General features: G+C 43.9%; 5 protein-coding genes and 2 pseudogenes across 7 annotated transcripts; 4 read left to right on the forward strand and 3 right to left on the reverse strand.

Moving 5' to 3' along the window:
* Positions 1-7,759: 7,759 nt before the first annotated feature.
* Positions 7,760-14,231, reverse strand: LOC133891667 (cysteine-rich receptor-like protein kinase 10). The gene is made up of 7 exons (XM_062332400.1): positions 13,258-14,231; positions 9,593-9,730; positions 9,381-9,508; positions 8,923-9,130; positions 8,599-8,836; positions 8,350-8,500; positions 7,760-8,255 (listed from the first exon to the last, which is right to left on the reverse strand). Exons 1-7 carry the CDS (start codon positions 14,102-14,104, stop codon positions 7,977-7,979), a joined length of 1,989 nt encoding a protein of 662 aa, XP_062188384.1. The 5' UTR covers positions 14,105-14,231; the 3' UTR covers positions 7,760-7,976.
* Positions 14,232-18,827: 4,596 nt separating this feature from the next.
* Positions 18,828-19,761, forward strand: LOC133891698 (blue copper protein-like; annotated as a pseudogene).
* Positions 19,762-20,411: 650 nt separating this feature from the next.
* On the reverse strand, positions 20,412-23,794 carry LOC133891337 (transcription factor ILR3-like). Its single transcript, XM_062332053.1, has 5 exons — positions 23,456-23,794; positions 22,161-22,220; positions 21,983-22,060; positions 21,714-21,876; positions 20,412-20,982 (listed from the first exon to the last, which is right to left on the reverse strand). The coding sequence occupies exons 1-5, from the start codon at positions 23,641-23,643 to the stop codon at positions 20,707-20,709; spliced, it is 765 nt and encodes a 254-aa protein (XP_062188037.1). The 5' UTR covers positions 23,644-23,794; the 3' UTR covers positions 20,412-20,706.
* A 4,282-nt stretch (positions 23,795-28,076) lies between these two features.
* On the forward strand, positions 28,077-35,263 carry LOC133890966 (beta-amylase-like). The gene is made up of 8 exons (XM_062331630.1): positions 28,077-28,414; positions 28,482-28,550; positions 28,661-29,059; positions 29,268-29,432; positions 29,513-29,779; positions 34,164-34,376; positions 34,474-34,713; positions 34,834-35,263. Exons 1-8 carry the CDS (start codon positions 28,202-28,204, stop codon positions 35,038-35,040), a joined length of 1,773 nt encoding a protein of 590 aa, XP_062187614.1. The 5' UTR covers positions 28,077-28,201; the 3' UTR covers positions 35,041-35,263.
* Positions 35,264-38,522: 3,259 nt separating this feature from the next.
* On the forward strand, positions 38,523-41,537 carry LOC133891284 (beta-amylase-like; annotated as a pseudogene).
* A 14,473-nt stretch (positions 41,538-56,010) lies between these two features.
* LOC133891281 (oxygen-evolving enhancer protein 3-1, chloroplastic-like) lies at positions 56,011-57,392 on the forward strand. Its single transcript, XM_062331990.1, has 3 exons — positions 56,011-56,338; positions 56,781-57,076; positions 57,179-57,392. The coding sequence occupies exons 1-3, from the start codon at positions 56,080-56,082 to the stop codon at positions 57,275-57,277; spliced, it is 654 nt and encodes a 217-aa protein (XP_062187974.1). The 5' UTR covers positions 56,011-56,079; the 3' UTR covers positions 57,278-57,392.
* Positions 57,393-57,490: 98 nt separating this feature from the next.
* Positions 57,491-66,208, reverse strand: LOC133891282 (large ribosomal subunit protein bL28m-like). 3 transcript variants are annotated; one of them, XR_009904169.1, is made up of 4 exons: positions 65,883-66,208; positions 58,541-58,999; positions 57,941-58,032; positions 57,491-57,901 (listed from the first exon to the last, which is right to left on the reverse strand). XR_009904169.1 is itself a non-coding variant. In XM_062331991.1 (3 exons), the coding sequence occupies exons 1-2, from the start codon at positions 66,080-66,082 to the stop codon at positions 58,573-58,575; spliced, it is 627 nt and encodes a 208-aa protein (XP_062187975.1). In that variant the 5' UTR covers positions 66,083-66,208; the 3' UTR covers positions 57,491-58,032; positions 58,541-58,572. The 3 variants fall into 3 exon arrangements, 2 of the variants coding, with proteins under 2 accessions (XP_062187975.1, XP_062187976.1); XM_062331991.1 differs by having other exon boundaries at positions 57,491-58,032; XM_062331992.1 differs by lacking the exons at positions 57,491-57,901; positions 57,941-58,032; positions 58,541-58,999 and adding an exon at positions 59,024-59,706.
* Positions 66,209-71,347: the final 5,139 nt, after the last annotated feature.

Below are 71,347 nucleotides of genomic sequence, written 5' to 3' on the forward strand. Positions count from 1 at the left end.
CGCTGTGAGGAACCGTCCAAATAATATTCTAATTAATCACCAGGAGGATCATTATTCATAATCACAACCTCGATGATTAACCAGAATATCATCCTGGTAGTCCCGGCACGTGTTTTGTGCCCAAGATCAAAACACATGCCCTTCCAACATGTACATCACAACAAATCTTAAGAAAGAGTGAGTAATTAACATTATATTACAAGTTCTTAAGTATGCAACAAGTTATCACAATTTACAGCAAAAAAGAGCTAGGAGGAGACTAAAACCTGCTCAACTCCTAACCAACAAAAGAACTAAACAGCAAAGACTAAAAACTATACAACAAAAGGGTATGGAGCCACATGCCCTTAGGCTCCATACCAAAACACTTAGTTCGGAGTGGAGTGTGCTACTCCTGCCCACCACCCTGATCGGCAGCACAAAACTGCCAAACACCGCCTCTTCCTCAACGACAGGAACACCTGAAAGCGTAGGCATGAGTACGAAGGTACTCGCAAGACTTAAACCATATAGAGCACATATATATAGCTCGACCCCAAGGATTATGCATTTATCATTAGCAAGGATGAACCACAGGTTAAGTAAAACATATGCACTAAGCATCCTAGACATATGTGTGAGCAACTGAAACTTTACCAAACATATGAAAACTACACTGCATCTAACAACTGAACAAGTGTATCCATAACATGTATATCAATAAGTAACAAGTGCCCACATCACTATCTCCCACATACCAATCCACAAACCATACTCGAAACTCTACGACTGGGTGCAAATGAAACAATAGCATGCTCATGACCGAGAGCGCGGCAGTTCGAACTATTTATACACCCTGCAGGGGGATACTCCTGGACCCACACGACTTGGGAACCATACGGCTTGTGCCACCCTCTAAAGTGCACACAAGGGGTACCCATGTCAACCTTTCCCAACCAGCCCCAACCGTGTGCGACATACAACACTCGGCGTGGCGGTACCAAAATTACTCCCGGAGCAAACTAGTACCGCTTACAAGCCTACCTGCTCACACCGTGGTTGTTCAGGCCCCACAAAGCCACAGCTGCAAAGGTATTCGGCTCGCCTTACCATTAGATCGGCATGTGATGAGTAAGTGCTAAAGCCAACTACCCCGATGATCGACCTTAAACGATGCAAACGGTCTACGGTGTCCGGTCTTCCTCTACCGGCCTACCCAGGGGAACTCCACATCCAGGCAGGACAAAACACCATCCTAGCACCGCCCACATCTCATCTCATACTCACCACTCATACAACTATCCCAACCTCAACAAGTGTGCGTAACCATAAGAAGGTCCTGTACTCGCGAACAACGGGATGAGCCGTCATTCGACTTCTACCAAATGACCTAAGCATGGCTAAGCATATAAGTCAAACTCGTGTCTAAACATTGACAACACCTCACGACTACAAGGAATGTAAATACACAAGTATTTGAAGTAGAAGAATGCAATCGGCATGGGTTCTACCCATTGGTACCCGATACTGACTCACTAAACATGCATACATACATAAGCATAATTTATCAATTTTAGACTTATCCAATTACACAAGAGGGACCAATATGCTTAGTTACTTGCCTTGCTATTCAGGTGGATCTCCTTCGCTCTCCTGGAAAACCGGCTCGACGTTCTCTAAAAAGAATAACGCGTGCAATACCATGAGTATGGATGAAATGCAACAATGCATGTCATATGATGTGTAAAACATGTTAAAAGTGCAAACATGCGAATTAGAACAAAATTGGGACTCAAACCCATTTGAAAAGTTACTGAAAGTGCGGAACCTCCGGAGAAATCTCAGGAACCTTCGGACATATGCGGACTTTCCGCAAAATTCTGCGGAACATCCGGACATTTGCGCAACCTAGACAAACTCCGGACCATCCAGAGAATTCTCCGGATACTCTGGACATGTGCGGACACTCCGGACATTGACAGGAAATGTGTTTTTGCCGATTCGTTGATCGATTCAACTTGAACACTAGACACACTTTACCTAAACATGGTCATACACTATATAAGGAGTTTAGATTCAATTAATTACGCAATGTTAAAGATTGAAACTATTTCAATGACTCATTAAACCTCAGCGCGGATTTCATTAACCAATGGAATTCAAACACTCATCTCATGGCTCATAGTATTTTTAATATGTAGAGCATGTTAATATAAGGCTAACAAAAGTGGTCTCATAATTTTTGGACATGGCAACAACTAATCGTGACCTAAACAAGCCGAAACACATTAAATTAACTCAATAATTCTCAAAATATTTTCTGGAGTTCCAACATTTTTAACACATATTTCACACTTATACGAAGCTAACACAACTGGTCTCACATCATTTGGAGTTCGGATGAATTAATTATGAATTTTACAAGCCTCAACGCGCCTGATAAATAGTAATTGCGGACCCTCCGCACTTTTCTGCGGAACCTCCGCACTTTTGCGGACTATCCACACTTTTCTGCGGAGGTTCTAGACTGCAGAACCTCCGGACAATTTTTCGGAGGTTCCAGACTTTTCAGAACTACTCCTATTTGAGGGGAAACTTTGCCAAATCAATTTGCGATCTTTTTCACTCCAAAGGGGATATATTTGGGAGAGTTTAGATAGTCTAGAACTCAACCAACCACCTAGCAACTCAATTCCTAAATCAAATCTCATCTAAATCCCCATTTTGGTCCAAAACCTCAAAAACTCATTAACTTTGCTAAAACTCGAAATCGACCAACCAAACTACGAATTCTTGTTATTGGGAGCCTAAGAGACTTACTCAAGATGCTTGTGGAGTTAGGTGACCGTTGAGGAGTGGAGGAAATGGAGGAAAATCGAAGAACTCCAGTGTTTCTTGTGCTTCAACCATGAACACCAAAAGACATCAAATCCGGCTCGAATCTTCCGAGAAAACGAAAATGAATTGGATGGCTGAATAGCTTATGAGTTCTAGAATGCAATGGTACCACATGCATATATTTAATCCTTCTCTAGAGCTCGGATTTGAGAAGAAATGGAGAGAGAGAGTGAGAGCTCTTGAGTGGGAGGGGGAAACTCCAGCTGCTGCTGCACGTGAGAGTGAGGGGAGCAGGTGGGAGAGAGAGTGAGAGAGTAGGTGGGCTGCCCATTTAAGTAGTTGGAAGGTGGGGCCACATGTAAGTGAAAGGTATCTATTTTCGCTGCGAAATCAATTCTTTTCTCTTCCGTATTTCTTTCTCTCATCCAAATGATTTCATACAAATGCATTAACATTTTGAATTATAATTACGCAAAAATTAAACATAATGCTTCAAAAGCATGATTATGATTAATCACATGATTAAGAATTTGGGTCATGACAATCACCGGGCGAGGAACCTCCTTCAAGTTGATGATCTAGATGCAAGGGTATTCAAGACCCATGAGTTTACACTTGTATGTGAATGTTTATGTCTCTAGCAATAAGAAGAGCAACCTCCCAATGTGCTGAAAATTCAGCTCAAAAACCAAAACGAAAATCACAAAACCTTCAATGCTTTGCCTGACCTCCACGTATTCAGCTAGGATCACCCTTAACTCTGTCAGGCCTCCTTGATCGTTTGGCACCAAGCACTCCACTTGGCCCCAATTATCCCGCCGTCGACCGTCAAGTTGCATACATCACCTGCACACCATAAGACAAGCAAACACATATCTCCAACTCTAATTCCAATTAATCCATAATCAATATGCTCAAATGAAATCTCAAATCACTTCAAATCATATTAAAGCTCATGCAAAATCGAAGATCATCAAACCAAATAAATGACAATGTCAATTACTCATCATAAGTAAACCAATGCATATTTGAACTTGGTTTCTCACACAAGGACATGATTGTTTTTGTTCTATAAGTGGCGCACTTGCATCTTCATTTAGGATGCTATCCAAGATCAAAGGAGCTTTCAGTCGTAGAGAACAAGGAGGTAAAGCTATGCAGGTTCTATCCTTATGTCACCTGATTTGCAAGTGTTTTTAGTCTAGGTCAGCTCCTGTTTATTTTGTGTTTTGTCAAGTATTTTGTGTTTTGAAGTATGTTTAGTGTTGCTAGTGTCGTACCGGACGCTGAGAGTTAGAGCATGGTCGTTCTCAGCAGGAATATTACGTTGCTACCAAGTTCGTTGCAAGTACAGGAAACAATCAATAACAGATCAACAAGTAATAAGATCGGTGCATATAAGACGAGGACAACTAACCCAAAATTGCGATATCAAACTAAGCCACGTCAAAGAACTGGGAAAATTGATTATGTTTGGTGCATAAAGCTACATTAGCAAACCAAATCACGACTAATGCATCAAGTGACCAGAACACTAACAAGAAGAGGTTGGAGGCAACGTTAGGAGCTAGGACCTCGACGACCTCCACGAACATCCTGCGGCATTGCTCAACCAGTACAGGGCCGGCTTTGAAGCAGGGCAGCCGTGGTAACCACCCTGGGTCAACAAAAATCAGGGGTTTTATCCAATGTAAACACTTGTATGACTGTTTACGGGTAGTAGCCAGCCTATTAGCTCAATTGTAGATCATCTGAAGAACAAGAACACGCCCATAACGATAACTAGCTATGCAACTAGGAAAATAAGTGAAGGTCCAAAGCAGCTCCTCCATCTTTGTTCATTCCTTCTTTAGCATGTCTATTTCTATCACCAAAACATTTGTCTATAATCATGGTAATTAGTCTAAGGCTGTAAGGCGCGCAAGTCATAGCAATCGGACATTCGTTTGTTCCTCTATCTCGTACCCCTCGACCACTCCTCTTTCCCTGGAAAAGAATGCAATTGACCACCATCTGCTGTTGATCACCCCTCTATTAATGGAGAGATGAGTTTAGTTAGATTCAAGCCTTCTTATAACTTTGATTTCTTTTTTTCTAATATTTAAAGATTTCAATCAGAACTGACTTGTTGAGAGAGGTTCAAAAGCATACGAATAATTCAATTTCTCAGTGGTACCAACTCTTTTAGTATAGTGCGGTAACATGTGGTCAAGGAAGCATTGATCTAAAATAGGAAAAAAAGAAAAAAAATGAATCATTAGATAGAGGGCATGATCTAAAAAAGGTGACATGTTGAGGAAGTGATTTTCTTTTTTGTAAACTTTTCTGATCTAGTGATGACAATAGTTCTTTTGAAAATTATGGATTAAGAGAATAGAAGCATCTTAGTGAGAATTCTACTCTACTTCTCTTAAAATGTTTTTTATCCTAGTGGTATTTTTTAGTTTTCTCTTATGTACTAATATTATTTTAAGCAACCGGACGTCACTGATTAATAGTTTGTGTTATTGTGAGCTACTAAAGATTAGCTTTATAATTATAATAAAAATATTGTTATTATTACATAGGGGCTCTACTTTTGTCTCATCCCAGGCCACTAAAAGGTCAGAACCGGCCCTGAACCTGCACACGGCCGCGACAACGCGTGTCGCCATTGAGCTTCATCGCAGTGCAGACACCAACGCGCTCGGCGACGCGGTGGAATGCGAGCACGTGAGGGAGGCCGCATTTGCATTGCGCAGCAGCAACTCTGCACAGAGGATGAGGGGGCTGATGCGCGTGAAACCGGCGTAATCCCTGGAGGCCGCGCGGAGGCCCTCTTCGCCGATGGCCCGATGCAGGTGGCTTTGGCAAGATCGGCAGGCCACGGCACGGGCACGGGCGGAGCCACGGAGGGCAGCAGTGTGCGCGAGGATGGAGTCATGACTCGCGAGTGGAAGGCAGCGGCGTGAGGTCCTCGGGGAGGGGATCGGCAGGAATTGATCGTGTGGGGATTACAAGCATGAGGTAGGCATGTCCGTAGTTTTGGGTTGAACAAATCTAATCCAAATCGAGTGAACGGCAGAGATCAAACGTTTCTCTCAGCGATGGATGGTCGAGATTTAATTTTCTTGTTACACAAGTGTTTTTTATATTTTTTAACAGAGATTAACTCGACTTATATTAAAAGTCAATAACAAAGTTCAGTCCAACCAAATAAATGGTAGTAACAACAGAACAGGGGAGAAGAGCAAGTAAATACATCAGATTGCTGAAGCTACCAGCACAACCAAGAGTTCAAAGCTAGAGCACCCAAAAAGGCTAAACTCGTGTTTTCATATTAGTATTAATATATATAGATTTCTATAATAATATAGAACTATAGATGCCTCTTAAGCGTTACCAACGTAGATATCTATCCTCTGAATCTCCAAATGTGCCGATTGGCGCTCATGAATAAGTAACAACTAACAATCTGCTCATGTCTGAATTGTGAGCTCCTTGTATGTCGGATCACGTTGGAACAAACGACATAAAAAATGTATTACATTTGGGGCTACCTAATGTTTTCTGGATGGAATGTGAAAAGAATATGCAAATGCGCTTTTGTGAAATTTCTTCGTTTCAATCAGGGGCTTGTTTACAGAAGGATGATTGCTCTAGGAATTTTTTAGTTTGATGTAAATATGAACTAATCCTAGAGACTGCGATCGAAATCTCCTCTATCCAAACTGTGAAACCATGTGGATGGTCTGCTTAGATTGTTGTGATGAGTAATATATACTAGTTTAGGTGTTTAAGGTTTGGTTTAGATTTGATCGTGCGGTAAATATGAGAAGATATCAAATACACCTAACTGATCATCACCTCTAGCGGTTATATGGCTCCAGAGTACGCAATGCATGGAATTGTGTCACCAAAGGCCGACATTGTCAGCTTTGGAGTGCTGGTAGTTGAAATTGTAAGAAAAGGAACAACAGTTCTGACAATTCCATGAATCTCCCGATTGCTGATGTAAGCTCATTTCTGCACTTCAGCATCCATATCATCGTATCTAGAAGTGAAGTTTTAACTGGCAAACTGGCGGGGAACATCTTTGCAGGTATGGAATTGCTGGATCAAAGGGATGATGATATCGTAGTTGATCAACCAAACTCTCAAATCCAAGCGCTAGGAAGCGTCCATATTGGGCTTTCTTGTGCGTACATTCTGATCCTGATGACCGGCCAGACATTGCATCCGTCGTTTCCATGTTGACCAGGGACAGCGTGGAGCTTCAGCCACCGGCACAGCCTGCAATCGCTTCTTCGTGAATCGGGAGTGACTCACTTATAACTTCTAAGCCATTGAGCAACAAGTTTACGTTTATGAGTTATGACCAGTCTGACGTGATCTTGAAACTTGAAAGAAGATATCACTGTGAATGAGGGCACATTAACTGATCCATATCCTAGATAAGTTGATGATCCATCTCAATATCCTAATGCCAGATTGTGGACAGCAATTAACTTATCCGTACTGAAGAAAAACTGTGAATTCTGACTCATTTTCACTCGAAATGGTGTTGAAATTATCAAACTTTGAGAAAAGCCACAGTTACAAATTTACAGCTCCGCCTCCCAGTTGACAGTTCCGGAGGCCCAAACTCGTGACAACCAAATAGACCCTGCCTCCACAGTAAGGTTCCGACCAGCCTTCTCCTACACCACCATTTCCTCGAACTAGGCAACGATGGCCTTTCCAACCAGCTTGCCTTGCATACTGAACCAAAGAAAATGAACAGTGCACTTCAGTGGTTGGCTACTTGGGTCTGTTGGTTTCTTGGTTAGTCACTATTCAGGTTAACACACTATTCTCGCCCAGTCAACTCTTCTAGCCCAATTTTGAGGTAATCCCTGAAGAAAGCCATGCCGACCATTGCACGCACAATTTGGCGCTGGGACGTCACAAACTAGGGCAGCAATAAATGGGACATGTTTTCAGATAAACGGGCATTTTCATATATACTTTCTGAAAGCTTACAGCAACAACAGTAAAAGAAACTAACGGTGAGCACAAATTGCATTAGGTGATGAATTGCACTGGTTGCTCTGAACTATTTACTGTAGAACATGAAACAAATAAGCAACAATATGCCGCAATCCACAAACAGGCCTGCGTTAGGCCTTAACCTCCTCTAGCTACCTGGGGGCAGGGGAGGAATGTGAAACTGTATTGTAAGAGTAACATGAGCTTCCCTCGACGAAGAATGTTGGTCTAGCAGGGGTACGCAAAGAACTGGTCGTATCACAGTTCAGCATCACCATGATATCAGACATTGTAGGTCGGTCGACCGGGTTTTGTTGAAGGCACAACAGGCCGATGTTAACACATTTTAGCACCTCGGCTGCTGAGTAGTTTCTCCCCAAAGACTCATCTATTATCTCTGCAATTGTTCCCTCGGCCCAGTGTCTCCATACCTAGCATCAGTATGTTCAGTAACAACAACAATATATCTAGACATATGCAAGTACTACTACAGGCAGGATAGTTTGTTTGTTGGCAAGTACTCACGATGCTTATGATGTCTTCATTTTGCTCATAAAAGTATTGTCCGTTGTTTCTCTGGCCCGTTACAATCTCTATAACGAGAATGCCAAAACTGTACACGTCTAATTTCGTTGAGTATTGTCCACGCATCACATACTCAGGAGACATGTAGCCACTGCAGCAAGAAGAATTGACAGCATGGTTAGCTAAGCTGGTGTTATGAGTACGAGGGATAACTGACTGATTAATTGTTGGACGGCCACGATTAATTACAACGTCCCAACAATGCGGTTCGTCACATCACGAGTCTGATCTTGCCCGAAGAGCCTGGCTAGGCCGAAGTCCCCAATCTTCGGGTTCATGTCTGCATCCAACAAAACATTGCTTGCTTTCATGTCACGGTGGACAATCTTCTTCTGAGAGTCTTCGTGAAGATACTGCAATCCTCGAGCAACTCCTTCTATTATGTTGAATCGTTTCCTCCAGTCTAGCTGTCTTTTTTCCTCAGCGTCTAATAGCAAATGAGAATTTCATGGTTATTGCAAATGCATTGATGTTAATAAAATGTATTTAGATTCTATGGCAAAGAAGCAGCACCGAAAAGAATGGTGTCGAGGCTTTTATTGGGCATGTACTCGTAGACGAGCAATCTCTCTCCCTCTTCTAAGCAAAAACCCTCCAGCCGAACAAGATTCTTGTGATGAAGTTTGGCCACCAGAACTAGCTCGTTTCTTAGCTCTTCTAGGCCCTGATTCGAACCCTTTGACAACCTCTTAACGGCCAATTCTTGCCCAGAAAGATCTCCCTGTATAAATTAATCTTCCGTGAAGTTAAATGGGTAGAATATACCGCATTCTGAAATAGGCTTCACATACTATAATTCAGAACAATTGAGTACTAATTTCACTATTTCTATCTAAGTTCTTTTTTTACCATGCTTGATTTAAACAAGCTATCCCTGAGGTACATTGTACAGCAACCACTCGAAGTTTGAACTTAAAAGCTTGTCGCAAATTTGTGATGTAGCTATTTTCTTGAAGAGGTTATTATCATACCTTATAAACTGCACCGAATCCCCCCTCACCAAGTTTATTGCTTTCATCAAAGTTATTTGTTGCTACTTGTAGTGATGACAGAGATAACAAGGTTGACTTGATGCTTTCGAAGTCCTCAACCATATGAGCTTGTAAATTTCCATCGATCCAATTGTTAGTGTAAATAACTGAAATTTTTAATAGCTTTATCTCAAACTGTGCAGAAGACTTACTTGGATGGGGAAGTTCTGTTATTTGGTATCTTCTCGTCTTACGCACATTCCACATATAAAGGGTTATGGCAGCTACCGCAGCAACAAACACTATTGGCAATATAATTCCAAGAAGTTTGCCAACTGAATTATTTTTACCTGTACTTGTGCCAACAAAAAAAACTCTGTTCAACTATGTCCAACACTCCATGTGTCATAGTTTTTATAAAGAAAATTCCTTATTTGCCATCAGAATATAAGGCAATTCCCTATTTGACATCTCATGAAATGAACTTCTTTATTTGCCACTTCTTCTAATTTTTATTCATTTCTCGCCACTGCCGTCCATTTCACCAATAGAAAAAACGCATTTGCCTTTAGAAAAGAGGACGGCGGCAACCAAGAAGTATAATCATAGGTGACAACTTATATACAGAAACTATACTTAATATACTATATTTTCTACTTAGAAATTATTGTGAATATTAAACTAAATTGTATTAAAAAAACAACCACGACACTCGTACATCCACTGCAGTCCAATCAAATTGTTATTTTTATATATATTTTCTACAGTAGGAAACACAACAAATAAGCACACTACAATTATGTACACAAAATTTTCTACATCTTTGGTATTCAAAAATTAGTTCTGGCTTTTGCTATGCTAAATCATAATCACAATATAACAATACAGCTCCCCTAATAGTCTGCAAACAACACAACTTCAGAAATTCATATCTCCTGATCTATTCATTTAAATTCAACGTTCAAAAATCCTATGTAAGCATAAAGAAATTGTCTACAAATCTCTAGTATATCACATTCTAAGATTCAACATATAAAGAGCTCTAAACTTTGATTAGCTGCCGGCGGCCGCACCTGAAGTTGTCATCCTCCTTCCCGAGCGCAAATATGTATTTTCTATTAGTCAAATGGGCGAAAGTGGCGACAAAGAAATGAAAAGTATAAGATGTAGCAAATAAGGAAGTTTATTTTGAAAGATGACAAATAGAAAATCACCTTATCTTCTGATAGCAAATAAGGAATTTTCTCATTTTTAAACATATAGCTCATGACTTTGATGGTGTTTCTCAATGAACAATGTGAAGTTATTGTTCAACTGAGAAACTCTCATATGGTGGAGCGGTGGTTAGTGGCCACACAGTAGTGCAATTTGACTAACTTGGGTATGATTATGACCGTATCATCTCCTCCTTCTGGAAGCAACATGTGTAACAGATTTTGCTAGATTAATTCTGAACTAGCACAACTCTTGTAACCAACATCTCCGCAGGCCGTAGCCACCGTGGACCCGCATGCAAGAAGTAGCTTGTCGCTCGTGTCAAACTAGTACATTTCAAATGTTAAATTTTTAGAAATTCAAAAAATATATTCATATTGTCTCATCTTGTTACATTAATTTGAAACAACACAATGACTCAAACGGATTTGAAACTGACTTACGGCCTGAGAGAAAAGTACATTTAAAGTTAGAAAATCAAATCAAATCCAGCCCTCCATGGTTGTGGCACATGGTTGTGCTTTCTCCACCTCTGCCTCAATCTCAGCCGCACACCCCACTCTACAGATCTCAAACACTGTCCTATGTGGAGGCGAGCTAAGGCTATCTCCAACGGTATCGGAATCGATCCGGCAAAGTATTGTGCCGACCGCTCGCCTGTACTTTTGCCGATCAAGCTCGTCCGCAACAACCTCTAACGAAGCCCGTATCAAGATCAACAGTGATACGGGCGCCTGTTACTGTAGCGCTAGGAGTGGCAAATATACCGATCGATCGAGGGAGCTGTATTATTGTGTCGAGTGGATGACTGTGGGTTCGGAGGAATGAGGAGAGTAATAGAAGGTAGGAAATAGGGTAGCTGTTGAAGATAAAAAAATAAGAGATGCTGTAATAGTGTTAGGAGATACTATAATAATATTATAGAGGATGAATTTTTAAAATATCTGTTGAAGATGATTAAAAAAAAGATACTAGGCTGGTAGAATTTACGTGATGTTAAAGCCTCACGTGGGTTAGCCCAATTAATTATTCAAGTGGAGATGACTAAAAAAAGATGCTATGCTTTTAGAATTTACGTGGTGTTAAAGCCTCACGTGGGTTAGGCCAATTAATTATTCAAGTGGGCCCACACGCAACAGGCCAACCCATGGGCCATGAACATTCCTCCCTATTCGGTGCCTCTTTTATTCTTCATCCTGACAACATGTTCCTTTAAAGATAGTAAAGATTTTCTAATAATTAAATACAACTCTTATAATATATAGGTGGTGTTTGGTTCCACGAACGGTAATGCAAACGTAAAGGGAATGAATTCACAGCGATAACGGGAAAGTGATCGATGATTACTTGCTTTGTTTGGATGAGCGGCGGGAAGGGAAAGGAAAGCACAGAGGCCCATGTGTAGCAAAGCTGGGCGGAGATCGACGTTGCAGTCTTGTCGGGCGGTCGGGGTCGCTCAGATCTGGACGGCACCGTCGTTGCTCCTCACCCTGATGATGCCCACCGAGGCTCTCGAAGGCACCATGGCCATGGGAGCAGCTTGGAGGCGAAGGGGAAGACGGGAGGGGAAGCAGACCAAAGAGGCATCACGCGTCACCGGGACACTAGATCCGGTCTCGCTATTGACAAATCTGGCAAGGTCGCCGCCGTAAACGGGCTTGGAGGCGGTGAGGGATGGCAAGGAAGCCACGTGCAACGTGGGGGAGCAACCATGGCCGCCTGGTCAGCGCTTCTTCTTGCATCATACGTTGTGGCCCGCGGGGATTGATAAGGTAGCGCACCGGTCGCCGACGAGCAGGGCAGTCGGTGACAGTGGCATGGGGCAAGGCCAAGGTGTTGGTCGCGCGGGGCAAGGAGGAAGTGGCATGCCGGTCGCTAGAAAGATCGCTTGCGCGAGTGAGGCGGAGGTAGTGCACCGGTCACAGGGGTCGCAGGAGGCGGAGGCGGGGGCAAGTCAGAGGCGTGGATGGTGGTATCATTTTGTGTTTGCGGTGGGGTTCAAGCGGAATCAGACTTGTATAGCACCGGTATTCGATTCCATGTAATCCGATTACAGCTCGATGGAAACAAACAGGTGCAATGTAATTGATTACCCTTTGTAATCAGGTCACGTTACAAAATGATGAACCAAACAACATCATAATTTCAATAATAAAAAATTATTGTGCTAGCATGTTTGTCTTCCCCGGCCACGGCCTCTGCTTCGGCGTCTCCATCGACCACGCCACACTCCGCCACACAATTTATCCTCACCTAGGCCGATTCCTAGGCTGGCATACCGCCGCTGCCCTAACTGGACCAATTCCTCGTCGTTGACGCTGACAACCTGCGCGGCTTGAGTCTCTCCGGGATGATTGATTATTTTATTTTGATATGTAACCGACTCAATATAGAGTTGTAACTTGTATCAATTTTCTAGCTTTTTTGCCGAAAAGATCGTTCGAATAGACTCCAACTTCTCTTCATGTTAGGATTTCTTCGCATTAACATCTAACTGTTATAATATGGGCCATGAAGATTTTTTTCATTTTTTTTATTAATATAGTAATTTCTAGATTTTAAGAGCGTACATTGTGGTTATTTTTTCTTCAAATATTAAGATAATAAATAGATACCACTGCTCTTCTTTTGAAGTCAATCAAGGCGAAGGAGTACTACTCACCTTCCATAATGCCGGGTACAACAACCCTCGCAGGCGACGGCGAAGGCGACAGAGCGACTAGCCCGCCCTTCAGCTGCAACTTCACCATTGCGTCGCCGACGTAGAATTTGTCCCCCATCTCGTACCTCATGTTGCACCGCGCGCCACCCATCCTCGTGCCCTCCCCGTTTTGATGGAACTCCTTCCACCACTGGGCCTTTAGGTCCTCGAGGCACCTCCGGCACTGCGGCAGGGACAGGTCCGACGCGCACTGCACCATCGACCAGATGTTTGGGATCCTCTGGTCGAGCCCCATCAGCTGCCCCGTCGCGAACATCCTCGTCGAATTCTCCACCGCGTACTGCAAGGTGGATTTGAGGAGTCCCGTAACCGCGTACAACAACAAGGCTGCCACGTCGACGCCGCTGTTAACGTGGGTGCCGGTGATGAGGTACACCTCGCCGGAATTGTTGGCAGAGGCGAGGAAGTCAGTGTCGGAGACGCGGACGTAGCACTGGTTGTAGCAGAGCACCACGTCCCTGGTGCGGTTGCAGATCAGCGCCACGTCCTGGCCGGCGTGGGTGCCGCAGTCGAAGCAGTCGGAGGCGCTGACGTCCCCGCGGCAGAGCACGAGCCCGTACACGGTACTGCCCGCGCCGGCGCCGGCGGAGCCGGACGCGAAGAGGGTGGGCGAGGAGGACGCCTTCGACTGGAGGTCGTAGATGAGCTGGAGGAGGTTGTTCTCGTAGGCGCTGCCCGCGGAGTAGTTGCCGCTTCTAATGTCGCAATTCGGCCACGGCTGCGCGGCAGCGAAGCGGAGCAGCGCGAGGAGCACTAGGACAGGGACGCGAACGTCGCGGCCGTGCATGGCGCGCGCGAGCGGAGGAGGAGCCAGCGCGAGGGGAAGAAGCGTAGCGCTGGCGAAGGGATCAAAATGCTGAGATTGAAGCTAGTGCATGCCTAGTTGTTGAAGGGAAGTGCAGGGAGCCAAACATCAAGGGTCGATGCATGCATGGCAGTTCGCACGTCCATGTCATCTTGGCGTCCATATGACGTGGTCAACGCGTTTCCTTTGAAAATGAAAAGAGATGGAGAATGGCAAAAGAAGACGGAAAGAGGCCGGGGCACAAGCTGCAAAAGGTTGATTCTGAGAAACCTGACCACGGCAGCTGCATGCGTTTCGACTTGCAAGCTATATAGTACTAGTATTTGTTTGATCGACTCTTCGGTGGGGCTAGCGCGCTAGGCATCCACTGGATGAATTTTTTATTTTATATCTTTTAAAATCAAAATATATATATATGTTCATTTTGAAAAATTACAAATATATACGTATTTCCAACTGACGACATGTTTAAAAATCCAAAAATATTGTGTTTCAAAACTCTCAACATTCAAAACACTAATGAAATAAATATGAAAAATTATGAGGACCGTGCTGAGGCTTGCCTCACCTGGGGTTTTTTTCCATGTAGCGTCTTGGTTGTGTCTGGGTTAGACTAGAGTAGCGTGTTCATTGGTATTGCGTGTTTTCCACTTACATGTGTGTGCATGTGGTGTACGTGTATAGCATGCGTCATGTATGTACTCTCTCAAAAAAATAAAAAATTATGAAAAAATTATGTGCTGTAGATGATGTAACATCTAGCTAAAAAAATTAACTCAAACAATTACTTATATAATGAGAAAAAAGATAAAATTCAAGTTTAAATTTTGTTTTTTCTTATTGTACAAATCATATGTTTATCTGAAATTTTTTTTAAGAGCCATATAATATCAACCTATACCACACATAATTTTTTATGCCTATTTCGATTATATTTGAATTTTGAGAGCATTAGAACTTAATATTTTTAAGCATGTCCTTCTACCAGGAAGGACAGAGTCTAGATTTATTTTAAAATAGACGCTTATATTTGCATTTTTATTTAAATAATAAAAAATAAAAAATCTCCATAGGATCGGTTAAACAAATCCAGACCCGTCAACATCACCGGCACGTGCCCGCGACGGCGTAACCACGCACTTGTAAATGTTCGAGTTGTACGTTCAAAGTTCAACTGCCCCGCGGCCGTTGCACGTGCGAACTTCCTTGGGCGCTCAGCAATGGGGACTCGGGAGCACGTGCCCGCGACGCGCGACCTGCGAAATTTTTGGCGTTTCCCCAGCTCTTCTTCGCGATGGCTGGCAGCGGAACCGTCCCTTCTCCCGCGGCGGGTGAACGGGAGAGCGATCTTCCCTTGTAGCAGCGAACTGGGGAGATGAACCTGCCGAGTCAGAGTGTTTGCCCTGTGCGGCTGTGTGCCACTGTGGGCTGTTGCCAGCTTGCCATGGGCGAGGGCGACCACTGCAGTCAGTGTACTCTGCCCTCGTGGTATGCGAGTGTCTGCCGGACACCTGGGTCGTGGTTACGGCTCCAGTGCCGTCCCATGCGCCGCGCGGCCACCACGTCAGGAAAAGGAAATATAGGACCCGGATGGGTACCCAATAGCACAGCACCCACCATTCAGCCCATCGTCTCCATAAAGGACCTGGATCCTCTGCCATAATCACGATTATTGCATAGAGTTACTGTTTGAACAGTATAATGTGTCTGTGATACAGTACCCTGTATTAATTAATTGTGATTGTTGTAGTAAAGTACGGGAGAAACAGTACTTCCGTTCACTGTAGCGCCGATTTCTACTGTCCATAGGTACTATAGTATTTTCATCTGGGTCGCCAGATTTTAATCCGACAACTGTAAACATCCCCTAATACACATCACTGTTGATCCTCTGCAGTGGAGGAAAGAGGATCCCAATCCCTCCATAAGGCTGTGTCCCATGCAATTCCATCCCCCCTCCCCCTTAGCCGCATGCTCGGGCCGTCTCTAACTACTACTACATAGGCTGGTAATGAATTAGAATGGGTTAGGTTTCCATGGGTTTTACACCCGGTGAGAGCAGAGTTAGGGGGTTTGATAGTAAGTTTTTGTTTGTGGGCGCTCGAAAAGGCTTAGCGGCTAGCGCCCAACTAGCCCATCGACCCCCCTAGCGTCACTTGCCTGGATCTGACTCGTCACCCGCCTATGCCCGCCTCGGCTCCCGGCCGCAGCTTGCCCACGCTCGTCACCCACCCCAAGCCACCTAACCACACCCCGACTCCCAGTCACCGCCCGCTCCGGGCCACCGCCCCACAGTCCCGCCCACCTTGGCACCCCTCGGCTCCCACCATCTTGGCACCTACGAGTCCCCGTTGGGTTTAGGACCAAGGGTATTTTTGCATCTGCTAGGTGATTTGAGTTAGGGTTGAATTTTTTTTATTCGGGTTTTAGGTTGAATGTGTTCTTACTGCACCTAACCCTCGACCCACCCCATTGCCAGACCTACTCCTAGACCACCGCCCACCGGGCTACCAGCCTCTAGTAGCCCAACTCCGCCATGTGACTCGGCCAAACAAACACAGCTACCAACCCACTACAGCACTATATATATATATATATATATATATATATATATATATATATATATATATATATATATATAATATTACAAAATGAGGCACCTGTTTATAAATTTGGCATATATAGACACCTATCGCCAAACCATGGGTTTACAAGGTATTTGGCAACTTTTGCCAAAAAAATAATGAGGATTTTGCAAATATTAGAAAAATATCATGTTCACTTGCTTAGACCTTCAAAACACCATTCAAATAGTCACAAAAAATTATAAGAAAATAGGGTAGATTATAGTATCTTAAAGTTCTTCATAAAATTTCAGCTCAAACAATGAATTGTGTACAATGAGAAAAAATAAGACAATACATGCTATTATTTGGGCTGAAATTTTATGGAGAACTTGAAGATAGTGTCTATACACCACCAAATGTTTTTCATATTTGTTTTTCGTAACTATTTGGATGGGGACACAGATGCTCTGTAGTGGCACTGTGCCGAAGGAGTCAGTGTAGATCATTGTATCAATACTACAGTGTTTTGTGAGATGATAAATAGTGTTCTTCATTAATATTGTAGCACGATCCTGTGGCAATAGTGTTCCATTTTACTATGCCATCGTTTTTGCTGTGCATTGGTACTATATCATCTGATCTAAGCCATTCATTTTTTATCCTACGGTTGAAAAGTGATCTTAATGGTGTTTGGAAGGTTGAGAGAAAACAGCGCAATATTTTCATGATTTTTGCTAATGTTGCCTAACAAATGGACGATTTTTGCAAAGATCACCCTTTGGTGAGGGACTAGGCCTTGCCATGCGATGGTTGGGCGACATGAATCTATTTATGTTAAATTTGCCAAAAGGGACCTAATTTTTTAATATTAATAAGAAAATATAATACAGAAAAAGTTCCTTGTTGACTGCCACCTGCCAGAGAAGGGAAATGAAACACTTGGCTGTTTGATGAAATCCCGCCAAACTTTGTGCCATGATCTCAAAAGGTAGTTGTGTATTGTGATTTATGAGGTCCATGTGGCCATGAAATGAAAGGCGGTGGGATGAGCTGCTTTTTCTTGAGATCACACCAGAAACATACTCGTTATTTGGACTAATTCTATTAATAAATGTACTAACAAGAAGTTTATACTTCTTAATAGTACTAGTTCTTTAAGTGTACTAATAAATAGTTATACTTCTTATTAGAACTAGTTATCTGAGTGCCTTCCATTAATACTTCATTCCAGACAGAGACCTCATAAGTGATTCAGGGTCTTATCATCCCTGAGTCCAATCTCAGGATGTCACTAGGACAATATCCCTAATCCCTAAGGTCAAATTCTCTCGATCAAAAGCATTCTTCCCTCTATTTTTCTAAAAAAAAAGAAGAGATTGCAAGTATAAAAAGGCAGGAGGACTTTCCTCTATTTGGGAATTCCTCCCAATAAACTAGAGGCAGCACATGCAGCTTAACGTGTGCATTAGCTCGAACTGAATGCCGAACTCCAGTCTCCAGTGTATCGATGTATCAATCAGAGAACACACTTACACACTAATGCTGCGCCGGTGGGAGGCGTCAGGCGTATGCGTATCTACCAGCAATTGCGCTGCTAGCAATTTAATTTCTCAAGGAAAAAATTTGGTGAATAATACTGGCGTCAACCGACAGGACATTCCATTACGCGCTGAACAAACTGGAAACAATCGAAAACAACTGGATGGATCATGGGAAGCACGAACGCGGATGCTCTGATGATCAAATCGTCTGTACTTACCAATCAAATTGGAGGGAAGCTGAAAGCTGAAATCATGCATGCATACTTGTGGTTCTCGCTCGCAGGTCAAACTACAAACATATCATCGTTGCGTTGAACTTGCGACCCAAAAGCTCGTTTACCCCTCAAACTGAGGTGCGATGTACAATCAATGATTTCGAATTCCAAATTAACATGTCTAATGAAAAGAGCCTACCCAGATCCTCTAACCGATCTCTTCTCCCTGCTACATGCATGTGTTTCATGTTCGGCCACAAATTAACACCTTTTCTATTAATCGGAAAAGAAAATTTCCTTGCGCCTCCTGGCTTCTTAATTGTATATATATAATTATAACTTGCTGTGGCAATGCATCGCATAAGACAACCACGGTGCCAAAGTTAAACGTACGAGTGCGACCCCTTGCCCTCGAAGCATTCGGTCTGCGACGTACGGACGGGCCGGAGAACATGAAGGCCACAGCTCCGGAGCTCTGCTCGCCGCCATGGCGGTCGCCGCGTTGGCCGCGACGGCGCTGGCGACGGACTACACCGTGGGCGGCTCCGACTTGTGGGACACGTGCATCGACTCCGACAAGTGGGCCGACGGCAAGACCTTCATGGTCGGCGACACCATAACCGCGTGACACTCCTCTCTGCGTATAAACACTGTTGCTCCATATCGACGCATATGTTCCTGCGGTCGCTTGTACAGGTGGTTTGAAATTTTCGATGATTAGTAGACGATTGTATATGTAGCACGAATGCATGTCATATCTGACCTATCATTTCATCGGTCTAGAAAAGAAGATCTATCATGCATTTCTGTCCAATGCAATCTTGTTACTAATGGTGTGCATTTCTGTCCAATGCAATCTTGTTACTAATGGTGTGCTCCATGCATTGACATGTCTGCACCGTTCAAGTACGAGCCGTACCACAACGTGCTGGAGGTGACGGAGGCGAACTACGCCGCCTGCACCCCGGGCAACGCCGTCTCCACCCATTCCAGCGGCAAGACCACCTTCAATCTCACCGAAACCAGCACCCGCTACTTCATCTGCGGCATCCCGCGCCACTGCCTCAACGGCACCATGCACGTCAAGGTCACCACCGTCCCCTACGACGCGGCTGCTGCAGCGGCGGCGGCAGTGCCAGCCAGCCCTTCGCCAGCTCCGCTCCCCTCGCCTACGGCCGACAGCTTCGCGCAGTCGCCGGCGATGGACGTCGCAGGGAAGTCGCCGACGGGCGCGCCGAGCAACGCGCATCGGTATCAGCAGCCGGCCGTGGCGGTGGCCGGTGGCGTTGGCTGCTCTGGTGGCCTTGGCCGCCTAAGCAACGCCTGCATTTGCACGCACGTTGTAGTTTTGAGTTACCTCATACTGTACATCATACATTTGTTACTGTGTACGCGACAGGTGTACGAACGCAACGCATACGGGATATCTCAGTATTTTTCGAATTGCCTTTAGCTATTCCTTTTTTTACTTCGTTTTGACTTTTCTCCTGTATTTAAATTTGATATAAGTGCTCGGTTATTGTTTTAATGACACGATACATGAATGATCATTTCGCAACCTCTATGTTACAACACACAACAGCATGTTCTTTTTTTTAGCTATTTTCTCTTCTTGCTATGTATAAGCAGCGTGCACGCCGCAGAAAGAAGGCGGTCTAGTGTTTTCGATACAATTGACAAACGCGGCAAATTTATTTCACTGAAATCTCAAAATTAAAGAAAGATGAATGTTTCTCCTTTTTTTTCTTTTTTCTTTTTTGAAATGGGAAATGGATGTCGATGATCTTCTCCAGAAATCAGAAAAGAGAAGGTAGCCAGAATATTTTTCAGGAAGAGGAGCATGGACTAATTGGGATCACGTCTTTGCTAAGAGGGGATCACGTTATACCCGACATAGCACGCAGCATCGCCTTCATCGGCATCCTCTGTTTTCACATGCAAGGAATATGAGACCAACTCAACCGAAGGAGGACCACACAATAGGTATAACCTAATCAGTACCAAATCGCGGGTTATATGGCGAACAAAGCAGAAAGTATACGACATCTAATTCCTCATTTGCTTGAAGTTACGGATTTTATTTACTAATAATATACAACGGTGTCATCAGATCACCCCATGTCACCATCTGATGCATATAAGCCTCCCTTCGGCTCTGCAGTCAACTGCATCAATAACACTGGGGACCCGGACCAATCTAGACTCGAATGGAGGGCGGTGTCGCCTCTTTCCACAGGATCAGGCAACTGGCTTTTGCTTGCTTATGCCACAGGAGGGCACGACTTGGGGTCATCAGAGGTATCGACGTCAGAAGGTGGCATGAATTGCCACATCGGGAATCCGGGGTACCCAATCACAGGCATCATCAGCTTGTGCCCGGCTGCCGGCCCTTGAGGAGCTGTGAACACAGAGGCTGGGATAACCGGAGGGTGCGGCACAAGGCTTGGGCGGGCATTCAGGAACTTTATCTGCTGCTCCAGGCTCTCTTTCTCTGCCTTCAGCCTTTGCTTCTCGTCCCGCAGCTCATTCTTCTCAGCCTGCCAAAGCAAAGGATTTGTGGGGGAAATTACTCAATGGATGGACAACTGGATCAAATCAACTAACTTATTGCAAAATCTTTAAACCACAATATATTGTAGTAAATAACAATCATCTTAACGCATCTAGATAACAACTCATGGAAAACCTCATTTGCAACCAAAGCTTATACAACAAAAAGAAGAGCTGAAACATTGGTGTAAGGTTGCAAGCCTATTAACTCAACAGACATCCATAGTTTATATACAGCACGAGAGTTTAAGCAAATACCTCATGTTCAAATAATCATATAAACTTGCTACTGCAAGCAAACACCAAGGATTGAAAGAAGTAAAACCACAAAAGGGCTGCAGAGACCATTACAGGGGTACGAATAATTTTCTTAGCATGTCATAAATAAGCATAATACTGCCAAAGAAACAAAGATACCAATATTACCACAACTCGAACATCCCTTATGCAAATATTCCCTTATCTCGTTCTTATCCCACAAAAGGCAAATCTTAAACACTAGATCACCGGCATACAAAGCATAAAAGAAGAGTTGCTGCCAATTTGAACTAAATTTTATATGAAAGGAATGAAAAAAATGGAGAAAAAAAGGAATCATAAATCAAGGCTATGAAATGATATGGGGAGCCTAAATAACACATGTCATTGCATACAGAGGCTCATTCCCCCTCTAAATAGATGCATCATAAACAATTAGGCCATACAAAACCGAACTGACCTTCAGCTCTTTGATCTTCTCTTGGAGACTCTCATTTGAATCCTTCAACTTTTGTGCTTCGCTACGCAATTCGGTTACTACGCGAATAGCATCATTCAATATAGCTGACTTGTCCATTTTAGGTGTCTTTCCTGGATCCAAGATGGTACATAATTCCAAGAACCTAACAAAATTAAGTTCATAAATTCAATTATAGTTAAATACAATACAACGACGGCGAATAAAGATTAAACCGAATAATGAAATGCAATTGTTGACAGGGGGCATACCTCTCGTTCAGCTTGTCCCTTCTAATTTTCTCTCTGCATGCTTTTGTGCTTGGTTGAGCACCACTATCTGACCTAGGACTGAAGCATTTTGGTGTTCAAGTTAAAAATATTCTACAGGCAAAAGAAATGCAAATACATCACTTGAACTATGGAATAGAAAGAGAATAGACATACAGACCGTTTATTTGTTGGCTGTTCTTTGCCCTGATTACAGTCCACAGAGGTATTGATTTCCACACTGCCAAAAATTAAAGTTGCAGTATAGAATGTCAAATCTCCACATAATGCACCAGAATAAGCAGCAGAAGAAAACATAAAAAAGCAAATATCTAGTATTCGCACAAATTTTAACACAAAGTCAGTTAAGACAAATTCACTAATTGGGCATTGCAAGTCATAACACCAAAACCTGCACTGGATCAAATACCCAAGTGAAAGAACACCGATCTACATTAGACAACACATGGGATCACAGGCTATTTCATGCAGCCAATCTGCTAGTTCAAAAATATTCTCAACTTAAGATCAACATTTTGAGCTTCTATACTGATAAAAAAAAAATCAAATGCAATTACCATTTACAAAAGAAATGGAGCTGTCGAAACTCAATCACTATATAGTTAATCCTCAATACCAATCAGCTTACAATTTCTTCATACATCTCTATAAAGGATTCAGTTACAACTGACATGTTGAATTAAGTGCAGATTCTAGCTGTTCATACCTTTTCTGGCAGATGAACCAGGAAACATCATATATTTTCAATCCAGAATCCCCCTAATACAGTTTTCTCTATTCTTCATTGTAAACAAAGAAACTAGCCAGATGCATAAGAAAGGCCCAACCATAGAGCAGCCGGTAGTTTATCGAATGGGGTTTTCATGTTTCCAAAACTGGTTTCACAGACCAATGCGAACACCGAGGTGTGTGCAGAAGTGATAACTTATATACATAAAGGCCAATCTATACATAAGGACTGTTAAGTTTGTATAGATGGACAAATGATGGATGATTACATTGAGGCCCAATGGGCACAATATATAGGTGTGGATGGGGGAAACCCTAGAACTAGGAGATGGCTCTAATACCCTTGACTATTATACCCTTAACACAGATGTAGAGCCCTAACACTTCACATGTAGTATATAGCTATGCACACCTACTCACCAGATGAGCACCGTATAGTGATTACATTAAAGGTCCATTGAACCATCATGTAAGAATCATCTCCTCAGTCCTCTCACAGTCCACGCCTACCACACAAAATCCTAGTGTATGATCCAAATCGCACAGCTTAGGCGCTTTATGCATACTCCCGCTAATAACAATTACGCTATAATCCAGATCAATTTACTATAAACAAGACTAACATATAAACACCATGGCAACAAATCAGGACCAGATGGAATCCAACCCACGGAATCCACCGCCGCCACGCCCGGACACAAATCGAGACCATTCGCCAGCAATTACCAGGGGTTGGGAAGCGCCGCGGTAGCGATGGCCTGCGCGGGAGGCGGCGGCGGCGACTGCGGTTGAGGCTGCATCGGCGGGGCCGCCCAGTAGAATCCTCCTGCGGGAGCAGCGGCGAAGTCGGCGGCCGACAGGTCGTCCATGAGGGGGCAGTCGAAGACCCACGTGGAGCCCTCCGGGGAGGCCATGGCGGCGGCGGGAAGGGGGGCTCGCCGTGGCCCGCGGCGGGTGGCCGGAGGAGGCTAGGGCTCCGCGGTCGTGTCGTTAATTGGGGGATTCGGGGGGCGAGGAGGACGGGACGGGAAGCTGTCGTGGGCTCGGACGCCGAGATGAGGTACGTGAGCAGAGTCGGAGTGAGCACGAGGTTCACGAGTACGGATCAATGGGCCTTGGGCCAGTAGGCCGAATGGATATGGGCTTGGGAGGAGGTATGGTGGTGTTTCGTGGGCCTAATGTGGTTGGATTGCAACCTGAGGTTGTCACGCCTAACTTTGAACGTTACCATTGTAGTGCTCCTTCTGTTTTTTTATTTGTTGTTTAGGATATCAATATAGTTTTTAATAAATATATTTAATTATTATTATTTATAAATGTATTTTAGTAAAAACCGATAAAAATTAGATGATGTCAAAATATTATAATATTATTTTTAATGCACTAAATTCTAATAATTTTATGTATATTAGTAGTTAAATTTTTTAAAATTTGACTGCACGTATTCTAGTACGACATCTATTTGAGAACGGAGGTAGTAGTTAGTGTTTGGTTTGTGCCACAATTTAGTCTGTCTAATTCCTGGCAAAAATCTAAAATTAGACAACATACGCGACTGTATTTACCGAAATAGACAACATGTCGTCGTATTTACAATTTTAGTATCCGTATTTAGCACCTCATTTACCGAAAATTAACTTTCAGTACATCATACCTCGAAAATAGTAATATTCAGCATACGGAGTACCGAATATGGCACTTTAGCACCGTATTCAGCACACGGTGTGCCGAAAATAGTCTACATTCCATATTCTTCACGTCATGAACAGTGTCACGCATTACAGTAACAGCAGTGCGTTTGAATTTTGCTTTCCCTTTTCTTCAAAACGGTGGTCTTCTGTTACTCCAAATATTTTAATTTTTTTTACGTGTTTCATAATCTATGTGTAACCCATTTTAATTGGATTCACCGAAAAATTCTTTGTATATTTAAAACTAAAATTCTCAAAAAAAGAGCTATTTTTATAACTTATAACAATTGTTAGTGTCTCAAATAAATTCCCAAAAATCTAGAAAAATTCACTAATATTCTTTTTATGTGATGGACTAATTTTTAAAATTATTTCTAGCCCTAGGTTATATGATGAAAAAATGAGTTCCTTTGTAATAATCCATTTATATGTATTTTTATTATTTCATGTGATATTCTCTTTTTAATTCAATTTGAATAAAAATAAATTTAAACATGCACAAAACCTAAAATCAAGGGGTAAGTTTACCAAAAAATCATCGTAACCAACTCAGCATCTTTCTAACGTACTCTGTGACGAACATATTGTTTTTTTTTGTTTGGATAGGTTTAGAGATAGAACTCAGAGATAAACTCGGTTTTGTATCTATGCATTATTTCATATGATCAAAATCATCTGTATGAGGTGTAATCCGTTTGTAACTCTAGTTGTGGTTCGGCAGCCTATATATATACATCCACACAGCCTCGAGAGAGGTGACAACGCTTCCCAATGTGGCATTAGAGCCTCTCCTCTAAATTTCATCGACTCCATCTTCAATTTCGTGGGTTTTCACCCGCTGACTATTTTTCCTCGGTCGCTCGTATCCTCCTGGTGTGAGGCAACTTGGTCTAGACTACTCTAGATAGTTGAATTTTGTTCGAATTCAAATTGAATTAAAACAAGAATATGACATGAAATGATAAAAATGCATATAAATGGAGCATTACAAAGGAACTTACTTTTTCATCATGTAACCTAGGCATAGGAATAATTTTAGAAATTAGTCAATCACATAAGAAGAATATTAGTGAATTTTCCTAGATTTTTGGAATTTATTTGAGACACTAACAATTGTTACAAGTTATAAAAGTAGCATTTTTTAGAGAATTTTAGTTTAAAATATACAAAGGATTTTTCAGTGAATCCAATTAAAATGGGTTGCACATGGATTATGGAACATGTAAAAAAAAATTAAAATTTTTGGAGTAACAGAAGACCACCGTTTTGAAGAAGAGGCAGAACGAAATTCAAACGCACTGCTGTACTGTTCATGTGCGACGCTGTTAATGTCCGGGTCATACTCGGCATGGCACTGTAGCACTGTATTCGGCACAAATATGGTATTTTTGGGGTATGATGTACCAAAAGTCAATTTTCGGTAAATGAGGTGCTGAATATGAATGCTAAAATTGTAAATACGATGATATGTTGTCTATTTCGGTAAATACAATTACTTATGTTGTCTAATTTTGTATTTTGGCCTCTAATTCCTTAGTGTTGGTCTACTTGTCGTAGACTTAGGTATTTTTTGTCTAACTTTGTCTAAGGTTAGGTGACTATTTTCTAGCCATCTTAGTCAGGAATGTGTGACAAAATTAGTTACCAACCAAATGGTGCCATTAGTTTCTCATCAGAAGTGTTTATGGGTTGGCTTAGCATTTGAAGTATGCAGACTCGGTGAATAGGAATCGTCTTTTCCTTAACTTTTACTCCAGTTTGGCAGTTTCAGTAACTAGGATTTTTTATTTTTTATTTTTTTGGTTCCCGAAGATGTTACTCTAGTGATTCTTGAAACTCAGCGACCCAAAGATCATGGGTTAACCCAGGAAATTTCATAAGAACTTCTGTTTGTGAAAGCGTGTGGATGTTAATCATAGTCATTCTTCACTGAATAAAATAATGGAGGGTTCACCACATTATACTGTTTGATGTAGCTGCTAGTCGATAGGATTTAAAAACAAGAGCAAAATTCACAAAACTATAGATAGATTGACCAAATTATCGAAAATTACATGTTTCAAGAACTAAATTGAATGCATAAGGATGCAAAATTACTGACTTTAAAGGGTGTGAGCACTTCCACTGCAAAGTGGGGGCCTGCCTGTCAAAAATGAGACTCCCCATAGTCTTTCAATAAGCATCACAAACATGCCACAATAGCAAATGTATTTTCATCGATCCATTTAGACATTTCTTTTCGCCGAGCTTTAGTGGGAGATAAATTGGAGGACTAGATGGATTTGGTTGATAAGTGGCGATAATACAGCTCACAGATCAACCAGAGTCTTTACATAAATTTGGATAATTTCTGGTACAATCAATGTATAAAGTCATGATGAATTGTGACTTCTCTAATACAACTGTTCTCTTTAGAAGCTTAAAATTCCTCTCAAGATCGAAAAAAATTATAGTATTTGAAAAGAGATATCATTCTCACCAAAGATAACTTACTCAAAAGGAATTCAAAATGTTGTAAAAAGTGTTGTTTTGTGACCATAAAGAAACAATTCAATACATTTTCTTTGATTGGCCTATGGCTAAGTTTGTTTGAAGAGTTGTATATATGACCTTTGGGTTAAGATCCCCAACTAGTGTCACAAACTGTTTTGGATCATGGTTAAATGAGACTAATGTAGACCTAAAAAACCAAATTTTGGTGGGAGTTACCGCTTTATATTGGGCAATTTGGGGAAACCAGAATGACATCATCTTTAATAAAACAAAATTGGATTTTTCTATGTAGGTGATCTTCAAAGAAATGTATTAGTCTCGCCCATAGGCAGTGTTTCAAAAGGCGGGGACACGGGACACTATGAAAGCTGCATGCTGCCAGTTGGAGATTATAACAATGAAGATCTTAGCGAAAAATAGATGAAAGTTTAGAAATAGGATATGTTTATGATATTATTTTGCATTCATATTCTAGTATTTTTGGGTTAATTATTAGATCTTTTATGGCAGCATGTTTGCTTTAAACCTTGTAATAAATATCGTTGCGTACATCCATGGCTGTAGAGGCTGAAATATTTTCATTACTTTCATGAAATTGAACACCCTTTATCTAAAATATATGTAATCCCCTGGTAAAACCTCTTAAAGCTATAGTTTTGGTTTAATTAGGTCAATCCATACATAGTTTGGTGTAAATTCACTCCAGAATCGATAAAGACATACGACTTATCTTAGTGTGGTGGTAGATGCATGATGGTATGATACCATCCACTAGAATTCAAATACTCGTGCCCATAATTTAAGCATACACAAGTGCTTTCAACGGTATTATCTATAGACGTGTGATAAAGACGTATTCGTGTGTGAGTATAGTATACGTGTGTAGTGATGTACGCGTAATGAAAAAAACGGAGCCAAAACGGAGGAACAAACAATCACAATAATATCTAGCACGTTCTAGCCCTAACATCAACCACGAAAAAAAAAAAAGACGGACAGAGCGAGGAGGACCGTAGCTCCTGACAAACCAGAGGCGCACACGCACACTGCACATGCGGTTCACACGAGCCACACCTTCGCGGACACCGGCAGGTCCGGGTCGGGCTCTCTCTTTCCCCCTGCTGCACATCGTCGAGACGGAACAAAACTGTGTGGGTGTCACGCGGACGCCATGGCGCACCAACGACGGCCACTCATATACTCCAACACGCCAAAGCCACAACATATCAAGCGAACGCAGCAGAGCCAGCACTCGGCAGCTGATTAAACATTTCAAGAACCAGATTACATGCACATCATGCTCACGGCCTCGCCGTCGTCACAGGTCAAGGTGCAATTGCAACGATGGACGACATGCCGGAGCAGGGATGCATCGTCCACTGCGCTTCTTCCGCCGCCGGTCACAGGACGGCTATATGCCGTCGACTCCCGGAGGACGGTCGCCTCCGCTCCTATTCGGGCTGCGGCTGCCGAGCACACGGAAACGTCTCATGTGCCACAGGTGCGTACGTACGTGCGTGCACAACGTGTGATGCTTCGAACTCGCTCACTGACATTGCTCGCGTCAGCCTCCGCCATTGTTCACCGACGAGGAGATGATGCTCGCCAACTACGTCCCGGTATTCGTCATGCTCCCAGTAAGCTCACACCATCAGAGCTGCCCTGCCAAATTGATCGAGCCCATGTAGTTTTCAAGCTGCTTGATTCATGGCGCAAATATGTTCTTGAACACATCATCGTGTTGCAGCTGGAGGTGGTGACCGCTGAGAACGAGCTGAAGGACACGGAGGTGCTCCGAGCGCAGCTGCGGCGGCTGTGGGAGGCGGGCGTCGACGGCGTGATGGCGGACGTGTGGTGGGGCATCGTGGAGGGAGCCGGGCCGGCGCGGTACGAGTGGCGCGCGTACAGGGAGCTGTTCCGACTGGTGCAGGACGAGGGGCTGAAGCTGCAGGCCATCATGTCGTTTCACGCGTGCGGCGGCAACATCGGCGACGCCGTGAGCATCCCGATACCGCGCTGGGTCCGCGAGGTTGGCGAGGACGAACCCGACGTGTTGTACACAAGCTCGAGCGGGACGAGGAACCGGGAGTACCTGACCATTGGCGTGGACGACGAGCCCCTGTTCCATGGCAGAACTGCCATCCAGGTGCGCGTGCAACTTCTCTGTTCATGTCAGCTGCTTCCACGTGCACTAGTTGTTCTTGCCAAGCAAATAGTTCTTGCTACACTAATGTGCATCATTTCATCTGCAAATTTACAATGCAGAATTGCAGATGGCATAACCTTTACTGAATGAAAGCAACGTTATGTTACTGTTACTGATCAATCAACTTGTGTCTTGTTCATGGCTCCAGTTGTACGCTGATTTCATGAAGAGCTTCAGAGAGAACATGGCGGACTTCTTGGACTCGGGCCTGATCGTGGACATAGAGGTTGGGCTTGGCCCTGCGGGGGAACTGAGATACCCGTCCTACCCGGAAAGCCAGGGCTGGAAGTTCCCCGGCATCGGACAGTTCCAGGTAAGATTCATCGCTCAATCTCTCTGCTATGTCCGTAGTTGCACCGGTGATTCAGGATTATTACAACTACGCTGCCGCAGTGTTACGATAAGTACCTGGAGGCGGACTTCAAGGCGGCCGCGACGGAGGCCGGGCACCCCGAGTGGGACCTGCCCGGAGACGCTGGGGCGTACAACGACACGCCGGAGGAGACGGGGTTCTTCGCGGCGGAGGGAGGGACCTACCTCACCGAGCAGGGGAGGTTCTTCCTGACGTGGTACTCCGGCAAGCTGATCGAGCACGGTGACAGGATCTTGGATGAAGCCAACAAGACCTTCTTGGGGTGCAAGGTCAAGCTCGCGGCCAAAGTACGTGTCGCTCTCACTCCATGTCTCGCTGCATAAACCACTACTGCAGACACCGTCAATACAGATGGTCAAAATCTGGCATAATATATGGTTCTAGAACCATTTGTGCAAGAGTGTCTGCAATAACAGACACTTGTCACAGGTGGCTCCCAGAACCGGCTGGCATTGGCATAAGCCGTAAAGCCAGACGGCCAAGTGTATGTCGGCCGGGAGAGGGTCTTTATGTTAGGGTTTGGGATGTGGGTCTATTTTGGGCCAGAACTAAATAGGCCAGGAAATAAAATCGCAAATAGATCGGAATTAAAACCTATTAGAAATAAAAAAAATACAGACCGTTTGTGATTCATTAAGTATTGTTCTAAAAAAAATATGTGCACTACTACAGAAAAAGTGATCACTGCCGGTTCAAAATTAATATCATTGTTGGTTGTAAAACCGACAGTGATTATACATATCACTACCGAACACGGACCGACAGTGATACAATCTATCATTATCGATTTTTGATCTCATTCCGTTCGATTTGTATACTTATCACTGCCGGTTCCAGTTACGAACTGGCAGTAATACTCAATACGTGACAAAAATATAAAAAATAAACATTGAAGTATTAATTTAAACAAAATTAGCATTAGTAATAATCATATTAATATAGTTTATACTAATTACAGCAAAAACAATCGTCATGTAGACGGCAACGTGAAAACCCTAACACGCGCGTCGACAAACCTAGCTGACTAGTCATGGTCGAGTTGAAACTTGACCCACGAACGGAAGTCCGTGACCTTGTCACCATCCTCGTCCTCTTCCTCATCGCCGCTGTCATCCTCGTTGTCGTTGTCATCACCGTTGTCGTCCTTGGCGTTAGCATCGTCTTCCTCCTCGTCCTCCTCCGATGAGCTTGTACGGGCCTTCTTGACCCTCGGCGGCTCGTCGATGAACATGTCCCACACCTCATCGTTCGACGAGGGAGATCCCGGCGAAATGCTGGAATCAGAGGTGGGGGCGCCTTGTCTGGTGGGGCCTCCTCCTGCCCAGACGAGGACGCTAGTGTGGGAGGCGTCCTCGGAGAAGGCGGTGGAGGCGGCAGCGGATCCATATGGATTGCACGGGAGGTGGAGGCGGCTAGCAGTGGGCGAGAGAGAGAGAGAGAGAGAAGCATGGTAGTCACACGTGTGAAGACGTACGAATTTTTAGTATCACTGTCGGTTCATAAACACAACCGACGGTGATAACCATTATCACTGCTAGTTAGTAATACTAACTGACAGTGATACATCATGGCAGTTACCAAACCTACTGTATCATATGAAGGACACTTGTAAGATTGTGATCTATCTTCATAATAGACCATATTTCTAATAAAATCCTTAATTATCAAATCATCATCATCTAACCCCCCAATCCCCAACAAATACACCCAACTCTACTCGGAATAGGACGATTAGATTACACATAGTTGGGAATTCAACCATACTAGAACTCACTTAGTTGTGAATAATCTTTGGCCAAAAAATATTCTTTCTAGTCGAGAAATAAATCTTTTTCTTGTTGAAAACTTTTATAGGGAGTTGTTCAGACTAAATAGAACTTTTTCTAGTTATGACATATCGGGTGAGGTATCGACTCTTTGCGATACCTCAAGTCTTATGTCCATATCAAGGACAGACGCTCTCTCTTCTGTCTTGACTCTTTGCGATACAGACAACTTAGATATTTTTTCCTTAAAAACCATGGAAGGTACAGAAAATCATGAGGAAGCTAACCTATCAACTAGGAAATTAACCCTTCTTGTGATATATTGTACTTATAGATTGATTAAATGCCGCTCAAGCTTCCTAACCATCAAAAGATATGCAACCATGGTCGGATCGGAACATTTATATTCCTTCTTTACCTGATTCATGTCTAGCTATGAATCTTGCTTCACAATAAGTCATCAACTTCCAAGTGAAATATGTACTTAGAAACCTGCCAACTGTCATTCTTATTCTGCTACATTGTTCATAGCAAAAAAATCAATCTGAAGGGCATACCTCAAGGTTTCCCCTGCTGATGATATTAGAATTACCCCAGCTCCCAAACCTTGAAGTGCAGACGAGCCATCAAAATACATTGTCCATGTTCCCTATACTTCATGCTCGTGTTCACTATTAGGCATAGGGTTTAACCATTCGGCAACAAAGTCAATTAGTACTTAGGGTTTAACAGTTGTTCGGGGAATAAAAGTGGATGACAAACTCCCCACATTCTATTAACTACTTGGCTATTCTCTCGATTGCTTCCCAACTACAAAGAATATCTCTCAGCGGGAAGGTGCATGCAACAATAATCTTATGTGATTGAAAATAATGTTGAAGCTTTCAGGAAGTCTTAAGGACAGCATAGAGAAGTTTCTTTACCTGAGGATAATGTACCTTAGGTCCATGCAAAACTTTACTCATGTAGTATATCGGCCTCCTACTTCTCGACCATCTTCCGTTAAACCACGAGAGCCATGCTAATGGCTTGTGATGTGGCTGTGATGTATAAGAACAGCTCTTCCCCTGGATCAGGTGTGATTAAAATAGGAGGATGAGAAAGATACCTCTCAAGGTCCTAGAATGTTAGCATGTGCTTGATCATCTCCCTCGGGATTTTAGGCATATTAGATGGCTACCACACAAACACATATGCACTCGCCCAGAGAAAGGTGACAAGCTCAGGTTCCTATTTAAGATTTAGTGCAGAACCTATCTGGACATACTTAGATGGCTCTATCGGGTCCAATGGAATAGTCTTGATGTCGTCATTAGACTTAGTTGTTATCTTGGCCTAGAGTTCTTGGATTGTTTCTGTACGAAATTAGCATCATAAAATTGCAACTACTCGACTAGCTCAAGACTTTTCTTGGCGCACTTCAAATGCATACGCTTATCTCCATGCACTGTAATGATTCCCTTTGGCCCTAGCAACTTCATGCACTGGTATGGGTAGTGGGCACCAGCCATGAACTTGGCCAGAGTTGATCAGCCAAGAATACATTGTATGTTGTCTTGAAATCTGCCATGTCAAAATAATTTTTTCTCTGTTTGGAAATTATGTGGCATCCTGAAAGTGACTGGGAGCGAGACTTGGCCTATAGGCGCGACCAAAGAGATCAGGATTATGCCGTGGAAGGCATGCTTCATAGGCGCAATCCTTCTTCTAGGTGCCTGCATAGTGTCCAATGTACGACGAAATAAGATATTCAAAGAACTTCTACCATCAACGAGAACTCAGTTTACCCTGCAATTGTTGATGATTGGCTCGACCATGATCGGATAATGACTGGGGTAACTAATCAAGTTGGGATAGTCATTCTTGTCAAACGTAATCAGAGCGTTTGACCACTTGAGAACTTTTGGCACCAAAGGAGTTGTGGCACAGATCCCCCGCTCGATACACATGTGTTGTCGCTTTGACTTGTAGGTGGCAGATCCCCTAAACATATGGTTAATGGTATGCTCACTGCTTTGGAACGGCATATTATTGTCCTCACCATCTTCTTCATGATGTCGGGATTTAGAGTCGGAAAGCCTACATATGTACTATCGCAATGTCTCATCCCCATCATCCGGTAGTCGAAAACATAACCCTAACCTTCAGGAATCATATTGACTTGATTCCCAGAACTAGGCTTGGCCCTTCTGGGAGATTTATCTTGATTTTCCACCCTATTGCGATGGTCATTGATCTTGTAGTGTAGATCTTGATTAGGGCGGTCTCTGGGAGGCGTTGCACGACATACTCGCCGATCACATTTGTATGCTAGTCTAGCCTTCTCTCTCTCTCTCCTCCGACCTAAGAAAACTAGGTTGGAACTATTTCAGCAGGAGCTACCCGTCTGACTGATAGATCTTACTATGCTTGAGGCTTCTACCCGTTGATGTGCATCAGTGATAATCCCAGCAATATCTTCCAACCACCGTGTCCCTTCTAGAGTATTTAACCATCCTTGAGGCAGATCGAAGTCACTGATGATGATGTCAAAATGGTGCAAATTCTATATTAACTAGACCTAGAAGTTTGAGAAAAAAAACTACAATTTTTCTAGCGATAAGGATGAACATGATATATCCTTTCACCAAATCTCGTTAGCAAACTTAAGTAAAAAGATAAAAAAAAAATACTTAGTGGATTCTATTACAAGCACAAACATTATAGACGGGTTTTTTTTAATCTCTGACGGTTTTCATAATTGCGGACATTTTCTATAAAAAAAATATCTGCAATATGTATAGACATTGTAGACAGTTTTTTAGGAAACCGTCTGCAAAAAAAAAAAACAAAAAAAAAAAACTGTCTGCACATCACAGCAGCAAACTACAGTACAAATTATTTGTGCGTCGATTGCATGATGCAGGTGTCTGGGATACACTGGTGGTACAGGCATCCGAGCCACGCCGCGGAGCTCACCGCCGGGTACTACAACCTGGACGGCCGGGACGGCTACCGGCCGATCGCCCACATGCTGGCGCGGCACGACGGCGCCATCCTCAACTTCACCTGCGCGGAGATGAGGAACTCGGAGCAGATCGAAGAGGCCATGAGCGCCCCGGAGCAACTCGTCCAGCAGGTAACAATAACAGCGCCGCCGCCACACAGCATCAAGCTCCGGTCATCTATATGAAATACTAGAGTTCATGCGTGTTCTTGGCGGCGTGCGGGTGCAGGTGCTGAGCGCCGGGTGGAGGGAGGGCATAGAGGTGGCGTGCGAGAACGCGCTCAGCCGGTACGACCGCCGCGGCTACAACCAGATGCTGCTCAGCGCGCGGCCCAACGGCGTCCACGTCGTCGGAGCGCCGCCGCGCAGGGTCGCGGCGGTGACGTACCTCCGGCTGTCGGACGAGCTCCTGGCAGGCAAGAACTTCCGGATCTTCAGGACCTTCGTCCGGAAATTGCACGCCGATCAGGTAGTCGGGCTTGGGCTTATTTGAACATCTTACGTAGGCCCATTTAGCCGAACAAACTGGGCCTCTACCGCCATGATAACATGGGCCAGGCAGTCACTGCTCATCTCCTTTCTGGTTCAGGAATACTGCCCAGATCCTGACCGGTACGGCCGGCCCATCAGGCCCCTGGAGCGGTCAGCGCCGGAGATACCGATGGACCGGCTGCGGGAGTCGGCCGCGCCGGCGCCGCCGTTCCCGTTCGACCCGGAGACCGACATGAGCGTCGGCGGCGGCCTCGCCGAGGCCGTCGACTGGGTAGTCGACAAGATCGAATGGCTGTTCAGTTAGATCAGATCAGATCAGATCGACTGTGTCGCTCGTCGTCATCAACGTCGGATCCATTCCACCACAAAAGCAAAAGCAAGATGGCCTCTCACGTGACTGACGGATGCCTAGACGATAAGCATCTAAAGCAATGTACGTCACGTTTTGCTACGAACACCGGAGCAACAGACATGTGGGCGTTACGATACTGCTCAGAATTCAGAAGAACAGAGATGTGGCTGAGCAGCTAGATTTCCAGTTTTTAATTCCGTTTTCAAAAGAAAATAAAAAAACGGTTAAAGGTTTTTCCGATGTTTCTATCCGTTTTACACTAGTGAGGAAGATTTCATCTTCTACAACGGCGGTGGGGGCTGGACAGCTAGGGCCTGTTTGAAATGCACAAATCGAATGCTTTTCTCTCTCTCCTGAAATTCTTGTATTTCAGAAACTAGAAGAAACCCGTGAGAATTGTGTATCAGTGTGTCAGCTAGTGTCAAGCAGGAGCCAAGTATGATACGCACCTACTGAAACTAGAAGGAACGTGACGGCGGAGCGACACTCGATCTCGACTGCTAAATCAATCGTGCAATCCGATGGGTCCCTAGGATCGTGGTGGTTGCGGTGCCTGAAATAAGCACATGCAAGCCGTCCAACGTGATAGGAACGTGCACTGATTTGTCGCTGATTCTGCTCACAAATTCAGGTGCCATGAACTTAATGCATGTGACACGAACTTCTCGAATGATTGTGGACTGTCGTCAAACTTACTTTAAAACCAGCCTAAAGCAGTCAAGCGATCTGCTATTACAAGTTTAGTGGTCAATCAGACAAAGAAAAAGGAAAAATTGCAACAACAAAAAATCAACTACAACTTTTGGGGTTTGTCAAAACCCCCTACAACCTTTTCTCTATTCTCCCACACACAAATATTCTATGATGTCAAATACGCTCTATGCCAATTGACCGTACAATGTGGAGTCCGCGTGACTTTCTAGGGTATCATAGGGGATAGTATCGCTTCTGATATCTTGGTTAGCATTTCATTATTTTAGCTCTTGGTTAACATACTTTTGGTATTCATCTTATTTTTTTTTTTAAATTCGTAGCGGTTGGTTCAATCCAATGGTTTAGTTGAAAATCATTCTGCTAGGGATATTTGACATAAGAGGTTGACCGATCAAAAAATAAGTTGTATGGGATTTTGACAAATGAACAAATCCAATTCATCACTGAACTTGTCAATGAATCTGATTAACCCACCCACCCTCCCTTAATCAATCATGCAATCCGATGGGTCCCCCTAGGATCATGATGGTTGCGGTGATTGAACTGAACACATGCAGGAGGTCCAACGTAGTACGTACTGCTGCTGATTCTGCTCACAAATTCAGCTACCATGAACTTAATGTGACATGAACTTCTCGAATGATGTGGACTGCCATGGTGCCAAAATTACTTTAAAACCAGCCCAAAGCAGTGAAGCGATCTGTTATTAGAAGTTTAGTGGTCAATCAAAAAAGGAAAAAAATGTGAAAATTTCACCAATAACTTTAGAGGTTTGTCAAAATCTCCTAGAACTTTTTCTCCATTCTTTCTCACACAACTGTTATGTGATGTAAAATACATCATATGATGGTTAGTTACACAATGTAGGGTTCACGTGACTTTCTAGAGTTCCTATAGTAATGATGTTAGCATCGCTCCAATATCACGGGGCTAATTAAACTAACCTAGCATTTTATTATTTGAGCTCTTGGTTAACATCAAATGATTGGGTAGACCGGAAAAAAAAAACCCAAATTGTATAGGGTTTGAGAAAAGAACAGTCCAATTCATCTCAAATACATCGGATAGGGATCTCTGACGTCGACGTCACTGACGTGTGAATCTAACTCCACACATCAGTGACGACAACGTGTGAATACAGTTTCACATGTCAGTGACGATAATGTGAAGTCAGTGAATCCGAATACATCCCCAACTCAACTATCTTCATCCCCACCTCTTCCTTACCCTCTCCATCGCCTCCGCGTCCTCCCGCGCCTCAACTTCTTACTTCCATCGCGCTGGTTATCCCGGCGGCAGCCAAGGAAGCTGCTGCGAGTGGCCGCCGGGCTGCAGGCGTGGCGCCGGGGAAGGCGTGGACATCAACGTCGTTGGCCGCCGCTTGAGCGTGCCACCGCCTGCGTGATTCCTCGACTGGTACCGACCTACGGCGAGGCCGTAGGCCACAAGGGCGACGGTGATCGGACCAACGGCAAGGCGCGAACCGGTGTGGAGGTCGTATACGCAGCAACCCCGAAGCCCCGTGCGGCATCTTGTCTGTCCAGGTCGCTGCGCCGCCGCCGGGATTGGGTGGCCTCTCCATCAAGCCACCGCCGTCCCGAACCCGGAACAGGTTGCGGCAACGCGCCTCCAAGGTGAAACAAACTTCTGTTGCGCCCCTCACTCGGCACGTCCGTACAAAAGAATCCGTTCCATGGTTAGCCGCAAGAGAAGTAGACCGTTCCATGGTGTTCTGTGATTCAGACTGAAGATGAAGGGCAGAGAAGTTCAGCACTCATACAGGATTACATAGTGAATTAAACAAGCATGCAATGAATATAAAATTCCATAGGCACATGCCGTGGCCCTTGTACCGGTTGCTATACATGTACATCATGAAATGTGAATGCACCCCCACTTTACTAGTACGATTCTATTCTACACAAAAACATAGTTTACCATGAAAACATACTGTTTTCGGATGTGGGGCTTGGAAGTCTTTGCTGTAAGCCTGTAACATCAGTCAGCGTTCACATTTGACAAACGAGGACAGAAGAACTGCAGCACATGCTCGTCCTTCTCAGTAATTAGAAAACGTAACTTTTTTTCTCACCAGCCTTCACCCGTATCATTGGCATACACCCGACAAAACCAAAGCTCTTCCTGCGGACAATTTGAACTGCACTCCAGAATCCAGATGAATCACATAATTAGAGGGAATCAGGGCTGTTTGGTAGCGTTCTCAAAACTGATTTTATACAGAATCGACGGGAGCACTATCAAACATCTTGTCGGTAAATCAATTTTGCGTCAGAATTAGAGAGAATTATTCTCACGTTTTGTATTGCGAGGTGAGGACAAAAAATCTAGCTTTCATCAATTCTCGGCTGATTCTCCTCAATTTCAACACTATTTTCTCTCAAGAATCACTTCCACCACTAACATACCAAATAATTTCAAAAACCAAATTACTTTCATCACATAAACTATTTCTACCATAAAATCAGAAGATCATAGAGCTCTTTCAAACAGACCTCACAGTAGCAGCCGAACTAGACATGCACCAGCTAAAAGATAGGTTTGCGCCGCTGGAGAAGAGCTCCTCCTCCCCCTCCCCCTCCCCCTCCCCTTTATAAATAGGCCCCTATGCTCCCTGCAACATTCATCAAGCCAAGCTCAGTGACCAAGCAGAAAGCAAAGCAGCGTTCTGACTTCTGAGAGCATAGCCAGCAACAGTGGCAGGGAACTTGCTAGCCAACTATGTCCAAGTCTACGTCATGCTCCCGGTAAGCTTAAGCATCATGAACTGCACCACTATAGGATACTTCTACCAGTAACAAACTAAGCAACTAACGTGGAGATCTAAATGTGAGCTCTGCCGTTCCCAAGAAGGAAAGATGAAGCTGAATGATTTCTGTCCTAATCTTTCTTCCACTCTTGATAGCTGGATGACATCACCGTCAACAACACGTTCGAGAAGGCCGATGAGACCAGGGCGCAGCTGAAGAAGCTGACGGAGGCCGGCGTCATGATCGACGTCTGGTGGGGGCTGGTGGAGGGGAAGGGCCCCAGGGACTACGACTGGAGCGCCTACAAGCAGGTGTTCAAGCTGGTGCAGGAGGCCGGGCTGAAGTGGCAGGCCATCCTGTCGTGCCACCAGTGCGGCGGCAACATCGGCGACGTCGTGAACATCCCGATCCCGCAGTGGGTCCGGGACGTCGGCGAGGCCGACCCCGACATCTTCTACATCAACCGGAGAGAGATGAGGAACATCGAGTACCTCAGCCTGGGAGTGGATGACCAGCCTCTCTACCATGGAAGAATTGCCATTCAGGTCAGATAACATATAACTCTCAGAGTAGCACATGTAGCGGAAAGATGATGCTGGGAAAAATCAAGTGTATTTGTGATCTTGATGTCCGATCTTGGGACTTATCTGGCTGTGGCAGATGTATGCTGATTACATGAAGAGCTTCAGGGAGAACATGGCAGAGTTCTTGGATGCTGATGTCATCGTGGGACTTGGCCCTGCTGGAGAGATGAGGTACCCCTCGTATCCCCAGAGTCAGGCATTGGAGAATTCATAGTGAGTGCCCTTCCAAAAATAGATATTTTTCGTCTTTTCTTTTAACAAAAATAAAGATTCTTCTCCATGTGATGAGCAAAGGCAGTTTAATCTTGGTCCAAGTGTTGATTTCCGCTGGAAACGGTCACAAAAAATGAGAAAACAAATGTTAAAGACAGTGATTACAATCGAAAGAGACGATTGGATAAAGTAGGAATTTGAACTGATCAGGCTACAACTACCTTAAAAACCGTATTGTTCTTTTGAGAAAAGTGTCAGCAGCAAACACAAGACCACAGTTGAGAACAAAACCAGAGGAAATCAAATGCATGCTAAACTGACAAGGAATGAAATAAAACAAATATCAAATAATGTCAATATGCCATCACCAGCAGACCAGTGGGGTGCACTTTAACAGCTATAACTATTATTAAAGAAAAATTAATAACAATTTGCAGTGCTACGATAAGTACCTGGAAGCAAACTTCAAAGCAGTGGCAGCAGAGGCTGGGCATCCTGAGTGGGAATTGACTGACAACGCTGGGAAGTACAATGACACTCCCGAGAAGACCAAGTTCATTGCAGACAACGGAACATATCAGACCGAGAAGGGGAAGTTCTTCCTCACATGGTACTCCAACAAACTGATCAAACATAGTGATAAGATCTTGGATGAAGCAAACAAGGTCTTCCTGGGATGCACAGTGCAGCTGGCAATCAAAGTACTTCATCCGTTTTTCAATACTTATCATTTTTTACTATTTTATTTGTTTTAAAATACTTGTTGCTTCATATTTTTAGATGCATTTTCAACTTTATCCTTAAAAAAATCTCTTATCCACTTATTTACGGTAAGTTCTAGAATATTTTAGCTAGTTTCTAAGGGCATTTTTGTTATTTCATATTTAAAATTTGTACTATTTTTGGTATGCTTTGGTATGCGTGTTTGATCAAAAGTGATAAGTATTAAAAAACGGAGGGATTAAGTTCCATGGAGAATAGCACATATTAGAATTTTACTCTAACTTAAAAAGAGAAGATGTTTTGCTTTTTTTTTAAAAAAGGCATAAGGTACACTACAGGCTAACAGATATCTGCTAATGTACAAGTGAATCCGGAACCTATATGTGACATGCTCAAATATTTGCTTGCAGATCTCTGGCATACACCGGTGGTATAGGGTTCCAAACCACGCAGCCGAGCTCACTGCTGGATACTACAACTTAGATGACAGAGATGGCTATAGAACCATAGCACACATGCTCACAAGGCACCATGCTAGCATGAACTTCACTTGCGCGGAGATGAGGGACTCCGAGCAGAGTTCAGAGGCAAAGAGCGCACCTGAGGAACTGTTTCAACAGGTAATTAGGCCATTAACCACTGGTCTATAATTTGATGATTTCTCTTCTATTAGGGAACATAAAAGGACCTCTCAATCATTATTAAAAAAACATTCTGGTGCAAACCATACAAACTGGCAGGTGCCGAGTGCTGGGTGGAGAGAGGGCCTAAATGTAGCATGTGAAAATGCACTCGGTCGATATGATGCAACAGCTTACAACACAATCCTCAGGAATGCAAGACCACAGGGTATCAACAAGAACGGCCCTCCTGAACACAAGTTGTACGGGTTCACCTACCTCTGAGTATCGGATGAGCTGCTGGAGGGACAGAACTATGCGACTTTCAAAACTTTTGCCAGGAGAATGCATGCTAAGCTGGTGAGTACCACCCTTGAAAATCAAGACATCCACAATTGGACACATGTATCTAGTATCTTTGCAGCTGTGCACTGACAGAAATAAAAAAAAAATTGTTTCAGGGTTATAACCCAAATGTTGATCCAGTTGCACCTCTGCAAAGATCAAAGCCAGAGATACCAATCGAAGAAATCCTAGAAGCAGCACAGCCAAAACTGGAGCCATTTCCCTTCGACAAGAACACAGACCTGCAGGTTTAAATATCCCAGTGGTGCAATCTACAGGAAGGGTCACGAAGCACTATGAAAATTGATATAAACATGTTAAGCCTATTGTAGAACAATAAGTTAGAAACTAAATAAACTGCTACACTCAGCAGACTATAATCGTGTATTGTGTCAATAATCTTGTGTTGTTGATCCTGAGGCTTGATGCTTGTCTGATAAGCTGTAATACACGTCAGCTCTTGGTCTTCACGTTGTTGTACGTATTTGAGTTAATGAATAAAAAAGTTGCTATGTGGTTTATTTATTGTGTCATTTGGAGAGTATGAATGGTTTAGAAGTGTTTCGAATGAGTTTTTACACAATATGATCACAATAAAAATAAATCATTAAACAACATCGTGAAACAACAATGATTCATGAAAAAGAATCAAGACAAGTAGCCGGCTGTACAAAGCAAGGTCGAATTAATGATATCATAACTCATAAGAGACTAAAAACAGCGCTGCCAAGCAAAGAGCATCATGCTTAAAAATGGTTTGGACTAACTATTTTCTTTGTGTCAGTTTTACTGATGCAAAGTCACAAGAAGCCAGAAATACAGTATCTATCATTGTACAAAATGCAAGCACCGAAGGTGTCCCAAATTGGCAGAAATGTGTACTATGTTTTCTGGACCATCATGCAGTTGTGCAAGTAATGAAAAGCTTCAACCTCCTTCTTAAGCGAAAGCCAGAGCTCCTTCCATTATCTCATTAAAAGAAAAGGATCGAACCCACTCTCCTAGAAGGATACAGGAATTGTCTTCAGAATCAGAAGAAAGAAAACAGCAGAGCACAATAACACCAGATGATCAGCCCATACATGCTATTTGGTTATGTTTCGCTCATTCAAAACAAAGCTTTCGTGTTCGAACTGCTGTTTATTGGATAATCGTATATGTATTGCGGGTGTGCCATTCTACTCAAAGTATATGAAAGAAGGAGACAACTATAACTGAAACATGTAACTCCATTCATTCAATGTCGAAATTATAAAGTATAGTTTCATAGTTTACAATTTGCTCACACACATGTACAAACGCACACGCTATCTGACTATTTCTTCGGCAATTCCTTCATCCTGGTTCCCGTGGCCTCGCAGGGCCCCCGGTTAATTACGTCCAGTTTCCCGAACAACCTCCGATTAAACTGCACTACACTAGTCATCGTCAAGTCGTCTCTGAGTCTACAAAGCTGTAGTCACACACATCACAGACAAAGCAAAGTGAGTGTTAAACAATAAAAGCAAAAGACGGGACAAACAATTTTGCGTGAGCTTTATGAACTGTTTATACATCCCGGATCATCATCGGCCACACAGGTCTCAGACATTGTAGCCCCTCATCATCAGCCGTAGCCTCAGATGCTACACGAGGATAGAGGGAGAGAGAATCTAGCTACACGGTAATCTGCCAGCTTCAACCTAACGGGAGCCCGGCAAACTGACCAATGCCTCTAAACTCCTATCTACGACCTCTAACCTCATCTCACAGCAACCGAGCCACGAAGGCTAGCACCACAAAGGGTGAAGGGTAATAACAAGCTACAAAGGAACTGTCGAGCCTCGCTATACGTCATTGGCCATGACACAATACCAAAATAAACTCATTAATCATCATTGGCCATATAACAGCATCATCAGACTATCAAGTGAAATGAGCATATCGTAGAGGTTTTTTATTTTAACAGCAAGGGTACAATAACAGGACTAGGCCAAACCACCAACAGCCAGGAGAACCGAAGCAGCGAGTTATCAGGCCTCAGACTACCAATAATTTGATCACAAAGGCCACAACAGCAGAGCCACAAAAGCGCGCCGACCAAATGGAGAAGCACCACCACGGCCATGGCACGAAGGTTGACCGGCTTCAACCACAGACTGACAACCGAGAGCACAGAACGTGAACACAGCCGGCCCAATCTCACAGCAAGACAGCCGGCACTGAGCGCCATCATGGCAATGAAGGCCCCAAAGGCATACACGCTGGAGCCTGTAATCTCCTCACAACGGCGAAAGATACGCACGCCGAAGCCCATCATCTCCTCATGACAGTGAGAGACACAGACACTGGACCACACACGCACGGACGCAGCAATCAAGCCGACCGGCCACCAGAATCAAAGTATGACCAACTTACACGGTCACGGCGCGTAGGTCGGTCGGATCAGAGAGACAAAGAACAGCCGACAACCACAACGAAAAGCATCACCACAGGCACAGCGCGAGACCGGCCGGGTCACCATAAACAAGAACAACCAGGTTCAATCACGAACACGTCGGCACAAAGAAACAACACGGCTCCATCTCCATAAACCATAGCAACGGACAGCCAAGACACGGCATCATCACCACCATCAACACCACAGTATAGCCGGCCAAGACACAGCAACATCACAGCACCACCATCCCCCACAGACGCGGCACGAGGCCGAATGGGCACCACTAAACCATCTCGCGGCAATGGCACGGAGGCCAGCAGAATCAACAAAACAGCTGGACTCCATCAAATCAAACAGCACCACCATCCCCCATGGACGCAGCACAAGGCCGGCCAGGGCACCACCATCAAACCACCTCCATCGCCACGGTGATGAAGCACCGGCCACCACACGGCTCAACGCACGGCACGGGCACAAAACCCGGTAGGCCATCACATCACTAGAGAGGAGGAAGGGGGAAGGAAAAAACAGATCGAGAACTCACCATAGCAGGCACCCTCGGCAATGGCCATGGGTTCTCCAACGAGGGGATTTCTTCTTATCTCCTTTCTCTCTAGCTTCTTCCTCTCTCTCTCTCTCTCTCTCTCTCTCTCTCTCTCTCTATCTCGCTCGCAGATCCGGCCCACCCTGTCCACGGGCACCCCGGCCAGAATATATAGCGGTGGCTAGGGGCTCCCCACACGGAGAATCCGGATCGGGCAGTTGGGGGGAAGAGATAAGGTGGCGTGCGGAAAAAGCAGCGGCATAGCCGAGGTGCGCGCGCGAGGGCCCGGGGACAGAGAGAGAAGCAGGGAGAGGAAAGAGAGGAGAAACTGGGAGAGGAGAGAGGAGAAGCGGGGAGGAGAGAGGCGTGGCGTCGTGCACGAGCGCAGCTGAGCCGGCGAGGGGAGCGGCGGTGCGGAGAGAGAGGGAGGGGAGGAGAAGAGGCACAGGGAGCCAACACCCCTCCCCTAGGGCTGCTCAGCGCAAGAGATAAGGAGGAGGCGGTGGGCCGGGCCGGCCTGGCGTGAGTGGAGAGGGAGCCTGGGCCGTTTCGGCCGAAAGGAAATAGGCTCAGCTGCCCCTTTTTCTTTTCTTTTTTTTTTCTTTTTTTTCCTTTCTTCTTTTTTTATATGTATATGTATATGAAAAAAATGTGTGGATATATGACAAAATGCAGTCGTACAGGTTACACATAAGGCAATCAAGTTTAGGATAAATGAATCCTTGTACGTAATTAACCAAACTGGAGAGTGCCAAGGAGACCACTATTTCGGTTAATTAGGTCCTGACATGTTTAGCAAATCACACAAGTATCACATTGTAGGAACGAGATTGGCGATTAGAAGGGGTGAATAGATGCTTCAATAATTTCTTGTGAAATCGATTACCTTCTCCTATTTGGATCACTCAACACACCTTAAAACTCAAGCGGAAGCAAAAATCGAGAGAAGTTTTACTAAGAGAAAATTGAGACAACACGACTCCACGAATGGTATATCAATCATAGGTTCCATTTAAGATCAATCCATGTGTCTTGGCACTCGAAAGATCAATCCTAGCAAAGAAACAAGAAAAATGAACATCTAGCAACGAAACTCTCCAAGTTGATAATCTAAAGGCAAGAGAATTCAAGACCCCATCATATAAGCATGTGTATGCGAATTTTATGCCTCTAGCAACAAGAAGAATGACCTCACAAGGTGCTAAAATTTCAGCCCAAAAACCAAAGCAAAAATCAAATTCGGAAATTGAAAGACTTGCAAACTTGCAAGAGAACCAATAGATGAAAACTAGAATGAGGTGAGCACAATAACATGAAAAAAAATAAACTTCATTGCAGCAGAGATCAACCCTATTTTAAACAGATTACAAAGATTTTTCCTCACAAAACTCTTACCTAATACATAGGCTAAGCACTACTCTTCCTATCCTCTAAAACCCTAGCACTAGACTCTCAAATGAGTGACACAATAGGCTCAAGTGGCTGGTTCACCCTCTTCTATAGCCCTACCCCTCTATTTATAGGCTTAGAAAATTTGACCCTCAAGTTTCCTAGCTTTTTCCCAAAATACCTCTCTCTTGTAGTACACTTCTACCTACCACCGAGGATATTTTAGTCAATTTTCTTCTCTATTCATCGGACGGCTGTAACGCCTTTATGACTTAGCTTCGCATCGACGCAAGCTTCACGATGATGCCACGTACTCTTTCAGTCCTCCCATGGTTTTGAGGCCAAACCACAAAACCCTAGCATGTTTCGCAAAGCGTGACTAGCCGTTACTTGCTTCCACATAAAGCAAGCGCTCCGATGATGACGTGTGTCCTCCGTCTTATGATCTTAACCACTGGCAAGTCCCTCTCGCTCTTGATCCCTTGGGCCGCCTTATCACTTGCACCGGCATCCCCTTCGCTTCCCTTTGTTAACATGCCATCTCCATTCTATATTTCATGCTTTGTTGACCTTCATGTGTACAACTAGGATCACCCTTGACTCTGTCCGGCCCTCCTTGATCGTTCGGCACAAAACACCCGCTTAGCCCTGATCACCCGCCGTCTACCGTCAAGTTGCATCCGTCACCTGCACACCTTGAAACAAGCAAACATATTTCTTCACACTCAAAAACATCTCTAGGTTAACACAAAATTAAAAACATCAACTCAGAGCACATCCTGCAGAAAACATGAACAACGGATGTTCCGGTGTGTCTTGCTCCTAAACACCGGACTATCCGGTGAGTGTAACACTATCTATTTCAGGACAACTTTGCTCTTTGCAAAAAAAGATCCGGTGATCTCATGTCCATCACCGAATAATCCAGTGTGTGCCTATACATTGAACCACCCTTCTGCAACCTCTCTGCAACAAAAGGTCTGGTGTATTCTCCGGTGTTCACAATCTCAGCACCAGACTATTCAGTGTACATAATCAAACTTGGGGCCAAAAAATCTCCTCTTTGCAGAAAATACTTCAGCATTATTAAAGTCCATCACCAGATCATCCGGTGTTTGCTTTCATTTCTATTTCAGCACTGAAAATGCTCCGGTGATACCCTCCAGTGTAGTCACCACATTCACCGGACTTTCTAGTGCATTGATCTCTAATTTCACCTGAAAAATTGTTCTCTGCAAGAAATAGTCCGCGAGTACACACTGCCCACATCGGAACTTGTTCACCGGAACACCGGAACTTCTGTTGTGTGTAATTTTTCTACGTATAGAGAAGAATTCATCAATTTCAAACACTGCCAACTCGAGTTAGACATGAACAATAACAAGCATCCACAAACACATGCTAACCAAGTTCAAGACACATCAACTGTTGTCAATGCCTCATCATATACAAACCAAGGCACTTCTCCACTTGGTTTCTCACACATGGAAAAAAATCCCTATATATTGTGGCTCGCATTCATCCCATCAAGATTTTCTATTGTTGGCTTGATATTTACATTGCTACTTCAGTGTTACAAACATTTTGTTAATATATGTAGGGATTCGATCGGGTTTTAATTTCTGAATTACGAACTGCACATCTCAACAAGGGTATGGTCTAAGCATAGGATCAGCGCAGTCGACGAACCTGCCTAGCTCCCTTCATGGGCTCCATCGCGGGGAGGATTCCAACGCACTGCCATGGCCGACGAGCAGCGCCGCCTGCACCTTCGCCCTGCGAGTTGCACGCCCTTCCCTTCCCTTGGTGCTCAGCGCTCATCGCCCTAACGAGTCGAGCAGCGGAGGCCACGCTGCTACCGCTGGAGAGGAGGATTTGGGGATGGGGTCATCGGTCGATCGGGGTCTCTCTCGCCACTCTCTTAGGCCAGGGTATATTCCGGTCCAATTGGTGCTTTGTTTGGGAAAATTAGATTTTTGCCACTATTATGTTGCTGTTTCGAAAAAATGCCACCTAATTTGTTTGCTTTGATCTTATATCACTAGAATGATTTTTTCATTTGGAGATTTGCCATTTTGACCCATTTCAGCTCATTCTCGACTATATGGATTACATGGCGTGACCGTTTTGCCCCTTGCTCTATTTCCCATGAACTTGCATTCATCCACTCCAGTCCCGATCTATTTCCCCTTTCTACATGTCCTCTCGCACTCGGTGAACTCAAAGGTGGCGATGTCACTGGGTCAGCTCGGGCCAGCTCTGGCCGAATGGGGGATGTAGTAGCAGCGGGTTGCCGCTAATCAACTGCCCAAGATGTGGTTTGGGGAAGATGCTAACCTCGAGGAAAGATAGAAATCCTGATAAGTGTTTCATCAAATGCCCTAGGAACCAACCAAAAGTAAGTTGATGATTTGAAAATGTGTGTGTTTTTGGTTTGGTTTTGGCTTCTGTGTGTTGATTTTTTTTTTTTTTTGTGCTTCATAGGTTCAAGGTGGATGCACATTCTTCATGTGGTTGGATGATTACTGTTATTACGTTGTGCACAATGGCGTTGTTGGAGTGGAGGGCAGCAACACTGTGTCAATCGTGGAGCTGAAGCAACAAGTAGAAGGCCTCAAGAACACTCTTGCTGAAGTGAACTCCAAGTTGGCATTGATTGCCTGTACAATCCGAGAAGCTGAAGTGAAGTTGGAGAGTGTTATCAGTTGTTGTTCTGGCTGTGTTTGTTGTGTTTAATGTGTTTGTCAAGTAGACAATGTAATATTTGTCAGTTACGTAATGCGGCAAATATGTATATCAGTGTTTGTTGTATTGAACTGAAACAAGCTGCTTTAACTAACATGGTTAAATAGCACTTTTGAAAGAAAATGGGGCTATTGCCCTGAAACAAATTGAAACACATCTGTCACAAACTGAAGTTCACAACATAACTGAATAATTCTTGAAACTGACATAGTTTAAAGCCAACACAAATTACAATTGAAATAGTTCACACTAACATTCTGCAAATATAATTCATAACAAACAAATGAAGTTTCAACTGAGAAAATTCTAAGCATACACAAATTACAACTAACATAGTTTAAACTGACATTCTACAATCATAGTTCAAAACAAAATGATGAAGTTCCAATTGACATAGTTCACACTTTAATTGGAGTAATCTTCTTCCTTCCTGTAGTGATCTTCTTGAGAGTTCTTCCCTGAGGTGAAGTTGTAGGTGTTGCTGGAATTAGGAGATTCAATACCAAACAACATAGCAAGTTGTTTGAAAAATCAGAGGCAACGAGGTTGAGAGGCATTAAAACTCTTGCATTGAGGGTAATTTGGCACCTATTGCCATAATAGGATGCTCCCTATCATACACTACTTGGTTCTCCTCTGGAATATCGTCATCTACTAAAAGTGCATCTCCATCTTTGCTACTTGGATCACTACCTAGAGTACTTGGTTCACTAGGTACATTACTAGGATCAGTAGTTACATTGCTACGATCATCACCCGCAACACCTGCAGTCCTCCTTTCATCCTCATCCATACCACAACAACTCATACATAGCTTCACCATAGATTGGGTCATTCAATCCTTCCTCATCAATGATTTATTGGATCTGCATACTACCCCAGTCTACCTCAATATTGTCACCCCCTTCAACCCTACTGCTGAAGATGCACCATTGCTAGCTACAGCGGACTTAGACCCACGCATGTTTCCGCTAGCACTACCAATCGAACAATGGGCAAACTGCCATTAGGGTTCCAAGCAAAAGAGGGGATAACAAGATTGGGAACTCAAATCCACCCAAAAATGCATGCAAATACGAGGAATACAAAGGGGACTCATCTAATCGATGAAATGCTTGAGAGATCTAACCTTGGAGGTGTTGAATCTGTCATCCAGGAGCTGGTCACCATGCCTATCATCGAGGAAATGGCTCGGGTCGAGGAGAGTTCAACGCTATGTCGGTGGAATGACCGACTGAATATATATGACCTTGCGGGGCAAAACTGCAACGACACAGTAAAAAATGAGCTGAAATGGACGAAATGGCAAATCTCCGAACAGAAAATGCATTCTAGTGGCATAAGATCGAAGAAAACAAATTGGGTGGCAATTCTTCGAAATACTAACATAATGGTGGGGAAAAAATCCAATTTTCCCCTTTTGTTTGTGGTAATTGAAAATAAAATGTGATCAGAAGGGAGAGATTTCCTTCTGATAATCTGTGTCATGTCCCAATATCTTAATCATGTTATTAAGCCTAACCATACATGATTAAGCATCATAAGCATCATGTTTAATTGTTGAGAATTGTGGATTGTTTGTCATTTCATATGGTGCTTGTTAATTGCTTTGCCTTTTGAAAATAACCAATGATAGAATTGTTGTTAGTTGAGTCTCGTTTGAAGTTATAATCGCTGCACATGTTTTTATAATAGTTTAGCAGCAGTTTTAGCTTGTTTCTTTAGCTCATGGGACCCACCTTGGATCAACCCCATGTTTGCTCTCCTTCCTCACTAGCAGCCCCACCTCCCTCTCTCCCCCTCACTCACTCTCCCCCCTCCCACTCCAACCGGTCAACACAGCAGCAGGGCTACTGCTCCTTCTCCCTCCCTCAAACTTCCCATTTCTTCACTAAAATCCCACTCAAGAACAAAGATTCGAGGTTTGCATATTATACCACTGCATTCCTCTCCTCCTTAGCTTCCCATCCATCTAACTCTTGTTCGCATGCATGAAGATTTGAAGGTTTGGCAACTCAAATTCGTCACCTTTCTTCACTGAAATTTCAGCAACAGTGTTTTCTCTTCACCGAGAATTTCCCTTCGTTTTCTTCCGCATCTAAGGTCTCCGACTACAACAAGAACCTTGAGTGAGTTCTCCTAGGTTTCTTTGGTGGGAATGCACGTTTTAGGATGGATGAATTCGAGTTTATGGGCTGCAAATCGGGGGTTGCAACGCACCTTATGTTCTTAATGAAATGGATATGGTAGGAGGAAATTGGATGAGATAGCTAGTGAATCGAGTGTGTAGAGTGAGTAAATTAGGTTTAGAACTAATGCCTTAGTTCCATTGCATGTTATGTGGTTTAGATTTCAACATACAAGTCGAATCAATCGATGAATCGTCACGAACTCGAGTTCTGCAGGAACTCGGAGGTTCCGCATGAGCCATTTCAAATCTACTTGAGTTTTTGTGTTGTTTAGCGTGTAAATTGGGTTTAAAATCCTTATATTGATCCTTATACATGTTTAGGTGGGATAGGTTGTTACATGCACGTTGAATCGACCTAGAAAATCGCTGTGTAGTTTTAGTCTGCCAGAACCTAGACTATCCGAGTACCAACCGGAGGTTCCGGGTAACTCATTTTGAAAATTAACCGAGCACCTCACTCGGAGTGAAACTCGGAATATTCCGGTGACCTAGATGTTCTGTGTACAACCCAGACGTTCTAGGTTAAATCGTTTAGGATTAACCAAGAACCCCACTTGTAACCTCACCTGGAGGTTCCGGCCCAACCCGGATTATCCGGATGCCTAACAGAACTTCCAATGTAGTTGTTTCGCAAACTTTCATTGTTCCTTCGTATGTCTTGCACTCTTAGCTTGATGTTATGATGCATCCACTACTGTTATGCATCATGTAGCACATTTCATTGCATCTCTTTCATGCGCATCATTACACGCATTCTTCTTTAATGAAGGAAGGATTGGAGGATAACGCGGGCGTGATCGAGGATGATTCGAATTTCATTGTTGTGAATTGTGATCAAGTTGAGCACCAAGGCAAGCATCTAAGCATACCCATCCCATTACTTTGGATCATATGTTGTATCAAATTGATAAGTTATGCTATATGTATGTCTTGCATGATGGCTAGTTAAATATCGGGTTTTGGGAGTAGATCCTAATTGTTGTATTACCCTTCCTTGGTATTGTTATATTTTGATCCATTGTAACCCTGGGTATAGCACTCAATGGTCTAACTTAAAATGAATGTGTCATGCTTAGCAAGACTTAAGTCATCGGTAGAAGTCGAACGGTGGTTCGATCATCATTCGTGAGCTTAGGGCTTACTTTTATTTCACAAATACAATGATGATGATAGGATGTGTGAGTCAGTGAAGATGAAACGAGATTCAGGCGGCCAATAGGGATGGCTTGAGAAGGGAGTCTCGGACGCTATAGGCTCACTTGAATCGATTAAGCACCATCTGTTGTTGTAGTTGGCTTTAGTATTTTCCGTACTTACCACATGTCGATATAGTGGTAGATAAGCTGAATACCTTTTGCAGCTGTGACCTTTTGGCTTATGGGCCTATGATGATGTGGGCATACTAGGCTTATAAAGGTAATGTCGTAAATGTGTTGTGAGCATAATAGGCCTGTAAAGGTATCTAGTTTGCTTGAGGAGTAGTTCTAGTTACCTCCATACCTTTAGAAGTAACTAGGGTGCTCCGAGAGTAACCCTAGTGGATCTCCGCATCTATAGGTGCATGTTCAAACGGTTAGGGCTCAATTGGAAAAGGTTGACACGGGTACCCCTTGTGTGCACTTTAGCGAGTGATACAAGACGAATGGTCCTTATGTCGTGTGGGTAAAGATGTACCCCCTATAGGGTGTAAGATCAATTCGAATTGTCGCGCTCTCGGTTATGAGCATGCTTCTGTTCATTTACATCAATGGTAGAGTTTCGTTATTGGAATATTGTGATGGTATGTTATGAAGTGGTTGGTGATGTTGATAAGGAGTTGATATAGTACAAGTTACAGCTTTATTATATTGATGATCTCATGATATAAGGGTGTTTTGGTTATGTGCAAATACTTACACTTGAGTCCAAATCACTTTTGCCTATAAAGTTACTTAACCGTTGTGGCCGAGTCCTTGCTAATTACTCATATGCATTCTCCTTGAAGTCAAGCTATTTATAAGAGCCCATTATGGATTAAGCCTTGGGAGTATCTTCGTACTCATATACTTTGTTTGCTTTTTAGGTGAGAAAGTGTAGTTTTTGGCTACTTTACATCCGCCGATGTTGGCGACGGACAGAAGTAGTGTCATTCTACTTGTGTGTTACTATTTTGGGGGTGGCGCATTAGGGCAAACGACGCTACCCATTTTTTGTCGTTAGGTAACTTATTCCATTGCGTAACTACTCTAACAAATGTTCGGGTTATATATTTTGTTGTAAAGTTTAATCTACTTTTAATTTAATTACTCGCTCTTTATTATATCTTGTGATGATGTGCCTGTTGTAAAGACGTGTGTTCTGATCCTGGAAGTAAACACATGCCAGGATTACTGAAATAGTATTCTGATTAATCATTATGAGCATGATAATGGAAAATGATCGTCCTAATGATTAGCTTATATACTATTTGGACGGTTCCCCTTACACTATGTGAAAAAAATGTCATTTAGTGACAGGTCCCATACCCGTCATTCTTATCACATCACTAATGATAGGTCATTAGTGATGGGTGATGACCCGTCACTAATGAGGTCATTAGTAATGGGTTATAACCGTGACCTATCACTAATGTTCAGTCATTAGTGACGGATCGTAACCGTGACCCGTCACTATTGACTAAACATTAGTAATGGGTTGTAATCTTATCCCATCACTAATGATCGATGAAAATTTTTTGTATTTTTTGGACACAAAAAAGTCAAAAAAATATTTTTTTCACAAGAACCATCCCAACGCAGGCTCATCCTATATGCCTCACAAGCCACACTTTTTCACATTATTTTCAAGTATACGTTCCATGAGAATTGAACCCGCTATCTCCTACTCGCGCATGTAGCCACCTTACCACATCTGTTATCACGTAGTTGTGATAGAAACTAGATATTTTATCCTTTTAACCTTCTTTGCCGAAGGTCATTAGTGGACACGTCATAACCCTGATCCGTCACTAATGACTAATTTTGTCAAATTTCGTCGAGGGTTATAATTTGATAGGTGATCAGAAGTGTATTCGGTAAAACGGGCATAACTTTTGTACACGGACTCTGATTTTGACCTTTTTTATTTTACGAATATCTATAAAAAAAATTACATCTGTTTCTCCCCCACTTTGTCGAGTTCGGTGATTTTTTTTAGGCCAAAATGGCTTGGAAGATTGGGTTCTTGCCCCCAGAAGTTTCTGCACTATTTTTGGAACACGCGTTTGTGTATATAGCCGTCACCCCTTACATCAAACTTGAGCAGAAATGTATTATGGTTCCTATTCTAATGTTGCTAAGATGAGAAAAATAAAATAAAAATAAAAAATATTTGTGAATTCCGTCATTAGTGACTGGAGTTGGTCATTAGTGATGGATTACAAGTTGACCCGTCACTAATGAGTGAATCATTAGTGATAGGTCAAGTTGTGACCCGTCACTAATAACTGGCCTAGGAAGGTCTATCATTGATGAACTTATCATTAGTGACAGGTCACAACTTGATCTGTCACTAATTACTGGTCTTGGACGACCCATCACTGATGATCTTATCATTAGTAATGGGTCACAACTTGACCCGTCACTATTATCATCAGTGACGGGTCTATATCTGGTCCCGATTAGAGGGGACATTAGTGACACGTCCTTATTGGACCTGTCACTAATAGGACATGAGTGACACGTGTTGAGTAACCGTCACTAATGTGGTGTCTACTTTGCTGGTTTCTTACGTAGTATCACTTCTCTACTGTCTAAAACATGGGTTGATTCCTACGTCACTTCTTCCCCTACTCTCCTCACATCTAATAAAAAAACCTTAAGATTCAAATAATTTTCTTATATTTACCATCCACCCTCATTCTCCAACCTCCCCGTCTCTTTACCAGCTATAGATATGGAACTCGTTTTACTAATAAAAATAAATGAATAAATTAGGAGGAAAATTAGTAGATAATCTCCTCCTTTTTCAGATCTCATCTAAAATTAAATTACGATATTGCTCCCGATATATTCGTTCGGCGGTGCTCTCATAGCGTATCTATATCTCTGTATCTTAAATTTGTATTTGATGTTACTGTATCTAATATTTATATTTTCGTTATAGCGTACATTCACTGAGCTAGTTTTTTTAAGAACGGAGGAGTCAAACCTGGGTTAGCTAGTCCACCGCCCATGATACTAACTAACTCAGCCTAGGAGGCTTCGCTTTGTTTGCGGTAATTGCTGAGAGGTAATAGGAGTTTAGAGGCAGGTACTTAAAAATCTCTTGTTTATGTTTATTTTTGTGGGAGTTGGAGTTTTAGAGAAGAGGGGACGAACTCCTACCAATCTCTTCCTGGTGGGAGAGTTGGTAATTGGGTGAGTATTATGTTTTGAGTAAAAGATGGTTACATCTCTACTGTTCATTGTAACTTATGCCGTAATTCCTCACTCCTAAACACACTAACCAAACAATGGAAAATATTTCCTCTCCTCTTAACCTCCCCCTCTTAACTCTCGTGACAAGCCAAACAAGGGATCATGATTAAAAGTCCAACATCCATAGTTAATCCCTCCAACTCTCCTTCCCATTCCCATCCCTTGCCAAACGAGTAGCCACTAAATGGTCCTCCTGACCGTGCTTAGGCCTAAAGATGTCCAAATGGGCGGCCCGATCCGGCACGGCACGGGTCCAGTCAGGCACGGCCCGTTTTGGGAACGGCCCATTACAGCTCGTTAGCTAAACGGGTCGTGCCGTGCCGGCCCACGTGCCGTGGTTGCAGCCCAGGCACGGCCCGTTTAAGATCGGACCGTGCCGTGCCGGCCCATGGCACGATAGGCCCATTAATATTTTTCTGGCCTAGCGGCCCGTTAACACGTGAAAATCCGAAAAAACATCAAAAAACCGCTGAATGTAGGGATCAAACTCAAGATCTCATACATGGGAAGCAATGACTCTACCATCCTGTTAATCATCTCTTTATGTATTAGAGATAAACAAATTATATAAAACCTTAGAAAAATAGAAAAACTTAAATGGGCCGTGCCATGCCGGCCCGGCGTGCCACGGCTCCAGCCCAGGCACGGCCCGTCTAACCATGCCATGCCGGCTCAGCCCATTTACTCTCGTGCCGTGCCGTGCCTGGACCGGGCTATTTTTTCCGTATCGCGGGCTAGCCCGTTAGGTCCGGCCTAGTTGGCCATCTGTACTTAGGCCTATTTGGAATGTGCCCGAATTTTCCCTTTATTCTTAGGAGGGGAATGGAGAGCATTTACGTTAAATTCTTGGGTTTCAAGCATGTTTAAATGACAATGAAAGTTTGCAATCATATTCCTTCTTACCAAATAGAACATTCTTAAATGAGAAACAAATTCTATAAAAACTAATCCTAGGAAAGATCTTCTACTTGTGATCATACGTGTTCATCCTATTGGTAAGAATCTTCAAACAGTACCACCAATCAGCTGAAGGAAAGGAGTGTGTTGGGAACCCTTGGCGACACGTGCCTATGCCCCATTGGCAGAGACGCGATCCAAATGGGGGCCACAGGGGATTCACGAGGCCACATGGCGTGCACCCACTGGCTGCCAACTTATCCAGTCAGATAAGGTCGCAGCTGCAAACGACGCCACCACGTCCGCCTCATATATTGTTGCCACGCTGCCCTTCGAGCACGCGACTGCTCGACTACTTCGCGCGGAGAGAGCAGCAGGCAGGCAGGCGAAGGTCTGAGCTGAGATGGCGCAAGCCATGGCGTCCATGACCGGCCTGCGCGGCGCGTCGCAGGGCGTGCCATCGAGCAGGCGCGACGCCAGCAGGGCCAGGACGACCGTCAGGGCGTCGGCCGAGGGCGAGACCGCTGCCCAGGCGGGCCGCCGCGCCGTGCTCGGGCTGGTGGCGACCGGGATCGTCGGCGGGGCGTTCTCGCAGGCGGCGCAAGCCGAGGCCGTCAAGACCATCAAGATCGGGGCCCCGCCGCCGCCCTCCGGTGGACTTCGTGAGTCACTTCATAACTTGTTTTTTTCTAGATGTTTCCAAGCTTTTACGTCTTTCTTGGATCTTGATCAGTACTGGTTCAGAATTATTTGGAGCATTTCATAAGGTGTGGTTTCAACTTTCAACTTATGTTGTATCAAGCCTGTGGCATATAATACCTTTTTTGAAACGATCATGATTCGTATTTCCTCAAAACAAAAACTTTTCTAGCTTTGTATTTCTTGAACAAAAAAGTTGCAAACTCTTGTAAATAACAGTAATAATAAGTTAAGTAAAACATAGGTGAGTGCAGCCAATAACTAACCAAAAAAAAAAACCGTCTGCACTGATCCGCAGAATATGGACAAGCAAGGTTATTTTGTGCACCCATATAAACTCATCGAAAACCTCACGTCAAACAAATACGACTAAAATGCATCCGTTTCTAATTTGTTGTGGCACAGCTGGGACTGAAAACTCTGACCAGGCGAGGGACTTTGGACTCCCCTTGAAGGAGCGGTTCTACCTGCAGCCGCTGCCGCCGACGGAGGCGGCGGCGAGGGCCAAGTCGTCGGCGCAGGACATCATCAACCTCAAGCCGCTCATCGACAAGAAGGCGTGGCCGTACGTCCAGAATGACCTCCGCCTCAGGGCCTCCTACCTGCGCTACGACCTCAACACCGTCATTGCCTCCAAGCCCAAGGAGGAGAAGAAGAGCCTCAAGGAGCTCACCGGCAAGCTCTTCAACACCATCGACGATGTACGCCAGCCGTTGAACCGATAAAAATTCAATTTTTTTTTCTTCTCTTTTTTTACAAGAGCTGCAGCGCTAACCCATGAGCTTCACTTCTCCGTTTGGCAGCTTGACCATGCGGCGAAGATCAAGAGCCCCACAGAGGCTGAGAAGTACTTCGCGGAGACCAAATCTGTTCTCGGCGATGTCCTCACGAAACTAGGCTAGATGGAACATAATGGGATTAATGGCCATGTAATTTCAAACTTTATGTTTGTTCATATGGAACCGGCAATGTATCTTCCCTGTTGATATTATATCAACAAGCACTTAACTATGATTATATCCTGAGTTCTTCACAACTAAAATTCCAAGCAGACGCAACAATGAGAAAAGAAAAACACACGAGCACGATCCAATAACATCAGTTCAAATCCCACATACATCAAAAGGGTTCAAATTAAAAATGTTCTGAATCTAAGGAAGCAGATTGGTCCAACTAAACAATTGCACCATATCATTGGATGCTACAACGATGTACAGTAAGGTAGGCTAGAGAAGCGTTTCGATTGCTTTCAAGCAAGTGGCTACTTAGAATAGTAGCAACGAATAGGAATGTAGCAGACATGAGCTGGGATGTTATGACTCTAGCTATCTTACCATCTATCCACTCATTGCTCTCAGACGTAGGATATTTCGGCTCAGCTGAAGTGACAGTTGTAGAAAATAGAAAAATTCTAGAAGAAAAACTTATCTGAATGTTGGCACTAGAGTATTCAACAATTGTACAGAAATTACACCAAATCTGCAAATGCTTGCAACATCAAGATGCTGGTATAGAAGAGACTTCGGGTTTAACATTGACTGCCGCTCCCAGAAAAGGGGATAGATGATGTGCAAGTAAATTTTCCCCACTCAATAGCAAATAATAAGCCTCCCATTATTTGTCCAGGGGCACCAAATGTTTCTCTTCCTTCTTTGATCTACAAGACATGAAGCGTGTCAACTTCAATATAACTTTGGACTACAAAAGGTCCAAAGAATACCCGCATGCATACAGGAAGCCTGAAATCTAGTGTTTGACAAGTACTAGTTGTATACGGTAAACAAATAGATGCAGGCACACAATGCAGCAAAACAAAATTTATACAAGTAGATGGCATTCATCTGAAACAATTTGTTACGAAGACACACTTCTGCCTTTTATGAAATGATATCACAAAAGAAAGGCTCCATCTAGATGAGAAACAAAATAATAATACTACATTAATATGAGGAGCTTTTAAGCTTTCCAACTGTAATATGAAGGGGATTTTATCTGGATCATGCTCCATAATACAACCCTTTTTCTAGCAGAAACACAGTGGAACTTCACAGCCACAATCATCATCGATTTTTGGGATATATAAGATACTGAATAGAAAAACGAGTTTTCAAAGGACTTTACATAAGTGATGGTGACTCAAGACATAAAAGTTTATAATTATTTACCACTGAAGACGAGTACGCAGGTTAGGTGCAAACTACGCAGCAGCATCAGAGACCTCTTCCTTTGAATCTGCTACTTCAATCTGTTGGTCATCACCAGCATTACCTGCTTCTAATTGCCTCTGTTTCGCCAAAGCTCTTCTTGCTTCCTTACGGAAATTCCTCTTGGCAGCACGAACATCATCGAAACCCTGTTCAATCTTAGCCTCTTCCTCAGGAGGGAAGAAGCCTACTTCCATGTCAGCCAGCTCTGAATACATCTTTTCTATCTTTGCTTTCCACACTATCCCCATCTCAGTATCCATTTTGTGGTAAGGTGTCTTCAGGAGGTACTCATCTATCCCACCAGCTTTGTCAATGCACCGGAGTGCATGAGTGGTAACCTTGACTCTAATGTGCCGGTCATGAATATAGCTAAAAAGACGCTTCCCCTGAACATTTGGCTTCCATGTTCGCCTAGATCTAAAAAAGCAAAGAATTTAATCAAAAGGTTACAAAAGTAAGACCACAACAGCAGGTTTGTATAGTAGCCAAAAAAGTATGCATCACATACCAAGAAATTTTTAAGAAAGGCTAATGTTGTGGTAATCTGTCCTACTTAAAAAGTCTCTAATGAGTCATGTGTCCATTCTGAATCCTTGCACCATCCAACGGCTTGTATCCATTCCACGGTTCGACATCCCTTTCATCCAAAGGCCATTGCATCTCCTACCTCCGCGCTCTGCCCTCCCGTGCCGCCTCCCGTCTCTCTCCCATCTGCCCTCTATGTTATGCCCTCTCGTGGCCCCCCAAATCACACCATACATACCGCAGTGCCACCGCCACCTTCGTCGCGTCTCACCACCGAGCCACCGTGCGCGCCGCCAAACGGGTCGACCGCGGCCTTCTTCATCAAGCGATGCCTCACCACCGTGTGTCGCCAAACCCGTTGACCATAGGCCTCTTCGTCGCGCGCCGCCTTCACGACGGCCCGCTCGCCTATCACCACCGCCGCCCGCACCACCAATGTCCTTCCTTGACCGGGAGTGATTGCAGACGGAAGCCTCGGCGACTGACGCTCCACAACACTAGCCCTCCCGTCACCATCGCCGTTACAAATATCCAAAGTTGCCTCGCTCTCCTCCGTGTCCCCCATTCGCGGGCTACGCTGCCCACGCTCAAGATTGCATCTGAACAACAAGGTACGATGAGTGCTAATATTCTACTCATGGAATTAGATATGCTCTTACGATATAGGTTTGGATTCATGCTATGATCGATGTGCTACTCATAGGATTCTTTCTTGCAAATGGAGCTGGGATTCTGGGATCGGGAATCCTAATTAGTTCCTCCAACTTGGTCTATTCATTCTTTTTTTCAGGTGTCTTTTCTTTTCATTCGTTCCTCCAATTCAGTCTTTACAAAGTTAATCGTTGTTTATTGCAATTAATCGTTGTTTTCTTCCCTTTAATTCATTGTGTGCAATTTCTCATCATCTTTTTATATGATCCCCCAACCAATTCAGTGGTAATTTTCATGATGTGGTCGGTTTGATTGAATAATGGCTAAATAATTTAAACTTGCATCAGTGGAGTATTCTATATGACGTCGATCAATCATCAGTAAACTAAATTTTAGTTGTTAAATTTTTGCATTAGCTGCCCCTACTGTTTTGTCATGGTGTCTACTAGCCGCGCTTCCCTTCCCTATACTTCAAGTAATTGTTAATGTGCATTTGTGATGTCACATGCACCATTCCTTTGCAATAGAATTTATCAGCTTAAATTGGCAAATGGATCAGTTTTGTTTATTGATTTTCTTGGAAAAGGTTTACCTATTTACAGTTGGGGATAGGCGGTGATATTGTTTTAATGCTTGGTTCTCAATCAAACACCTATGATGGCAGGTAATGGACCAAAAGGATTATCGATGTCGACAGGTTCATCTACCTTTGATCTTATTCGAAGCATTGCTACAAAGTGGACTAGGCAAGTTATTTTTGTGGTCCAAACGCTGGTTCATTCGGTCCTATGTTTCCATATTTGCTTCTATGAGTATGATTACACAATTGGGTAAAATTTTGCAATCTGCCAAACGACAGTAACTAATCTTGCATGGTGTGGTTTTTCTGGAAGTAGTTTTGAGTTCCAGAGAGTCAGTATCATAGTTTCGAAGTAATTTTGTGTTTTCCCCCTTGAAATTGATATTCAAATTTTGGCGGAAGAAGTTTTCTTCCATGTGATAAGCGTGCAAAATCATTTGATTATACATGAGGTGTGAAATATGTCACTCGTGCTGATACTTTTGGTCGGCACATAACTAAAATTATGTTTGGGGAAGGTTAAAAATGGGTAACAATAACTGATATAACTGGGCAGTATTTTCTAAAGTGAAGTCAATTTCAATGCTAATTTCTTTGGAGTGGGATTTAACCATGGTGTTGTGAGCCCTGTTCTTAATTCTTGTTCTACATTTAGTTTGTGTTCTATTATTTTCTAGAGAAAATATTTGTCCAGTCTCTTTTTAATTTTGCATAGCCCTGATGGTTGCATAGTAGCTTCTGCTTCTACACACGAAGACCTTACTACTCTGGAATGTGTTTGTAACATTGGAATTACTCATACATATCATTACTATATAAAGAGATCTTGAGCAGAGCTCATGTTTTTGTTCGGCAGATTATTATTCTAGCAAGAGTTCACATATTCTTTTGTTGCTGAAGAGAGTTTACATATTGTTGACCTATAGTATGTAATTGGGTTTTCCAGCGTTACATCACTGATTTTGCCTCTCCATACCTTTGGAAGAATCTATGCATTTTTTGCCATAGCAACGCACGGCCATTTAACTAGTTTTAATCAATAGGACATTTTTTTAAACGTACTACTCCATAAGTAAAAATTCCCAATGTCAATAACAGGACCAATTTAGTAAGAAAATGCAAGAACGTGGTTCTGATGTATCTCTTTAGACAAATGGAAGTCAGGCCATAGGACATTAGGACTACGTACTTATAATTCATTAAGCAGGCTAGCTCCAAGCCTAGAGATTATAGGAATGACCCTAAAAATCAACCAGCTGAGCATACATGCTGCTTAAACAAGTAAACCCATCAAATCAAAACAGGTACATACGAGCAACTTTTGAATTAGTTCAAGTGTAAATGCAGGCAAATCGAATGGTTATCTTGGCATAAGAAAATACCAGATGAATCATGAGGGAGATCAGAAGGGAGATAATGAGGTTGCAAGGTTATGGGATTATCATTCTCAAGATGGCTGATGACTTTAACTTAATTTGAGGATATCATGAAACAATCAAGTGCTCTGGAATTACATGGCTGGAAAAAATTCTGGGCAACTCAACCACCTCTACAAGAATTCACACTAACACAAGGAGTACAACGGGGGCCATTTTCTCTCTTGTGAACCAAGCTTAGAAATTGTAACTCCCCGGGCCTCAATCAAAGGGTTCTCCGGTGATGACCGGAGGGCGTAACTGTGGTGGACGGGAGGCCGAGGGTGGTTTGCCCCTCAGCGTCCCCGTGCCGAGATGGCTGGAGCCGAGAGAGAGAGAGAGAGAGGGAGGGAGAGGGAGAGGGAGGGAGATAGGAGAATTACTTCTTTGCTACCCTTTGATGATATGCACCCTTCCTTTATATAGGAGAGGCCCCTTACAACTTAGGAAAGTCTATGAAAGGAAATACATAATAAGAAAACTAATATCCTGATTTAAGGAAAAGTAATAATCTAATATCCTGCTTGAAGGGAAAGTAATAAATCTGATTCTAGGGAGATATATTTGGCAAGGTTTGTTATGGAAACCTAGCCACTGTGATCAGGACTTGCCGTACCTGGCTTGGGGTGGCGGTTGTAGGTTTGATCCCATATGACATCTCTCCCCGCCTCCAAAAGCAGTTCGTTCTCGAGCTGGAATGCAGGGAAGATCCGGATGAATTCTTCATAGTCTAGCCATGATCTCTACCCAGATCCGTGTTTGCTGCTGCTGCTTTGTCCCATGCGCAACGGGGTTTGAGTACTTTGGTCAGTTGAGGGCAGACCCGGCCATGGAGGATGGGTGGTAGCTGTGGGTTAGCATCTGGGGTGGGGGCATGGAACTTCTTGAGAAGACCCACATGGAAGACGTCATGGATGCGTGCCGAGGGAGCTGCAGCTTGTAGGCGACATGCCCGATGCGTTGCACAATCTTCTACGGCCCATAGTAGCGTGGTCCCAACTTGCTGCGGCCTTGGGTGGAGATGGATGTGGCGTGGTGGTGGAGAAGGCGCAGCCATACCCATTGGACCACGTCAAAGGTCACCTCGCAATGGTTGGAGTCGTAGAGGCGCTTGTGGTGCTGCTGAGCTTCTCCAGCCGATCCTGGTAGCCACGCAGTGCTGGAGACTTGCAGCTGTACACGACACGGAATGGCGACGGCTTCCGGGAGGCCTAGAAGGAGGTGTTGTAGGCAAACTTTGCCCAGGGCAGCCATCAGAGCCTCTGTTGGGGGTGATCGCCTATGAGGCAGCGAAGGTGCAATGTGTCATAGTCCTTCGACGAAGTCCACGGTGATGTCGACCTATACTGACGTGGGAATGCCTAAGGGTTGGAGGAGCCCTGGTGGATGCCGTTGTTCGACCTTGTTACGCTGGCAGGTGGTGCAGGCGCGCACATAGTCGAGGACGACAGCGCAACCATTGGGGACGTGGAAGTCGACGTGGAGATGGTGGAGCGTCTTTTGAACGCCCTCGTGGCCCACACTATGGGTGGCCGCCAAGATGGCCTGCAACGATGGAGAGGTGGCCGGCAAAAAGACACCCGCCGAACGTGATGAGGCAATCTGTCACGATCTAGGGGCCTGGAGCGGGGTCGGCGGTGAGAGCGTCCCGACGGGCGCATAAGGCATCGTCATGTTCCACCTCGCACCAAATGTCGTCGAAGACAACGAACTGGATAGCCGAGAGGGCGCACAAGGCTAGTGTTGTCTCCGAGTCGCGGCATGAAAATGAGTTAGCCACCACAATGGTGCGACTGGTCTTGTACTCGACGCTAAAGTCGTAGCCGAGGAGCTTGCTGACCCAATGATGCTGCAGGATCATAGGCAAGCGCTGGTCAAGTAAAAATTTAAGGCTGCAGTGATTTGTGCGTACCAAGCCCTATAGGTACGGGTGCCAATGGTGCACGGCCTGCACTAGGCCGATGAGCTCCCATTCGTAAGCAGTGAGGTTGGAGTGGTCGTGGCCACCTGCCGACTGAATTAGGCGATGGCGCCCTGGCCCTGGTGAAGGACGACATCGATGCCGTGTCCCGAGGCATCGCATTCCACCACGAAGTCGATGGTGAAATCGGGGAGCTGTAGAATCAGTGCCGTCATGAGGGTCGTTTTGAGGTTGTTGAATGCGCAATCGGCGTCCCGCGACCATGCGAAGGCCTCCTTTTTGAGGAGGCTGGTGAGGGAGCCACGAGTTCACCGAAGCTCCGAATGTACTTGCGGTAGTAGCCTGCCAAGTCGAGGAAGGCGCAGACTGCTCGTGGCGAATGAGGGGTCAGCCTGTCCAGAACCGTGTCCACCTTTTGTTCATCCATCGCCACTCCGTATGCAGATATGACGTTCCCAAGGTAGCCGACCGATTGCTCGCCGAAAGAGCACTTGGATCGCTTGAGGAAGAGGCGGTGTTGTCGTAGTGCGGCAAAGACCTGGCGAACATGGCAAAGATGCTCGGACCAGGAAGTGTTGTAGATGAGGAGTCGTTGAAGAAGACGAGGACGAAATGTCAGAGGAAGTCACCGAGTGCTTCATTCATCAGGGCTTAGAAGGTAGCTGGAGCGCTAGTTAAGCCAAAGGGCATCACTAAGAACCCGAACAAGCCTTCGTGTGTACGGAACGTCGTCTTCCCGATGTCGTCGGTGTGCATGAGCACCTGGTGGTACACGGAGCGGAGGTCGAGCTTAGTGAAGTTGGTGCCGCGCAATTCATCAAGCAGCTCGTCCACCACCAGGATCAGGAACTTGTCCTTGATGGTGGAGTCGTTCAGGGCGCAGTAGTCCACGCATAAGTGTCATGTCCTGTACCGTTTTTTCACGAGCAGGACAGGGGCCGAGAACACTGAGTCACGATGGCGGATGAGCCCTTGGTGCAGCATATTGTGACATTGGTGCTCCAATTCGTCCTTCTGCAGCTAGGCGTACCTGTAGGGCTGGACAGACACCGCGTCGACACCGACCTTGAGGTAGATGTGATGACTGCTGGTGCGGGCCGATGGCATGCCGGTCGACTCGTGGAATAAGTCGGCATAGTCGTCGAGGAGGTTCAACATCAGGTTGAGGAGGAACAACTCTGCCACTATTTTTTTGCGGCCGTGTTCCAGGCGGTTGATGGCATTGGTGTGAGCTTGTTGCTGCTGGTCGATGTTGCTGACGTGACGGTTGATGCGGTCGATGGCGGCACAGAGCATTTGTTGGCCGACCAGGAGGTCGCGAAGCATGTATTCAACTGATTGAGGCTTGTTGGAGATGAACATGGTGTGTGGTGGTTGAAGAACTTGGTCTTTGATGCTAGGATGTCACGGGCCTCAATCAAAGGGTTCTTCGGTGATGACCGGAGGGCGTAACTGTGGTGGACGGGAGGCCGAGGGTGGTTTGCCCCTTGGCGTCCCGGCATCGTGATGGCTGAAGCAGAGAGAGAGAGAGAGAGAGAGAGAGAGAGAGAGAGAGAGAGAGGAGAATTACTTCTTTGCTGACCTTTGATGATATGCACCCCTCCTTGATATAGGAGAGGCCCCTTACAACTTAGGAAAGTCTATGAAAGGAAATACATAATAAAGAAGCTAATATCCTGATTTATGGGAAAGTAATAATCTGATATCCTGCTTGAAGGGAAAGTAATAAATCTGATTCTAGGGAGATATATTTGGCAAGGCTTGTTATGGAAACCTAGCCACTGTGATCAGAACTTGCCGCACCTGGCTTGGGGGCAGCAACTAGACAATGCAGCCTTGCTCTCCCAGATACTCAGATAGCAGTCACCCTTGACCACACATTCCTAAGGAGTTTCTATCACTTGTCCCCGCAACTTTCTTATCCAATTCTATGAAATTTGAACATTTTCTTCAGGGGCCTGTTCTTGTGCTATTTGCTCCAGCCTTGCATCCAGGTCGACATATCCTAATTTCGCAGAGAAGATCGAAATCCAACTCCTTACCATCCAACCCACCACGACTAAACGGACATACTGCACCGAATCACAAAATTCTAATCCCCATTCCGACAACTGAATCTCTCACTTACAACAGACGAGAGCTACGCGCATGGATAAGGACAGGGGGAGGGGGAATGGATTGCGGAGGTGAATAGGCGAGATGGCTCACTTGTTGCCCCCGTCCTCGGAGACCTTGTTCCCGAACTGGATGTGGCGGCCGGCGAAGATGCCGCGCTTGGCCCGCCCCATGACGACCTTGCTGTTGGGCAGCATGTTCTTCACCGAATCCATCAGCTCCGCCGGCAGCTTCCCCTCGCCGCCCACGCGCCGCACCACCTTCTTGTACATCTCCTGCGCCCGGAACGACATCTTGCTACGAGGGCGACGCCGGCGGCCGGTTGCCTCCCGAGGTTTTGGTGCCCAGTGCTGGACCTGGACGAGAGGCTCCCGCTCGGCTGGCGCCTAGGGCTGCGAGATTGGGCTTTGGGCCGTGGATGGGCCACTAGTGCTTTGCATCGTCCCGGCCAATCCATATAGGTAGCGCGCTTTGAGATTGGAGCGTGGTGGGGAACGGACGGCTGCGAGCGGCGCAGGTGCGGGCGGGCGGAGCGGGTCGGACAGGCCGGACACCTGTCAACATCCGGATGGGGTGAGGTGGGTGAGATTTTTCTTTGAATTCGAATCTTTAAATATGATTTTCTCTCAAACCTCAAATCCTTTTGAGCCACATCGTGTTGTTTAGAATTAATGTAACAAAAAAGATCCAATATTTTTTTATTAATTTTTATTTTTTAAAAAAATAATATTTTGAATGTACTGTTTCAACATTTTTAATATATTGTTTCAACATTTTCACATAAAATGTTGAAGTAGTGTTTCAAAATTGTTGAGCTAGATTTTGCAAAATATTGAATCAAGTTTTGAAATTGTTGAGTGCATACGAAGGACTTGTGAGATTGAAAAATGTTGAACTACATTACTAAAATTGTTGGACTTGGTTTCGCAAAATGTTGAATGCATATGGAGTCATAAAATTGCAAGCGTGAGGCCAAGAATTAGAGAAAATGGGCCCTGCCTGTAACACCAAATTAATATTATTAAAAAAAATAGGATTTTCACCAAATTTGTCACCAATCTATGATCTTTGTGTCAAGGGTAACTCCTACGTAATCTCTAGTCGTTCATAAATCAATTCTGATGGTTGGATTCATCGCTGAAATTCTGAGGATTGTCAATCCGATTTATGTGCAATAGTTTAATATGTAAAGTGAGCTTACCAAATTCGGCCTTAAGATTAAAAAGCAAAGTTATAAGAAATTTCCAACGGATGATCTAGATGCATTTATTTATAGCCATTGGATAAGCGGAATAAGAGTTATGTCTTGATCATGAGCAACTTAAATTACTAGGTGAATTCCCGAAAAAACGATAGTCGGGGATTTTGGGGTTCAGATAGGAAGATTAGTTTAGACATCCACCATATAGTCATGTGGGTATTCTGGGATAGATTCTGAGTATAATCTTGTTTCACATATTTAGGGAGTGTCGGTACTAAAGGCGTGAAGTTGGTCTCTCTTCACGGTTAAGGCAAGTGCATGACAGATCTATTGATGTGTGCCATATGGGTTAGCTTTCTATGTGTTATTGAATCCTTCATGATTCATGTGTTCCTATGATTTCGTAATTCAAGTTTGGAGGAGATGTTACATGTTCCTTATTCATGTCTCCATGATAAACCTTTCATATTGTTAATATTTCATGGAATGTTCCAATCCATGGGTGTGTTGTTAATCTTTATTGTGTGATGGCATGATTTGCTTGTTGTTGTATGTGCTTTCTTGGTCATTTCAATTATGTTTATTCAACATTTATATTTCCTTGTTTTATTCGACTGAAGTTTCATGAATATCATTCACGTTCCATGGGTTGTTCCAGTCCATGGATGTGATATTCTTTTACATTTCATTCATGTTTTGGTGGTACTGGATGTGCAATTTGGTTCTTATATTCATGTTCCTGTGAGTAAGTGCTGGCCTCACTTGTGTGGCTTTACCGGTAAATATTAAGGATGTATTCTAGATTGTCCATTTTAGACACAAACTACTGTTCATTGCTGGTTTTCAAGATATTCAGGTTTGCTCATTTCAGACGGAAACTATCGTTCATTGTTTTTCTCAGGAGAAATGAATCAAAATTCTGCTATTTCTCGTTCTTCAGGGTTTTCAGTGTTGTGTATGTTCTTCGAGTTCCATACTATAATTGCTGAGTGTTTTTACTTACTTTTCTATTCATTTGGTTTTTATGTACCGAATGATCGCGACAAGTAGGTAAGAAGGTAGTATCACATACAACACACTTATACCAACACCTGGTCTTTCAATCATGCATTAGAATGGTAAATTGCTAGATTGGTCTGTTAAGCAACTTGGGGTTGAGTTAGTTGAATGTATCAGGTCCATAAGTTGTATCGTGTTCATAACGACCATGGGCCAAAAAAATGATGATTCAGTTAGAACCAGCACTGATACTACATATTACTATCAGTTCATAACATGAACTGGCAGTGGTACATCATTGTTGGCTCGTGGCTAAAACTGCTAGGGATATACACTTTATCACTACCGATTGATGCCACGAGCTGACAGTGCACAATAAGATACTAATTTGGAAGTTACAAAATCTAGACTAAGAAGGTAACTATAAAATTAGTTCCTGATTGCGCTAACAAATATACATACACTGAGAAATATATGATTACACTAACAAAATAGATCATGATCAATTACAAAAATATATATATAAGGTCTTATGATTACAAAAGAAGTTCAGATTACACAAAAACCAACATCTGGATTGCAAAATATCACTAAGCTAGCCTACTCCTATGCAAGCTTTGGTTTCTTTGTTGGTGATTACAACGAATGTGGCTCCTCCTCCTTGTCATCATTTGATGACAGTGAATGTGACTCCTCCTCCTTTTTCTCCCCCTCAGTGCTGGCCTCCTCCTTCTTCTTGGAGCTGGTCATGTCCTCTTCCTCCGCGTCATCCTCGTCCTCCTCTGAGCTCATCACCGGGTAGCGTTGGGGTGAAGTGCCCTCCATGAAGTGCTAATAGTCCTCATCATGCTAGGAGAAGGAGAGATCATGGGAGAAGGAGCGGTCATCATAGGAGGAGGTTGACATTGCATCATCCTCCGAAGATGACAGCGATGGCGACCGAGGATAGGCTGGCAGTGGTGGACGAGGAAGGACAGGTGGTAGCAATGGAGGAGGAGAGACCATGATGATGATGGGTGTAGCTAGCTGGAACTTTGCGAGGTGGAGGACAAGGAGCAATGGTTGGTGGATGGAATGAGGAGTCTAGGGAGGGCAAGCAATTGTAATGGCCATTCGCGGAAGACGAAAGGGCGATGTGTTGTTTTATTGGCGCAAAACATGCCAAGGGGTGTGGGGATATGAAGGGGAAGGGAATTTATCACTGACGGTTGGACTTACCAACCGGCAGTGATTTTCATAAGTGTCGGTTGTTCACTCCAACCGATTGTGATAGGACAGGGTCGTGAATCGACGCGTCTTGCTATCAATGTCGGTTTGGAACTACAACCGACAATGATATTGTTTCATGGGGGTGCATGAATCGACGCATCGATCTATCGCTGTCGTAACTACAACTGGCACAACTACAACCTATATTTAATCCTCCTACCTCTGTCTTTTTCTTTATACCACAAGTGTGAATTCACTCTAACACACATGAGAGCTGAGAACTTTGTTCTTCCTTTCTCTACTAACTTAGATCTTTTTTCTTCCTTACTTTACTCGTGAGACGTATTTGAAGAAACATGATTTTCTTTTCATCATCTAGTGTTTTGTTCTTCCTTACTCTATATAGATCTTTGTTCTTCTTATCTTAAGATATAGTTCTTTGTGTTTATGTTTGTGTTATTTTTTTTACGGGTCTACTCTTCTGTGTCATTGTAATGGCTCATTCTAGAAGGATAGTTAAGATCAGCCAGATGGTGGCTCATTATCTAGATATCATTTCAGGCCCTCATGAATGATTGCTCCTCGTCACGAGACACCAGCTTCATCCATCCCGAAGCCATTGGATGACCATTGTTGTTGCTGCTGTCTTATTCGCCCTAGGGCCCAAGAACACAATCCGGATTGCCTTTGATCCTCTCAACAACGAGTGCTATGTTCTCTATCTGAGACCTGAAGAGGCAAGGTATCTACATCATCGCATGTTAACTATTGATGAAGACATTGTCTTCTTCTACCCAGTGATCTTCATGGGACTGCACAATGAGGCAGAGGATCCTGTGTGTGGTTTTTTAAATCTGGAGAATTGTTCCAGATCATCCTTAAACTAAGTTGCAATAAACTTTTTATGTATTATTGTGATATTATTAATATTAAGTTACCTACATATTAGTTACTTATATTCACAATTTTTGATATGAAGTTATTTTTCTTCATAATTTTTAGATTCCTTCTTCTAGTTCTGGTACAATTCACATTTTTGTATATTTTATGTTGGTAGTATCAGTGCCAGTTATAGTTACCAACAAGCAAAGATAGACTTTCGCTAACACCTTGATCGCCGCACCCGTAGCGGTTACACTATCACTATCAATTATAGTTATGAACCAACAATGATTGTATATCACTGTCATTTGTTTACTTGATCCGGTAGTGATAGTGTCCCTGCCCTATATAACTATCATTCTTCGCTCATCTTCAATGCTTAGCTTCTCTACCATTCTTCCACGACTCTGACTCTGTCGCTCCTTCCCCAGTCTCCTCCATCCTGAAGCCTCAACTTCCACCCCATGGTGTCGTGGGCCTCAATGACACTAACTATGGTGCTCCCTCCCTGGCCTCCTTCATCCCGAAGCCTTGGCTTCTCAGCCCCCACCCCTATTCAGCCGTTGGCCTCCACGACACCCACTCCACCGCTCCCTCCTCGACCTCCTCCATCCTAAAGCCTAACTTCCACCTCTCATTGTCGTGGGCCACCACGACACCTACTCCACTGCTCCCTTCCCGACCTCCTTCACACCGACACCTTGATTCCCGCCGCCTCGCATCACCATCGGTCTCCACGATACTGACGCCACTACACCTCCCCGGCATCATGCTAAGATATTTAATTTTACATATTAATATCTGCTTTTATGTTTCTATACAAATAAATGATGAAACCATATATGAATGATCAATTACATGTCAACCATATGTCATAAGTGATGATTACCTGTATTGAAGCACTTATGATATGTGATAAGTTATTATTACCTGTATTGAACCATTGTTTATATGTGATAAGTGATTATTAATCTGAGAAAAAGAAAAAGGGGAATATTCCTTAGAAATTGGATTTTCGAAAAAAGTGAAGGACTGCTGTGCTAGGTTACTGTGCATATGGGTTGCACCATATGTGGGCTTAGGCTGGGCTTTATGGCTACTGAGCGGGCCTATAGGCTGAGGCGGACCATTCCAGCCTAGGCGGAGGAGGTAACAACGAGCAACATTGTTAGCAGCTGGGCCTGCAAGTTAGGGTTATGAGCGTGCGCACGAGCACGCGCGCACGCACGCGCACACACACACACACACACATATATATATATATAGA

Source organism: Phragmites australis, chromosome 14 (genome assembly GCF_958298935.1).
Source record: "Phragmites australis chromosome 14, lpPhrAust1.1, whole genome shotgun sequence".
Classification (NCBI taxonomy): Eukaryota; Viridiplantae; Streptophyta; class Magnoliopsida; order Poales; family Poaceae; genus Phragmites; species Phragmites australis.

Coding starts and splice junctions, on each gene's coding strand:
- LOC133891281 (XM_062331990.1), top strand. CDS start 56,080: ATGGCGCAAGCCATGGCGTCCATGACCGGCCTGCGCGGCGCGTCGCAG. Junction 56,339..56,780: donor GCCGCCCTCCGGTGGACTTC/GTGAGTCACTTC, acceptor GTTGTGGCACAG/CTGGGACTGAAAACTCTGAC. Junction 57,077..57,178: donor TCTTCAACACCATCGACGAT/GTACGCCAGCCG, acceptor TCCGTTTGGCAG/CTTGACCATGCGGCGAAGAT.
- LOC133891337 (XM_062332053.1), bottom strand. CDS start 23,643: ATGGCCTCCCCGGAGGGCTCCACGTGGGTCTTCGACTGCCCCCTCATG. Junction 22,061..22,160: donor GAACAGCCAACAAATAAACG/GTCTGTATGTCT, acceptor AAAATGCTTCAG/TCCTAGGTCAGATAGTGGTG. Junction 21,877..21,982: donor AGGGACAAGCTGAACGAGAG/GTATGCCCCCTG, acceptor TAATTTTGTTAG/GTTCTTGGAATTATGTACCA.
- LOC133891282 (XM_062331991.1), bottom strand. CDS start 66,082: ATGTCGTTCCGGGCGCAGGAGATGTACAAGAAGGTGGTGCGGCGCGTG. Junction 59,000..65,882: donor TCCGAGGACGGGGGCAACAA/GTGAGCCATCTC, acceptor TTGCTTTTTTAG/ATCTAGGCGAACATGGAAGC.
- LOC133890966 (XM_062331630.1), top strand. CDS start 28,202: ATGCACATCATGCTCACGGCCTCGCCGTCGTCACAGGTCAAGGTGCAA. Junction 28,551..28,660: donor CGGTATTCGTCATGCTCCCA/GTAAGCTCACAC, acceptor ATCGTGTTGCAG/CTGGAGGTGGTGACCGCTGA. Junction 29,780..34,163: donor AGGTCAAGCTCGCGGCCAAA/GTACGTGTCGCT, acceptor TGCATGATGCAG/GTGTCTGGGATACACTGGTG.
- LOC133891667 (XM_062332400.1), bottom strand. CDS start 14,104: ATGCACGGCCGCGACGTTCGCGTCCCTGTCCTAGTGCTCCTCGCGCTG. Junction 9,509..9,592: donor AACAGAACTTCCCCATCCAA/GTAAGTCTTCTG, acceptor GAAATTTACAAG/CTCATATGGTTGAGGACTTC. Junction 9,131..9,380: donor GATTCGGTGCAGTTTATAAG/GTATGATAATAA, acceptor TAATTTATACAG/GGAGATCTTTCTGGGCAAGA.